This window comes from Oncorhynchus masou, chromosome 13 (genome assembly GCF_036934945.1).
Source record: "Oncorhynchus masou masou isolate Uvic2021 chromosome 13, UVic_Omas_1.1, whole genome shotgun sequence".
Classification (NCBI taxonomy): Eukaryota; Metazoa; Chordata; class Actinopteri; order Salmoniformes; family Salmonidae; genus Oncorhynchus; species Oncorhynchus masou.
Genome location: NC_088224.1, coordinates 25728480 through 25800568, shown reverse-complemented (window position 1 = coordinate 25800568; position 72089 = coordinate 25728480). Strand labels below are relative to the sequence as shown.

At 42.9% G+C, this 72089-nt stretch overlaps 4 protein-coding genes across 5 annotated transcripts in view; 1 reads left to right on the top strand and 3 right to left on the bottom strand.

The window, feature by feature from the left end:
- lpcat1 (lysophosphatidylcholine acyltransferase 1) overlaps positions 1-15116 on the bottom strand; it is a 78317-nt gene extending 63201 nt beyond the window's left edge. For both annotated transcript variants that reach the window (XM_064983339.1, XM_064983340.1), the window contains exon 1: positions 14844-15116. In XM_064983339.1, the coding sequence (XP_064839411.1) occupies positions 14844-14963 (120 nt within the window). In that variant the 5' untranslated portion in view covers positions 14964-15116. The remainder of the gene's footprint in view (positions 1-14843) is intronic.
- A 21492-nt stretch (positions 15117-36608) lies between these two features.
- On the bottom strand, positions 36609-37593 carry mrpl36 (mitochondrial ribosomal protein L36). Its single transcript, XM_064983338.1, has 2 exons — positions 37464-37593; positions 36609-37076 (listed from the first exon to the last, which is right to left on the bottom strand). Exon 2 carries the CDS (start codon positions 37056-37058, stop codon positions 36681-36683), a length of 378 nt encoding a protein of 125 aa, XP_064839410.1. The 5' UTR covers positions 37059-37076; positions 37464-37593; the 3' UTR covers positions 36609-36680.
- Positions 37594-37763: 170 nt separating this feature from the next.
- On the top strand, positions 37764-41264 carry LOC135552001 (NADH dehydrogenase [ubiquinone] iron-sulfur protein 6, mitochondrial-like). The gene is made up of 4 exons (XM_064983336.1): positions 37764-38009; positions 40209-40262; positions 40481-40603; positions 41131-41264. The coding sequence occupies exons 1-4, from the start codon at positions 37866-37868 to the stop codon at positions 41197-41199; spliced, it is 390 nt and encodes a 129-aa protein (XP_064839408.1). The 5' UTR covers positions 37764-37865; the 3' UTR covers positions 41200-41264.
- Positions 41265-56240: 14976 nt separating this feature from the next.
- On the bottom strand, positions 56241-59158 carry LOC135551387 (iroquois-class homeodomain protein irx-4-A-like). Its single transcript, XM_064982606.1, has 6 exons — positions 59102-59158; positions 58616-58864; positions 58264-58373; positions 57793-57955; positions 57321-57489; positions 56241-56836 (listed from the first exon to the last, which is right to left on the bottom strand). Exons 1-6 carry the CDS (start codon positions 59156-59158, stop codon positions 56241-56243), a joined length of 1344 nt encoding a protein of 447 aa, XP_064838678.1.
- Between the last annotated feature and the right edge of the window lie 12931 nt (positions 59159-72089).

Genomic DNA, 72089 nt, shown 5'->3' with positions numbered 1-72089 from the left:
ACCACCACCCCCTTCTGTAAATGGACTCATCCAAACAGCATAATAACACATATTAGAAGCCATTCTACTGAGGTTATAACTCCATTACCAGAATTATGACTACCTGTCCCTCCTGTAGAATCAGTGTTTCTCTTACAATCATTTGGCAGCTGAGTATCTTTCCCGCTACTAAAGAAAATGATACAAGTTGCATGAGTGTTACAATGTAACACTTTTTAAGATATCTTCCTCAGATTCTCATCACATCACCCGAGAAACCTCCAAGGCCACTAGCTCGCCATCTTGTGATCCTGGAAGTATAGCAAACCCTATAGATGTAATAACTGTTAGCTAAGATACACTAGCAAAATCCTTTTGGGGGTTAATATAGAATTGGCTGGTGAAGTCATTGAGATCAGGAGATAAAATTAAAACTGTCCTTGATTTTCAGATGAGTTTCAAAATGAAGGTAATTTCAACCTCTACCTTTCTGGACTCTTCATTTCCGCTAATTCCAAAGGATTAGGGCAAGGAGCGAGGGGTTGTGTTCTACAACTGGCACTCTTGTGAGCTGGTCTCCATGTTGGTTGTGAGGGAGGATTCAAGGAGCTAAAAAGGAAAGCGCTTTGTGGTGAAATATTCAGGAGGAGACTCAGAGACTCATGTGTGAGAGAGAGGAGGCATGCAAGAGAGAGACTAGATGCAAGCCTTTTGTTTCCTTAAAATGCACGGCACACACTTCCCTCCTCCAGGGTTGGCAAGGGCCATTAGGGAAAGGCTTCTCAACCCCTACACATGCGGACAAATACCCACCCCTAAGAATGCGTTTGTGCATCCCCCCCCTACACATACAAACACACGTAGGGGTGGAGTCCACCCAGCAGGCAAATATCTTGCTGCCCTCTAAAAAGGGCGTCGGCATGCTTCCCATCCCAAACAGTTTGTGCATATTATGACATGTGATGTCTTTGTTCGCTTGGTCTTCGACACATCTTTCGAGGCAAGCCGAAGTTCGGTAGCCGAAGTCTATGCCCCTTTGTTGGTGATTGGTCAACAATGGGGATTCTTCAACGAAGGGACCGCTTATGTTTGATGTCATTTAATGAGAGACTACTCGTTTTCAGGCACATTTTTTCACTTGAGAAACACCCCCAAAGCCAATTCCTCCTTTGGCTGCCTTTCCTTCCAGTTCTCTGGTGCCAATGACTGGAAGGAACTGCAAAAATCACTGAAACTGGAGACTCATATCTCCCTCACTAGCTTAGAGCACCAGCTGTCAGAGCAGCTCACAGATCACTGCACCTGCAAATAGCCCATCCAACTACCTCATCCCCATACTGTATTCATGTATTTATTTATCTTGCTCCTTTGCACCCCAGTATCTCTACTTGCACATTCATCTTCTGCACATCAATCACGCCAGTGTTTAATTTGTATATTGTAATTACTTCGCCACCATGGCCTATTTATTGCCTTATACCGCCCTTCTCACCTCATTTGCACTCACTGTATATAGATTTTTTTCAGCTATATTATTGACTGTATGTTTGTTTATTCCATGTGTAACTCTGTTGTTGTATGTGTCAAACTGCTTTGCTTTATTCTTGGCCAGGTCACAGTTGTAAATGAGAACTTGTTCTCAACTAGCCTACCTGGTTAAATAAATGTGAAATAAAAATAAAACATACCCTAATCAGAAATCATGCATTACAGGTCACAGTCGCACTGAGCTAAAGGGTAGAGCTGCGGCTTTTAAGGAGCGGGACTCTAACCTGGCAGCTTAGAAGAAATCCCGCTATACCCTCCAACAAACCATCAAAACAGGCAAAGCATCAATACAGGACAAAGATTGCCGGTGTAGTGCGATTCACCAACGCTCGTCGGATGTAGCAGGGCCTGCAAACTATTCCAGACTACAAAAAGGGAAGCACAGCCGAGAGCCACCCAGTGGCACGTGCCGACAAGTCGAGCTAAACAAGTTCTATGCTCGTGTCGAGGCAAGTAACACTGAAACTAGCGTCCCACCTCGACAACTTTCGGTGAAATTGCAGAGCGCCAAAATTAAATTACAAGAAATATTTAACTTTCATGAAATCACAAGTGCAATACATCAAAACAAAGCTTAACTTGTTGTTAATCCAGCTGCCATGTCAGATTTCAAAAAGGCTTTACGGCGAAAGCAAACCATGCGATTATTGGAGGACAGTGCTCAGCACACAAAACATTAGAAACAGTAACCAGCCAAGTAGACTAGTCACGAAAGTCAGAAATCGCAATCAAATGAATCACTTACTTTTGATGATCTTCGTATGGTTGCACTCACAAGACTCCCAGTTACACAATAAATGTTTGTTTTGTTCGATAAAGTCCCTCTTTATATCCAAAAACCTCCAGTTTTTGGCGCGTTTTGTTCAGTAACAATGGCTCAAATGCGGTCATAAGAGGCAGACGAAAATTCCAAAAAGTATCAGTAAAGTTCGTAGAAACGTCAAACGATGTTTATAATCAATCCTCAAGTGGTTTTTAGCCTAAATAATCGATAATATTTCAACCGGACAATAGCGTCGTCAATATAAAAGAAAAACAAGAAAGGCGCGCTCTCGGGATTGCACACCAAACAGGTTGGGGATTTCCCACTGGCCTCTCATTGAAACTACTCATTCTCCCTCATTTTCAGAATAAAGGCCTGAAACAATGTCTACAGACTGTTCACAGCTAGTGGAAGCCATAGGGAACAGAATCTGGGGCCTATCCCTTTAAAATGGTGGATAGGCTTTCAATGGAAAAACACCCATTTCAAAATAATATCACTTCCTTGATGGATTTTCCTCAGGTTTTCGCCTGCCATTTCAGTTCTGTTCTCCTCACAGACATTATTTTGACCGTTTTGGAAACTTTAGAGTGTTTTCTATCCAAATCTACCAATCATATGCATATGCTAGCTTCTGGGCCTGAGTAGCAGGCAGTTTACTTTGGGTACGCTTTTCATCCAAAATTCCAAATGCTGCCCCCTATCCCAAAAAAGTTACAGGTCAACATTCACAGACGGATTACCAGGACATGTACTCTGAGCATGTGCTGACCAACTGGCAAGTGCCTTCACTGACATTTTCAGCCTCTCCCTGTCTGAGTCTGTAATACCAACATGTTTCAAGCAGACCACCATAGTCTCTGTGCCCAAGAACACCAAGGTAACCTGCCTAAATGACTAACCACCCATAGCACTCAAGTCTGTAGCCATGAAGTGCTTTGAAATGTTGGTCATGGCTCACATCAACACCATTATCCCAGAAACCCTAGACCCAATCCAATTCGCATACCGCCCCAACAGAACCACAGATGATGCAATCGCTATTCTACTCCACACTGCCCTTTCCCACCTGGGCTAAAGAAACACCTACGTGAGAATGTTATTCATTGACTACAGCTCAGCATTCAACACCATAGTGCCCTCAAAGCTCATCACTAAGCTAAGGACCCTGGGACTAAACACCTCCCTCTGCAACTGGATCCTGGACTTCCTGACGGGCCGCCCCCAGGTTGTAAGGGTAGGTGACAACACATCCTCACACTGATCCTCAACACAGGGGCCCCTCAGGGATGCGTGCTCAGTCCACTCCTGTACTCCCTGTTCACTCATGACTGCACTGGCAGGCACGACTCCAACACCATCATTCAGTTTGCTGAGGACACAACAGTGGTAGGCCTGATCACCGACAACGATGAGACAGCCTATGTGGAGGAGGTCAGAGACCTGACTGTGTAGCGCAAGGACAAGAACCTCTCCCTCAACATGATCAAGACAAAGGAGATGATTGTGGACTACAGGAAAAGGAGGACTGAGCACACCCCTATTCTCATCGACGGAGCTGTAGTGGAGCATATAGGATAAGTAATCCTTCTCACCCCCCCCTTAATGACTTAGATGCACTATTGTAAAGTGGCTGTTCCACTGGATGTCAGAAGGTGAATTCACCAATTTGTAAGTCGCTCTGGATAAGAGCGTCTGCTAAATGACTTAAATGTAATGTAAATGAGCAGGTTGAGAGCTTCAAGTTCCTTGGTGTCCACAAACTAACATGGTCCAAGCACACCAAGACAGTCGTGAAGAGGGCACGACAAAACCCATTCCCCCTAAGGAGACTGAAAAGATTTGGCACGGGTCCTCAGACCATCAAAAGGCTGCACCATCGAGAGTATCCTGATGGGTTGCATCACTGCCTGGTATGGCAACTGCTCGGCCTCCGACCGCAAGGCACTACAGAGGGTAGTGCGTACGGCCCAGTACATCACAGGGGTCAAGTTTCCTGCCATCCAGGACCTCTATACCAGGCGGTGTCAGAGGGAGGCCCTAAAAATTGTCAAAGACTCCAGCCACCCTAGTCATAGACTTCTCTCTGCTACTGCACGGCAGCTACTGCACGCGAGCTACTGCACACAGTGGTACCGGAGCGCCAAGTCTAGGTCCAAGAGGCTCCTAAATAGCTTCTACCCCCAAGCCATAAGACTCCTGAACAGCTAATCAAATGGCTACGTAGACTATTTGCATTACACCCCCCCCCCCCCCCCAGAACGCTGCTGTTATTATCTATGCATAGTCACTTCAATAACTCTACCTACATGTACATATTACCTTAATTACCTCGACACTGGTTCCCCCGCACATTGACTCTGTACCGGTACCCACTGTATATAGCCTCCACATTGACTTTGTGTAAAGCCCCGCTATTGTTATTTACTGCTGCTCTTTAATCATTTGTTATTCTTATCGCCAACTTTTATTTATTTTGGGGGGGGGGGGGATTTTCTTAACTGCATTGTTGGTTAAGGACTTGTAAGTAAGCATTTCACTGTAATGTCTACACCTGTTGTATTCCGTGCATGTGACAAATAACATTTGATAAATGCTAGCTGATGTCACATTTTGGACTCTAGGGGATGCCTACACATTGTTATGGATAAAAGACTAAACAAAAAGAATGAGCTGGCGCACACTCAGAGAAAATGATTTAGCCTAGAGGTGCTGACTAACGGCGAATGAACTGGAAGCTATAAATACAAAAATGAAGTTGCACACACATATATTTCCCACTACCATTCAAAAGTTTGGGGTCACATTGAAATGTCCCTGTTTTTGAAAGAAAAGCACATTTTTTGTCCATTAAAATAACACCAAATTGGTCAGAAATACAGTGTAGACATTGTTAATGTCGTAAATGACTTTTGTTGCTGGAAACGGCAGATTTTTTTACGGAATATCTACATTGGTGTACAGAGGCCCAATATCAGCAACCATCACTCCTGTGTTCCAATGGCACGCTGTGTTCGCTAATCCAAGTTTATCATTTTAAAAGGCTAATTGATCACTAGAAAAGCCTTTTGCAATTACGTTAGCACAGCTGAAAAATGTTGTGCTAATTAAAGGCCTTCTCTAGACTAGTTGAGTATATGGAGCATCTGGTGTGTTCTTAAATTCAATGTTGAGTGCCAGAGTGCTCTCGTAAATTCAGAGCTTGTTGTCAGATCGTCCATTTGTAAACGCAGACTGATTCACTCTCGGAGCGCACACAGGAAGCACCGGCCAAGGAGTAGAGTTCATTTGAGTGTTCTGACCTGACAGCGGCAGTCAAGCACCCAAGCTAATGTTGGATAGCTTCTTCCAGACAAATGAGACCACTGACAATTTTACTTGCGCTTGCCGAGCTGGTTAGGCAGTTGTCATGTTATCCATAGTGTTGGTGACTAACTGTCCTGCTGGCAACAACTTAATTACGCTTTTTTGCCGACGTTTACGAACAGCAGCCATATTCAACGGACATGGAGCGCTCATAAATGCATGATTCTGCACTCTGCTGCACTCATACGAGAGTGATGTGAAATCGGAGTAGATAGCCAGAGTGAATTTATGAAAGCACCCGAATGTCCATTGAGAACGCACAATGACTATACCATTTAGCTAAGCTAAGAATGACGGGAATGATCTGGTCAATAAACGTTGGGTAGTTAGATAGCATATCGTTAATATACTGGCAAGTTTGATGTATAAGTAGCCAACTAACGTTAGGCAACTAGCTAACATACCGGTATATACTGCTGTAATGATATGCTAGGAGGTTCTTAACTTCTTGCATCGAGCAATCCCGGATCCGGGATCCTATTTATAGCCTCAAGCTCATTAGCATAACGCAACGTTAACTATTCATGAAAATCGCAAATGAAATGAAATAAATATATTTGCTCTCAAGCTTAGACTATTGTTAACAACACTCATCTCAGATTTTCAAAATATGCTTTTCAACCATAGCTAAACAAGCATTTGTGTAAGAGTATTGATAGCTAGCATAGCTATAAGCCTAGAATTCAGCCAGCAACATTTTCACAAAAATATCATTCAAATAAAATCATTTACCTTTGAAGAACTTCAGATGTTTTCAATGAGGAGACTCTCAGTTAGATAGCAAATGTTCAGGTTTTCAAAAAATATTATTTGTGTAGGACAAATCGCTCCGTTTTGTTCACGTTTGGCTATGAAAAAAACCTGTATCCAGTTATAGCCTCAAGCTCATTAGCATAACGTAACGTTAACGATTTATGAAAATCGCAAATAAAATGAAATAAATATGCTCTCTCTCAAGCTTAGCCTTTTCTTAACAACACTGTCATCTCAGATTTTAAAAATATGCTTTTCAACCATAGCAAAACAAGCATTTGTGTAAGAGTATTGATAGCTAGCGTAGCATTTAGCGGGCAACATTTGCACAAAAACCAGAAAAGGATTCAAATAAAATCATTTACCTTTGAAGAACTTCGGATGTTTTCATTGAGGAGTTTTTCCTGAAAGATTCTTTGTGTAGGAGAAATCGCTCCGTTTTGTACATCACGTTTGGGTACCAAAAAAAACGAAAATGCAGTCATCAAAACGGCGAACTTTTTTCCAAATTAACTCCACAATATCGACTGAAACACGGCAAACGCTGTTTAGAATCAATCCTCAAGGTGTTTTTCACATATCTCTTCATTGATATATCGTTCGTGGAAGCCTGCTTTCTTCTCTGAATCCCATGGAAAAATACTTGCAGCTGAGGTTTGCGCACCCATTTCGGCGCAGGACACCGGGCGGACACCTGGTAAATGTGGTCTCTTATGGTCAATCTTCCAATGATATGCCTACAAATACGTCACAATACTGCAGACACCTTGGGGAAATGATAGATCGGGCAGGCTCATTCCTTGCGCATTCACAGCCATATAAGGAGACAATGAAAAACAGCCTCAAATCTTGCTCATTTCCTGTTTGAAGTTTCATCTTGGTTTCGCCTGTAGCATCAGTTCTGGGGCACTCACAGATAATATCTTTGCAGTTTTGGAAACATCAGAGTGTTTTCTTTCCAAAGCTGTCAATTATATGCATAGTCGAGCATCTTTTTGTGACAAAATATTGAGCTTAAAATGGGCACGTTTTTTTATCCAATAATGAAATAGCGCCCATATAGATTCAAGAGGTTAAGGAACAAATTGTCAGCCCAACATAGCGTGTAAGGTAACTTATTTGAAAAGTCATTACTTTATTACATTGCTCAACATTTTCTTAACATGTCATAATTAGTTAAAGCTATGAATTTGTAGCAGCTAATGGGGATCCTACAAATACGAAACTAACCCTAATGTCCACACACACACACACCTCAAAGAATGCAAAGACTAGCATTAGGCAAAATGGCAGACAGAGACAAGTCACTACAATACAGACCCCTCAGCTGTTCAATAAGTGAGTGACATCTTTATTTGGTTCATTGTGACGTGAATTCATATGGAGTGTTTTTGTTGTTTTGTAACCTCTTCAAAACAGGACATCTGGGAGAGAGCGAGAGAGGCCCGAGGTAGGAATGTGGCTACACGTGTTGGTGTGACAGACACACACATCACCCAGTCATAAGGATCTGTTGTCAGCGGCGAAGGGAAGTAGAGTTTATATTCAAGCAGAGAGAGACGGTTCTTAAATGAACCCGGGTGTGTACATAGAACAGAAAACACCCTGACACCTTCACAGTAACAGCAGGTCGTACGCTAGTGAGAACAAGACTAGACACCTGCTACAGTTTACAGACTCAACATCTCTGATAGGCCCAAGTAGCCTCCAGCACCTTTCTGTCCAACTAGCCTAACTATGACCTTGATCTGAGTTTAACTATCATTTAGATGTAATCTTTGATAGAAACATGCAACTGGATACACTGTCTTCTAAAAAATAAAAATAAATTAAAGGTCAACGTGCTCATGATACAATTGAATAGAAATGCACATTTCCTGAAGCTTGGCCTAGATCCAGAGACTGAAATAATTAGCACCAGATTCAGAAGCTGAACGCTGTTCCAAAGTCTCAATCGTTTCTGCTCCTTTATCGAGTCATGTTCTACCCCTTGTCTCTGTGTGCAGTTTGTGTGTGTAAAGCATGCCTCCTGCTGCAGGTGTAAACTTGTTTGCCGTGTTTATCTTCCACTGCTGGCACAAAATGTTCCGTGCCAAAATGGAGGCCAGTTTCCTGACCTTGTAGAGCAGGGTTCTCCAACCCTGTTCCTGGAGATCAACTGTCCTGTAGGTTCACACTAGTGGTCGACCAATTAAAATCGGCACGGCCGATTAATTAGGGCTGATTTCAAGTTATTACAAAACGGTAATCGGCCTTTTTGGATGCCGATTACGGCCAACTACATTGCAATCCACGAGGAGACTGCGTGGCAGGCTGACCACCTTTTATGTGAGTGCAGCGTCAAAAGGACCTTGTGGCTGCAAGGAGCCAAGGTAAGTTGCTAGCTAGCATTAAAGTTCTCATAAAAAACAATCTTCACATAATCACTAGTTAACCTAGTAATATCATCAACCATGTGTAGTTAACTAGCTTGTCCCGCGTTGCATATAATCAATGAGGTGCCTGTTAATTTATCATCGAATCACAGCCTACTTCAACTTCGCCAAACGGGTAATTTCACAAAAGCACATGTGAAAAAAGCACAATCGTTTCACAAATGTACCTAACCATAAACATCAATGCCTTTCTTGAAATCAATACACAGAAGTATATATTTTTTAAACTTGCATATTTAGTTAAAAGAAATTCATGTTAGCAGGCAATATTAACTATGGAAATTGTGTCACGTCTCTTGTGTTCAGTGCAAGCAGAGTCAGGGTATATGCAACAGTTTGGGCCGCCTGGCTCCTTGCGAACTCTGTGAAGACCGTAATTAATTTGCCAGAATTGTACATAATTATGACATAACATTGAAGGTTGTGCAATGTAACAGCAATATTTAGACTTAGGGTTGCCACACATTCGATAAAATACGGAATGGTTCCATATTTCACTGAAAGAATAAACATTTTGTTTTCAAAGTGATACTTTCCGGACCAAATTAATGATCAAAGGCTCATATTTCTGCGTTTATTATATTAAGACTATGATTTGATATTTGATAGAGCATGTCTGACTGAGCGGTAGTAGGCAGCAACAGGCTCGCAAGAATTCATTCAAACAGCACTTGACTGCGTTTTGCCAGCAGCTTTTAGCAATGCTTGAAGCACAGCGCTGTTTATGACTTCAAGCCTATCAACTCACAAGATTTGCCTGGCAATACTAAAGTGCCTATAAGAACATTCAATAGTCAAAGCTATACGATATACAAATGGTATAGAGCGAAATAGTCGACGCGTCATAATTCCTATAATATCTACAACCTAAAACTTCTTAACTGGGAATATTGAACCACCAGCTTTTCATATATCTGAGCTAGGAACTTAAATGTTAGCTTTTTTTGACATGACACATATTGCACTTTAACTTTCTTCTCCAACACTTTGTTTTTGCATTTAAACCAAATTGAACATGTATCATTATTTATTTGAGACTAAATAGATTTTATGTATTATATTAAGTTCAAATAAAAATGATTATTCATTCAAGTATTGTTGTAATTGTGATTATTACAAATATTTATAAAAATTGTCCAATTAAATCAGTATCGGCTTTTTTTGGTCCTCCAAAAATCGGACTCGGCGTTGAAAAATCATAGTCGGTCAACCTCTAGTTCACACTCCAGTATTAATGCTAAATTGTCATTACTTCGCCACTACGGCCTATTTATTGCCTTAACTCCCTAATCTTAATTTGCACACACTGTATATAGACTTTTCTATTGTGTTATTGACTGTACGTTTGTTTAGTCCATGTGTAACTGTGTCGTTTGTGTCACACTGCTTTGCTTTATCTTGGCCAGGTCGCAGTTGTAAATGAGAACTTGTTCTCAACTGGCCTACCTGGTTAAATAAAGGTGAAATAAAAATAAAACAAACACTCCAACCTAGCACACCCGATTCCAATAATTAGCTGGTTGATAAGCTGAATCCGATTAGTTACAACTGGGGTTGGAGTGAAAACCTACAGGAGGGTAGCTCTCCAGGAACAGGATTGGAGAGCGTTGCTGTAGTGAACAGTATATGGATGAGTGACTGGGACACACCCTGGTCCTGGGGCTGTGAGAGAGCAGAGAGGCCATGGAGCCAGGAACGGGACAAACCACATTTCCTGCACTTCCAGAAAGAACTCTAGCCGAGTATTGGTACACTGTCAAACGTTACTGTAATGGTAGTAAGTTATGTCTGGTAACATCAACAGGAAAAACCACACATCACACTCATCAGAATACTAACTAGCTACTCACAGACTTGGTGCAAGCAAAATATATAATTTGCTGAATGATGCCGTATGCTACAGCCATTCTGTCCTATGCAGCATGGTCAGATACTGACAACTGCATGTCCAAGCCCCAAGGCTGTGTGTGAAAGGCTAAACAGAGAGTAAGGGGACAACTGTGCATGTGACCATATTGATCTGGTGATTGACTGACCATCACATATTGGCACAGAGTCAATTATTCTTACTAGATACACAGAGAGAGGAAGAGACAGGTAAATTGAGGGAGCATAGAGGGAGAGGTGTCACTGTAATAGTGAAGGAGTAAACTTGGCAGTAGAAAACCTAACCTGTATATTTGACCTCTCAGCTTCCCTATCAAATCTAAAATGTAAGCAGACAGCCTAAGAAAATTAACAACAATGACAAAAGCAAAAACCTAAGAAAGAAATTAAGAAACCGATCCAGTCAAAAACAGAGACCCAGAAAACCTGAGCCTATGCTTTCACTATGGTGAATCACTAAAACAATACAGAAATACATTACGGAAAAAGAAGGAACAGCACATCAGAAATCAGCTCAACGTAATTGAAAAATCCATAGAATCTAAACACATCCGGGAAAATAGGAAAACTCTAAACTAACAAAGAGTTAGCCAAAACTGAGATGTATGGATAAACCACTTCTCCAATCTTTTTGTCTCTATAACAAAGAACAAACAGCAAAAACATATACATGATCAAATACAAATCTTAGAATCAACAAGAACTCATTGGATTCTCCAATTACAGTGAATGAACTGCAGGACAAAATACAAACCCTCCAACCCAAAAAGGCCTGTGGGATTGATGGTATCCTAAATTAAATTACAAAATATACAGACCATAAATTCCAATTGGCTATACTTAAACTCTTTAACATCATCCTTAGCTCTGGCATCTTCCCCAATATTTGGAACCAAGGACTGATCAGCCCAATCCACAAAAGTGGAGACAAATTTGACCACAATAACTACTGGGGGCAATGCGTCAACAGCAACCTTGGAAAATCCTTTGCATTATCATTAACAGCAGACTCGTACATTTCCTCAGCCAAAACAACGTACTGAGCAAATGTCAAATTGGCTTTTTACTAAAAATTACAGTAAGACAGACCACGTATTCACCCTGCACACCTATACTGACAAAAAAACAAAGGCAAAGTTCTCTCATACTTTATTGATTTCAAAAAAGCTAGACTCAATTTGCCATGATGGTCTGCTATACAAATGCATGGGAAAGTGGTGTTGGGGGAAATGCATACAAAATTATCAAATCCATGTACACAAACAAGAAGTGTGTGGTTAAAATTGGCACACAAAAAAACACATTTCTTTCCAAAGGGCTGGCGGGGTGAGACAGGGATGCAGCTTAAGCCCCACCCTCTTCAACATGTACATCAAGGAATTGGCGAGGGCACTCGAACAGTGTGCAGCACCCGGCCTCACCCTACTAGAATCTGAAGTCAAACGTCTACTGATGATCTGGTGCTTCTGTCTCCAACCAAGGAGGGCCAAAAGCAGCACCTAGATCTTCTGCACAGATTCAGTCAGACCTGGGCCCTGACAGTAAATCTCAGTAAGACAAAAATAATGGTGTTCCACTCGCCAACCAAGAATTCACAAATAATGCATGCAGAACAGATTTATACAGATACCCACTAATTATCTACAAATTCTACAACCACCTAAAAAAGGAAGCAATTCCCAAACCTTACATAACTAAGCAATCACCTACAAAGAAATGAACCTGGAGAAGAGCCCCCTAAGCAAGCTGGTCCTGGGGCTCTGTTCACAAATACAACCAGATCCGACAGAGCCCCAGGACAGCAACACAATTAGACCCAACCAAATCATGAGAAAACAAAAAAGATAATTACTTGACACATTGGAAAGGATTTAAAGAAATAAGGGGGCAAACTAGAATGCTATTTGGCCCTAATCAGAGTACACAGTGGCAGAATACCTGACCACTGTGACATACCCAAACTTAAGGAAATTTTTGACTATGTACAGACTCAGTGAGAATAGCCTTGCTATTGAGAAAGGCTGCCGAATGAAGACATGGCTCTCAAGAGAAGACAGGCTACGTGCACACTGCCCACAAAATGAGGTGGAAACTGAGCTGTACTTCCTTACCTCCTGTCAAATGTATGATCAGAGAAACATATTTGCCTCAGATTAAAAACAGACCCGCAAAGAATTACAAAACAAATCCCATTTTGATAAACTCCCATATCCCGTAGAGATATCTACTACATCCCTCATCCTCCACATACAACACCCGTTCTGCCAGTCACATTCTTTTAAAGGTCCCCAAAGCACACACATCCCTGGGTCGCTTCTCTTTTCAGTTCGCTGCAGCTAGCGACTGGAACGAGCTACAACAAACACTCAAACTGGACAGTTTTATCTCAATCTCTTCATTCAAAGACTCAATCATTGGACACTCTTACTGACAGTTGTGGCTGCTTTGTGTGATTTATTGTTGTCTCTACCTTCTTCCCTTTGTGCTGTTGTCTGTGCCCTGTTTTATGCTGCTACCATGTTGTGTTGCTATCATGTTGTCCTGTTGTGTTGCTGCTATGCTCTTTATGTAGTCTCTTTATGTAGTGTTGTCGCTCTTGTCGTGATCAAATCAAAGTTTATTTGTCACACGCGCCGAATACAACAGGTGTAGACCTTAGTGAAATGCTTACTTACAAGCTCTAACAAATAGTGCAAAAAAGGTATTAGGTGAACAATAGGTAAGAAATAAAACAGTAGAAAGACAGTGAAAAACAGTAGCGAGGCTATATACAGTAGCGAGGCTATATACAGGCACCGGTTAGTCAGGCTGATTGAGGTAGTATGTAGATATGGTTAAAGTGACTGCATATATGATGAACAGAGAGTAGCAGTAGCGTAAATAGGGGTTGGCGGGTGGCGGGACACAATACAGAAGCAGCCCGGTTAGCCAATGTGCGGGAGCACTGGTTGGTCGGCCCAATTGAGGTAGTATGTACAGTTAAAGTGATTATGCATGTGTTTTGTCCTATATTTTTATTTGATGTATTTTATATTTAAATCCCAGACACCATCCCCGCAGGAGACCTTTTGGTAGGCAGTCATTGTAAATAAGAATTAGTTCTTAACTGACTTGTCTAGTTAAATCAAAGTTAAATAAATACAAAAACGTTTTTTAAATACCAGTGTGACATCACAGCAGCAAGATTTATGACCTGTTGCCACAAGAAAAGGGCAACCAGTGAAGAACAAACACCATTGTAAATACAACCTATATTTCTGTTCATTTATTTCCCATTGTGTACCATTTGCACATCATTACAACACTGTATATACACATATGACATTTGAAATGTCGTTATTCTTTTGGAACTCTTGTGAGTTAATGTTTACTGTACTTATTTTTTTTTCACTTTTGTTTATTATCTATTTCACTTGCTTTGGCAATGTAAACATATGTTTGCCATGCCAATAAAGCCCCTTGAACTGAATTGAGATGGAAGGAAGACAGAGGGAGATGACAGAGTGAGAGAGGTGGGCAAAAGACAACACATGGAACATTTAATGTAAACACAGGGACTCAATTATACATTCCTTGGCTCGAACACCTTTTTTGTGTGACCCAGATCTACTCAAAAGCCACAGTTGGCAAGCCTCCCTTGAACAGTGAAGGCTGCCCAGTCATTTAGGACAGTTTTACAGTTAACTGCAATTGGACATGGAAATCCACTGCAAACGTTTGAAATGCAAATTACGAGAATCAAGATCACCAATTCAATAGCTACAAAAAAGTTAGCTCTGATGTTATGTAAATTAAAACTCTTCTTGATATAATCAAATCTCCATAAAATACACCATATGTATAGATTTTAGTTTAGTCCCTACATGTAGCTTATGGTCAATATATACCAATTATTCTAGCAGCTTCGACCATAACATGCAGCGGCACGCTTGAAACGCACAGAAAACTTGGTGGGTGCAGAACATCAGGTACCTAACAAGCATGCTAGTTAGCTAATAGCTACTGTAGCACAGAGTGCCGTTAACTGACCAACTGGCTGGCAAAATATAACATTAGAACATATTTGAATGTTCATGAAATACGATTTCAACAAAAGTTAAACGGTTGCTTACCCTGATTTTCTCCAAGGGGGTGAATCGTAACTCGTGAACGAAAGGATTTCTGAAAGGGGTTGGCAAATCCGACCTATCTCTAATCTCCAAGGAAGGATGCTGCTCATCTGGCAACTTCATCACTGAAAACAAATAAACTAACACTTATCAGTTCGCAACGGTTTTTCTATTCCACAATAAACAGGCAATGCTTCTTTGAAACCGACTTTCTAGGCTAGCGACACATGTACTGATGGCGCTGATAGGTATGCTCGAGAAACATCAACTCGTTGAATGGGGCGGGGAAGGGAGGATGGCTAATTTCAATGTACTGGGACTGCGCATGCGTAGTAGCGAGCCATACACTGACCACTTTGGAAGGTGTTGGATCTTTTTTATAGTGGTGCCAGAATTTCAGCACACATGCCACACACTTACACAAACGAGTCACGACACAGGCAGACACACACAGGGACAACTGATATGAGTTTTGTGGGACATGACCTCTTTTCCTGGAATGTGACTTTGAAATGTGCCAGATACCTTTGAGTGCATATGAGTGTGAAGATGTAGTGCTTGCACTCTCACTTGACCCAACTGTCAATTTGTTACTCAGTTTGACGTCTTTGGGTCTCTCTTGTTTACCTTAATTATGTAAAAACTTTATGTGACTGTAGGTGACAATAATCCAGCAAATAGCTCAACATTATTGTTCATTCAGTCATAATAATAATAATAATTTAGAATTATTTTCTTTGAAAGTTGTAGCTCTATATGACAGGAGAGGCCCTGTCAGAGAAATGGCAGCAGGGTCATCAGTTAAAGAAGAATTCTTCTTCTTCATGTGGCTTTCCAGCAGACTAGATTGCCAAGCCTGGCCTGCTGAGGAGTGACGGACTCCATCCTAGCTGGAGGGGTGCTCTCATCTTATCTACCAACATAGACAGGGCTCTAACTCCTCTAGCTCCACAATGAAATAGGGTGCAGGCCAGGCAGCAGGCTGTTAGCCAGCCTGCCAGCTTAGTGGAGTCTGCCACTAGCACAGTCAGTGTAGTCAGCTCAGCTATCCCCATTGAGACCGTGTCTGTGCCTCGACCTGGGTTGGGCAAAACTAAACATGGCTGTGTTCGTCTTAGCAATCTCACGAGGATAAAGACCACCTCCATTCCTGCCATTATTGAAAGAGATCATGATACCTCACATCTCAGAATAGGGCTACTTAATGTTAGATCCCTTACTTCAAAGGCAATTATAGTCAATTAACTAATCACTGATCATTATCTTGATGTGATTGGCCTGACTGAATTTACTGTGTTAAATGAGGCCTCACCTCCTGGTTACACTAGTGACCATATCCCCCGTGCATCCCGCAAAGGTGGAGGTGTTGCTAACATTTACGATAGCAAATTTCAATTTACATGTAGGGACTGAGAAATGTTTTTAGTTTTTAGGGGTGCAACTGCATCTAGGGTATTGCGGATAAATTGAGTTCCCTGAATTCCTGGAATAGATGTTGTTGATCTTAATGTTTTTCCTCATAATCCTGGACTATCGGACCACCATTTTATTACGTTTGCAATTGCAACAAATAATCTGCTCAGACCCAACCAAGGAGCATCAAAAGTTGTGATATAAATTCACAGACTGCACAGGGATTCCTTGATGCCCTTCCAGACTCCCTCTGCCTACCCAAGGACGTCAGAGGGCAAAAATCAGTTAACCACCTAACTGAGGAACTCAATTTAACCTTGCGCAATACCCTAGATGCAGTTGCACCCCTAAAAACTAAAAACATTTCTCATAAGAAATTAGCTCCCTGGTATACAGAAAATACCCGAGCTCTGAAGCAAGCTTCCAGAAAATTGGAACGGAAATGGCGCCACACCAAACTGGAAGTCTTCCGACTAGCTTGGAAAGACAGTACCGTGCAGTATCGAAGAGCCCTTACTGCTGCTCGATCATCCTATTTTTCCAACTTAATTGAGGAAAATAAGAACAATCTGAAAATTATTTTTGATACTGTCGCAAAGCTAACTAAAAAGCAGCATTCCCCAAGTGAGGATGGCTTTTACTTCAGCAGTAATAAATCCATTAACTTCTTTGAGGAAAAGATCACGATTATTAGAAAGCAAATTACGGACTCCTCTTTAAATCTGTGTATTCCTTCAAATCTCAGTTGTCCTGAGTCTGCACAACTCTGCCAGGACCTAGGATCAAGAGAGACACAAGTGTTTTAGTACTATATCTCTTGACACAATGATGAAAATAATCATGGCCTCTAAACCTTTAAGCTGCATACTGGACCCTATTCCAACTAAACTACTGAAAGAGCTGCTCCCTGTGCTTGGCCCTCCTATGTTGAACATAATAAACAGCTCTCTATCCACCGGATGTGTACCAAACTCACTAAAAGTGGCAGTAATAAAGCCTCTCTTGAAAAAGCCAAACCTTGACCCAGAAAATATTTTAAAAACTATCGGCCTATATCGAATCTTCCATTCCTCTCAATTTTTTTTAGAAAAGGCTATTGCGCAGCAACTCACTGCCTTCCTGAAGACAAACAATGTATATGAAATGCTTCAGTCTGGTTTTAGACCCCATCATAGCACTGAGACTGCACTTGTGAAGGTGGTAAATTACCTTTAAATGGCATCAGACCGAGGCTCTGCATCTGTCCTCGTGCTCCTAGACCTTAGTGCAGCTTTTGATACCATCGATCACCACATTCTTTTGGAGAGATTGGAAACCAAAATTGGTCTACACGGACAAGTTGAAGATATCCCTCTAGTGGTGTGAGGGCTGTGCTTTGGCAAAGTGGGTGTGGTTACATCCTTCCTGTTTGGCCCTGTCCGGGGGTATCATCGGATGGGGCCATAGTGTCTCCTGACCCCTCCTGTCTCAGCCAAAATTATTTATGCTGCAGTAGTTTATGTGTCGGGGGGCTAGGGTCAGTTTATTATATCTGGAGTACTTCTCCTGTCTTATCCGGTGTCCTGTGTGAATTTAAGTATGCTCTCTCTAATTCTCTCTTTCTCTCTTTCTTTCTCTCTCTCGGAGGACCTGAGCCCTAGGATCATGCCTCAGGACAACCTGGCATGATGACTCCTTGCTGTCCCCAGTCCACCTGGCCGTGCTGCTGCTCCAGTTTCAACTGTTCTGCCTGCGGCTATGGAATTGTGACCTGTTCACCGGACGTGCTACCTGTCCCAGACCTATTATTTGACCATGTTGGTCATTTATGAACATTTGAACATCTTGGCCATGTTCTGTTATAATCTCCACCCGGCACAGCCAGAAGAGGACTGGCCACCCCTCATAGCCTGGTTCCTCTCTAGGTTTCGTCCTAGGTGGTTTTGGCCTTTCAACACCTGCATTGCTTGCTGTTTGGGGTTTTAGGCTGGGTTTCTGTACAGCACTTTGAGATATCAGCTGACGTACGAAGGGCTATATAAATACATTTGATTTGATTTTATTTAGATGGTGTGTTGCGTATATTTGCCTTTCGCAGGTCGGAGTGCGGATTGCACATTTTGGTCACCCCCCAAAAAAGGGAAAAGGGGAATGGGAAAAACTTAAATTGCACCACCATCTAACCCTGCATTTATACACTATCCCCCCCAAAAAACACCCCATCCCACTACTTGGGCCCTAAATGATCCTACATCAGGCCGTTGGCCTGGGAGGATGGAACCCCTTCTCTCAAAACTTCCTGCAGATCTTCTGCACTTAAATCTCTCACACCCAAATAGTTATCTGCTGCTGCAACTACCACATCTATCTTCTGTGATTTCCGCTCCATCAGTCAGTGTAGGTGATCACCATGGCAATAAACTCAAGAAATCCAACCTTAATAAAACTCATCCTCTCTGGCTCTCTCTCTTCAGGCCTACTCACTGGGGGCCTCCCAGTCGACTCATTCACCCTCAGGCTATCCCAGTGGTGTAAAGTACTTAAGTAAAAATACTTTAAAGTACTACTTAAGTAGTTTTTTGTGGGTATATGTACTTTATTTTACTATTTCTATTTTTGATAACTTTTACTTGTACTTCACTACATTCCTTAAGAAAATAATGTACTTTTTACTATTTTCCCTGATAACCAAAAGTACTCGTTACATTTTGAATGCCTAACAGGAAAGAACATTTTCAAAATCGCACACTTGTCAAGATAACATCCCTGGTCGTCCCTATTGCCTCTGATCTGGCGGACTCACTCAAAACAAATGCTTTGTTTGTAAAGTATGTCTTCGTGTTGGAGTGTGACCCTGGCTATCCATAAATAAATAAAAAACAAGAAAATTGTGCCTTCTGGTTTGCTAAATATAAGGACATTTACATTATTATTTACTTTTACTTTTGATACTTAAGTATATTTTAGCAATTACATTTACTTTTGATACTTAATTATGCTAAGTATAATTAAAACCAAATACTTTTATACTTACTCAAGAAGTATTTTACTGAGTGACTTTCACTTTTACTTGAGTCATTTTCTATCAAGGTATCTTTACTTTTACTCAAGTATGAAAATTGAGTACTTTTTCCACAACTGGGATATCCTCTACTCTCTTCACTGCCTCAGTACAGGAAACTTTCTGCCCCATTTCTCACGTCGTGGGATCTCCCTTCTACACACTGCAACGTGTCCAAATCCTTGGCACTGAATGCACCGAAGTGGGTTAGAAACATAGGCCCTCACAGAACAGCAAATGTAACCTAACCTGACATTATCAGGTAGAAACTCTGTGTCAAAGCTCAACAAGACAGACAGAGTTTCCTCTGTCTCGCCTTTGCCACCGGGTCTATGTCTCACCAAACGGTGGGCATCACAAACACTTGGTATATTCCTTTTTATTTGATCCAGCTCTACATTCAACGCTACCCCACTGATCACCCATTATAGTGGCGCCCTGCTCCGGAGAACAAAGCACGTCACAGGTTGAGCCCCGAGCCACATGACTCGAAGCACCTGCTTACCCTGGAAGGCAGATAAAAACATTTTTTTTTTAAATCCCTTCTCGAATGTTTCACAGGTATAATCATTCCCAGTTTGTCCGACACAATGTTTGGGTAGGCCAAAAAGCAGTAATTTCACCCCTACCAGTCCAAAATCATCTCTGGTAGGATTCTCAGGGCAAATATTGGAAGTCTCCACTACACCAGTTGTCGCACTTCATCAAGGACTGGCTCAACCAGTGTTCACCACCGCAGTCTGACTCCATTTTGAGATCATCAAGGTTCTCAAGAGAGCATGAAGACCTATAAGTAAGATTACTTGGTTTGTAATCAGGAGACATACTGTAGGTATGTAGACCTCGAACAAAGATTTATACTCAGGAGATGAATCTCTAATCTTAAGAGCGCCATTCTTACGCTTTCGTGTCATCACTTCCTATCTGACTTCTCGTTAGCTAGCAATCCTAGCCAAATAATAATTATTCTTCTACTTCTTTTGTATCATGGAGGTCTCAACTTTTATATGTGCATGCCGCCACCTACTGTGCGGTAGTGGGGGGGGAGGGGGGCAGCTCCAACTAACCCTACACCTATTTACCACTATTTCATAAAAACATGCTAAATAATCTACTTTGACCCTAACTGGAGGACGGGACCCTTTTGTTAAACACATCTTGTAACTCTTCAGTAGTAGAACATTGTACACTCAAGTCTTATCTGCAGCTGCCACCACAACATATATTCTCTGTAATTTTACGTTCCATTTCTGCGGTACAGTTGATGACCATGGCAATGGATGCTAAGAAGCCAACCTTACTGAGGCACAAATTCTTATCACTATGTATCAGCGTAGGCCTACTGCTCACCCTTGACCCATCATCCTCTACTCTCTTCACTTCCTTAGCATACTACACCTTCTGTTCACTCTAACCCAGGCAACCTCAACCTATCTCTCTCGGACCGGACAGTTTTGATCACCAGCAACATGGGCACCCCTACAATTGACCCACAGTTTTTTCCACCGATACTACACATTCTTTTGTCCCATGCCGTCCTGCACACTTCTCACATCTCGGAATCTCCCTCTGCTGCAACATGACAATAAGCTTGGCATCTGAAACACCATGGTGGTTGGGCACAAAAGCTCTCATGGGATAACTGACATATCCTAACATGACTTTATCAGGTAGAGACGCTGCTTCAAAATTCAGAAGGACAGACAGTGTCTTAGTTCACCACTCTTGCCACCAGGTCTGCGTTCCACCAAACGGCAGGCGTCACAGATGCAGGGAATCTCCAATTTAAGCTGCTCCACCTCAACACTTAACGCCACCCCAGGAATCACTCCTTTCAAAGGCGCCCTGCTCCGGGGGAGCAATGTAAGTCACAGGTCTTGTTCCTAGTCACGTGACGCGAAGCTCACGCTCCCTCTGGACAGAAGAAACACAGAAAATCATCACAAGTCCACTTTGAGCTACCTTCACCGATTGAACAATTCCCAACTTATTTTCTACCCAGCCTGATACTACACATGGAGCAGCCAAAAGGCAGGGATCCATTTTCTCATTTGCATGACTGTGCGAGGCTCGGACTCTGAGGTCTTCACCACACCTGCAACCACAAGTAATTCATCCTCACTCTCGTCAGATTCAATTTCTGAGCCATCAGAGACAGCAGAATAGGGTTTGTACTTGGCGTCATTCTTCCTCTAAGCACATCTTCCCACTGGACTTGGCTCTTCTCCTTCTTCTTTGCTTTCCATAACCACGTCTATCCGTTCACCATGTTCACGCTGTGCCTTCATCCATTGTGCTGCTTGCAGAACACAGCACTGATGGCCTTTCTCCAATACCCACCTGTTCTTTTGCCCAATGTACTAATCTGGCTTTCTCTGGCCTCTCCATGCTCCCAAAACGTGCTACAGTCGTCAGCCATGTCTCCTCCTCATCATCCATCTTATCCACCCTCTGGAAGAACAATTCCCAGTGACGGAACCAGCATAAACCACACACTGACAGGGTGGTTCCTAGTGTGACTGTGACCATAAGCTTGATTTACTTTCATGCAAGTCCATAAAGCCAACCGTCCATGCGGATATTAATATCCATACTACTACTGCCTTACAGGCTTGGAAATGAATGCACACACACACACACACACACACACACACACACACACACACACACACACACACACACACACACACACACACACACACACACACACACACACACACACCAGAGTAGTCAACTTTGAATCACACAGTACTGAAAGAGATGGATGGGTGGTTATTGCAGTTGTCAGGGTTATTGTTTACTGATGAAACATCTCAAAGTGGGCATACCAGTTCACAAAGTTCAGATGTTTGCACATAGTGGGATGTCAATATTGCACTGTGCTTATTTAATAATGTTACTATGTGTCTTTGTCCAAGAGAGAAAGTTTTTGACAAGAAGGTAATCCTGGATTCATAATTGATAAAGATAGAAAATATTGGAAAAATATTTGGCAAATTAAGATCCATTCCCTCCCCCTTGAAACTGTAAGTAAATGGAAATAGAACTGGTGGTTGTACTGATAAGCCGTATCGATAACCTCAGCACATATTTTTTTTATTCATCCCTATTTTTCTTCAAGAGTGCTTGAACATTTGATTTATTCTTCAATAAATGTGCCTTGGTTGGACTGCAAAGTAGCAGACGTGTAACTTTCCCTTTGCGTGTCATACGTAACTGCAGTACATCCTGCACCTCCAACACCAAACATCCGTCTCTAGCACTTACTGTAACAAGGTCATGACTATCTGGTTATAAGTCAATGGGCTTTGGTTTGCATAGACAAATACAGAATGTGGCTAAACGTCTCACTAATGCAATTAGTGTAGACTAACAAGCTGGTACAAATCTGTCGTTCTGCCCCTGAACAAGGCAGTTAACCCACTGTTCCTAGGTCGTCATTGAAAATAAGAATTTGTTCTTAACTGACTTGCCTAGTTAAATAAAGGTAAAATAAATAAAAATATATATACACTGCCTTATTCTAAAATGGATTGAATAGTTTTTTCCCCTCATCAATTTAAACACAATACCCCATAATGACAAAGCAAAAATATATTTTTTCATAATTTTTTTCTAATTTATTACAAATGATTAACTGAAATATCACGTTAACATAAGTATTCAGACCATTTACTCAGTACTTTGTTGAAGATCCTTTGACAGCGATTACAGCCTTGAGTCTTCTTGGGTATGATGTTACAAGCTTGGCACACCTGTATTTGGAGAGTTTCTCCCATTCTCTACAGATCCTCTCAAGCTCTGTCAGATTGGAAGGGGAGCGTCACTGCACAGCTATTTTCAGTTCTCTCCTAGATGTTAGATTGGGTTCAAGTCCAGGCTCTGGCTGGCCACTCAAGGACATTCAGAGACTTGTCTCAAAGCCACTCATGCGTTGTCTTGTCTGTGTGCTTAGGGCTGTTGTCCTGTTGGAAGGTGAGCCTTCTCCACTGAGCACTCTGGAGCAGGATTTCATCAAGAGTCGCTCTGTACTTTGCTCCGTTCATCTTTCCCTAGATCCTGACTAGTCTCCCAGTCCCTGCCCTTGAAAAACATCCCCACAACAAGATACAGCCACCAGCATGCTTCACTATAGGGATGATATTGGCCAGGTGATGAGCAGTGACTGGTTTCCTCCAGAAGTGACTCTTGGCATTCAGGCCAAGGGTTCAATGTTGGTTTCATCAGACCAGATTTTTTTTCTTCTCATAGTCTGAGAGTCCTTTAGGTGCCTTTTGACAAACTCCAAGCAGGCTGTCATATGCCTTTTACTGAGGAGTGGCTTCCGTCTGGCCACTCTACCATAAAGGCCTGATTGGTGGAGTGCTGCAGAGATGATTGTCCTTCCGGAGGTTTCTCACATCTCCACAGAGGAACTCTGGAGCTCTGTCAGAGTGACCATCGGGATCTTGGTCTCCTCCCTGACCAAGGCCCTTCTCCCTGATAGTTCAGTTTGGCTGGGCGGCCAACTCTAGGAAGAGTTTTGGAGATTCCAAACTTCTTCCATTTAAGAATTATGGAGGCCACTGTGTCCTTTGGGACCGTCAATGCTGCAGAAATGTTTTGGTACCCTTACCCAGATCTGTGCCTTGACATAATCCTGTCTCGGAGCTCTATGGACAATTCCTTCGACCTCATGGCTTGGTTTTATATAGACAGGTGTGTGCCTTTCCAAATCATGTCCAATCAATTAAATTTACCACAGGTGTAAACCAATCAAGTTGTAAAAACATCTCAAGGATGATCAATGGAAACAGGATGCACCTTAGTCTCATAATAAAGGGTCTGAATACTTATGAAAATAAGGTATTTCTTTTTTCAGTTTTAAAAACATTAGCAAAAATGTAAAAAAAAAAATGTTTTTCGCTTTGTCATTATGGGGTATTGTGTGTAGATTGATGAGGGAAAACATTTATTAAATCCATTTTAGAATAAGGCTGTAACATAACAAAAAGTCCAAGGGTTCTGAATACTTTCCGAATGCACTGTATATACACAGTGGGAAGAACAAGTATTTGAGACACTGCCGATTTTGCAGGTTTTCCTACTTACAAAGCATCTAGAGGTCTGTAATTTTTTATCATAGGTACACTTCAACTGTGAAAGATGGAATCGAAAACAAAAATCCAGAAAATCACTATGTATGGTTTTTAAGTAATTAATTTGCATTTTATTGCATGACATAAGTATTTGATACATCAGAAAAGCAGAACTTAATATTTGGTACAGACACCTTTGTTTGCAATTACAGATCATACGTTTCCTGTAGTTCTTGACCAGGTTTGCACACACTGCAGCAGGGATTTTGGCCCACTTCTCCATACAGACCTTCTCCAGATCCTTCAGGTTTCGGGGCTGTCGCTGGGCAATATGGACTTTCAGCTCCCTCCAAAGATTTTCTACTGGGTTCAGGTCTGGAGACTGGCTAGGCCACTCCAAGACCTTGAGATGCTTCTTACGGAGCCACTCCTTAGTTACCCTGGCTGTGTGTTTCGGGTCATTGTCAAATCAAATCAAATTTATTTATATCGCCCTTCGTACATCAGCTGATATCTCAAAGTGCTGTACAGAAACCCAGCCTAAAACCCCAAACAGCAAGCAATGCAGATGTAGAAGCACGGTGGCTAGGAAAAACTCCCTAGAAAGGCCAAAACCTAGGAAGAAACCTAGAGAGGAACCAGGCTATGTGGGGTGGCCAGTCCTCTTCTGGCTGTGCCGGGTGGAGATTATAACAGAACATGGCCAAGATGTTCAAATGTTCATAAATGACCAGCATGGTCGAATAATAATAAGGCAGAACAGTTGAAACTGGAGCAGCAGCACGGCCAGGTGGACTGGGGACAGCAAGGAGTCATCATATCAGGTAGTCCTGGGGCATGGTCCTAGGGCTCAGGTCCTCCGAGAGAGAGAAAGAAAGAGAGAAGGAGAGAATTAGAGAATGCACACTTAGATTCACACAGGACACCGAATAGGACAGGAGAAGTACTCCAGATATAACAAACTGACCCTCGCCCCCCGACACATAAACTACTGCAGCATAAATACTGGAGGCTGAGACAGGAGGGGTCAGGAGACACTGTGGCCCCATCCGAGGACACCCCCGGACAGGGCCAAACAGGAAGGATATAACCCTACCCACTTTGCCAAAGCACAGCCCCCACACCACTAGAGGGATATCTTCAACCACCAACTTACCATCCTGAGACAAGCCTGAGTATAGCCCACAAAGATCTCCGCCATGGCACAACCCAAAAGGGGGCGCCAACCCAGACAGGATGACCACATTGTCATGCTGGAAGACCCAGCCACGACCCATCTTCAATGCTCTTACTGAGGGAAGGAGGTTGTAGGCCAAGATTTCGTGATACACGGCCCCATCCACCCCCCACCCCCCCAATATGGTGCAGTCGTCCTGTCCCCTTTGCAGAAAAGCATCCCCAAAGAATGATGTTTCCACCTCCTTGCTTCACGGTTTGGATGTGTTTTTGGGGTGGTACTCCAAACACGGCGAGTGGAGTTTAGACCAAAAAGCTCTATTTTTGTCTCATCAGACCACATGACCTTCTCCCATTCCTCCTCTGCATCATCCAGATGGTCATGGGCAAAATTCAGATGGGCCTGGACATGTGCTGGCTTTAGCAGGGGGACCTTGTGTGCGCTGCAGGATTTTAATCCATGATGGCGTAGTGTGTTACTAATGGTTTTCTTTGAGACTGTGGTCCCAGCTCTCTTCAGGATATTGACCAGGTCCTGCCGTGTAGTTCTGGGCTGAACCCTCACCTTCCTCATGATCATTGATGCCCCACGAGGTGAGATCTTGCATGAAGCCCCAGACCGAGGGTGATTGACCGTCATCTTGAACTTCTTCCATTTTCTAATAATTGCACCAACAGTTGTTCCCTTCTCACCAAGTTGCTTTTTTAAAATGTATTTTATTTCACCTTTATTTAACCAGGTAGGCTAGTTGAGAACAAGTTCTCATTTGCAACTGCGACCTGGCCAAGATAAAGCATAGCAGTGTGAACAGACAACACAGAGTTACACATGGAGTAAACAATTAACAAGTCAATAACACAGTAGAAAAAAAGAGAGTCTATATATAATGTGTGCAAAAGGCATGAGGAGGTAGGCGAATAATTACAATTTTGCAGATTAACACTGGAGTGATAAATGATCAGATGGTCATGTACAGGTAGAGATATTGGTGTGCAAAAGAGCAGAAAAGTAAATAAATAAAAACAGTATGGGGATGAGGTAGGTAAAATTGGGTGGGCTATTTTTCCGATAGACTGTGTACAGCTGCAGCGATCGGTTAGCTGCTCAGATAGCAGATGTTTGAAGTTGGTGAGGGAGATAAAACTCTCCAACTTCAGCGATTTTTGCAATTCGTTCCAGTCACAGGCAGCAGAGAACTGGAACGAAAGGCGGCCAAATGAGGTGTTGGCTTTAGGGATGATCAGTGAGATACACCTGCTGGAGCGCGTGTTACGGGTGGGTGTTGCCTTCGTGACCAGTGAACTGAGATAAGGCGGTGCTTTACCTAGCATGGACTTGTAGATTACCTGGAGCCAGTGGGTCTGGCGACGAATATGTAGCGAGGGCCAGCCGACTAGAGCATACAGGTCGCAGTGGTGGGTGGTATAAGGTGCTTTAGTGACAAAACGGATGGCACTGTGATAAACTGCATCCAGTTTGCTGAGTAGAGTGTTGGAAGCTATTTTGTAGATGACATCGCCGAAGTCGAGGATCGGTAGGATAGTCAGTTTTACTAGGGTAAGTTTGGCGGCGTGAGTGAAGGAGGCTTTGTTGCGGAATAGAAAGCCGACTCTAGATTTGATTTTCGATTGGAGATGTTTGATATGAGTCTGGAAGGAGAGTTTACAGTCTAGCCAGACACCTAGGTACTTATAGATGTCCACATATTCAAGGTCGGAACCATCCAGGGTGGTGATGCTAGTCGGGCGTGCGGGTGCAGGCAGCGAACGGTTGAAAAGCATGCATTTGGTTTTACTAGCGTTTAAGAGCAGTTGGAGGCCACGGAAGGAGTGTTGAATGGCATTGAAGCTCGTTTGGAGGTTAGATAGCACAGTGTCCAAGGACGGGCCGGAACTATACAGAATGGTGTCGTCTGGGTAGAGGTGGATCAGGGAATCGCCCGTAGCAAGAGCAACATCATTGATATATACAGAGAAAAGAGTCGGCCCGAGAATTGAACCCTGTGGCACCCCCATAGAGACTGCCAGAGGACCGGACAGCATCCCCTCCGATTTGACACACTGAACTCTGGTGAACCAGGCAAGGCAGTCATCAGAAAAACCGAGGCTACTGAGTCTGCAGATAAGAATATGGTGATTGACAGAGTCGAAAGCCATTGCAAGGTCGATGAAGACGGCTGCACAGTACTGTCTTTTATCGATGGCGGTTATGATATCGTTTAGTACCTTGAGCGTGGCTGAGGTGCACCCGTGACCGGCTCGGAAACCAGATTGCATAGCGGAGAAGGTACGGTGGGATTCGAGATGGTCAGTGACCTGTTTGTTGACTTGGCTTTCGAAGACCTTAGATAGGCAGGGCAGGATGGATATAGGTCTGTAACAGTTTGGGTCCAGGGTGTCTTCCCCTTTGAAGAGGGGGATGACTGCGGCAGCTTTCCAATCCTTGGGGATCTCAGACGATATGAAAGAAAGGTTAAACATGCTGGTAATAGGGGTTGCGACAATGGCGGCGGATAGTTTCAGAAATAGAGGGTCCAGATGGTCAAGCCCAGCTGATTTGTACGGGTCCAGGTTTTGCAGCTCTTTCAGAACATCTGCTATCTGGATTTGGGTAAAGGAGAACCTGGAGAGGCTTGGGCGAGTAGCTGCGGGGGGGCGGAGCTGTTGGCCGAGGTTGGAGTAGCCAGGCGGAAGGCATGGCCAGCCATTGAGAAATGCTTGTTGAAGTTTTCGATAATCATGGATTTATCGGTGGTGACCGTGTTACCGAGCCTCAGTGCAGTGGGCAGCTGGGAGGAGGTGCTCTTGTTCTCCATGGACTTCACAGTGTCCCAGAACTTTTTGGAGTTGGAGCTACAGGATGCAAATTTCTGCCTGAAGAAGCTGGCCTTAGCTTTCCTGACTGACTGTGTGTATTGGTTCCTGACTTTCCTGAACAGTTGCATATCGCGGGGACTATTCGATGCTATTGCAGTCCGCCACAGGATGTTTTTGTGCTGGTCGAGGGCAGTCCTGTAAAAAAACAATTAACAGCCCATGCCAGCCTTGTGCAGGTCTACCATTTTATCCCTGATGTCCTTACACAGCTTTCTGGTCTTGGCCATTGTGGAGAGTTTGGAGTCTGTTTCATTGAGTGTGTGGACAGGTGTCTTTTATACAGGTAATGAGTTCAAACAGGTGCAGTTAATACAGGTAATGAGTGGAGAACAGGAGGGATTCTTAAAGAAAAACTAACAGGTCTGTGAGAGCCGAAATTCTTACTGGTTGGTAGGTGATCAAATACATATGTCATGCAATAAAATGCAAATTAATTACTTAAAAATCATGCAATGTGATTTTCTGGATTTTTGTTTTAGATTCCGCCTCTCACAGTTGAAGTGTACCTATGATAAAAATTACAGACCTCTACATGCTTTGTAAGTAGGAAAACCTGCAAAATCGGCAGTGTATCAAAAAGTTGTTCTCCCCACTGTACACTACATGACTAAAAGTATGTGGACACCTGTTTGTCGAACATCTCATTCCAAAATCATGGGCATTAATATAGAGTTGATCAATCCTTTGTTGCTATAATAGCCACTACTCCTCTGGGAAGGTTTCCACTAGATGTTGGAACATTGCTGCAGGGACTTTCTTCCATTCAGCCACAAGAGCATTAGTGAGGTCGGGCACTGATTTTGGGCAATTAGGCCTGGCTCACAATCGTCGTTCCAATTCATCCCAAAGGTGTTCCATGGGGTTCAGGTCAGGGCTCTGTGCAGGCCAGTCAAGTTCTTGGACACCGATCTTGACAAACCATTTCTGCAAGGACCTCGCTTTGTGCACGGGGGCATTGTGCGTTACTTGAGTGGGTTGAGTCACTGACGTGATCTTCCTGTCCGGTTTGGTGCCCACCTCGGGTTCATGCCTTGGGGGAGATCTTCATGGGCTATACTCTGCCTTGTCTCAGGGTAATAAGTTGGTGGTTTGAAGATATCCCTCTTGTGGTGTGGGGGCTGTGCTTTGGCAAAGTGGGTGGGGTTATTGTGACGAGAATTTTCAATCCCAATGATGATAACAATCACTATAGCTTTGACAAATTCCACCTAGGTTGTAAAGCTAGGGTTAATAAGAATTAGGCAAAGACTCAGATTCTGCAAAAGGTTTGTTGTAGTTTATTCATGAGAGCTCTAAAAATCATATAATGCGCATAGCCTTTTATATAACTCCTACAAGAATCTACAAGTCTACAAGCACATCTGTTCCTCCCTGGACGGAGGAACTTTATCTCCTGTCCTTGGTCTCACAGGACCAAAACATGTCTGTTGTCAGTTCCTCTTTATCACACACAAACACAATGTTCCAACTGTCTCACATTATTCTAGTATTATGTCTAAACACATTGTCTAAGCTTCTGTAACTATTAGGGTGAAATACTTTAGTCATTACTCTTAATGTCATTCAGATTCTCTTATTATTACTTTAAACATATAAATTCCCTTATCAGTTATATCCTGCCTGGTTGGCCCTGTCAGGGGGTATGGTCGGACGGGGCCAGAGTGTCTCCCGAACTCTCCTGTCTCAGCCTCCATGTCACATCTGCTCCCACTACGCCCTCTGGTGTCCATCCGGTGTTGTCCTAACTTACAGTTCTCCCCCTGTATGCTCTCTCTCTCTCTCTCTCTCTCTCTCTCTCTCTCTCTCTCTCTCTCTTTCTTGGTGTGATTGTGTTGTTGGAGACACGTGTGCTGTAGTCAGAGCAGATCCCTACCAGTTGCAAATCGTCCCATAAATCAAGACCTCTACATATACTCTCTCTATCCTGCCACCTCCACACTGCCAGATCGTAATCTCTGCTCAGTCAGTATCAGTCTAGCCTTTTGTCTATTCTCAAGATCCTGTTGCTCTGCTCTGCTCATTTTCCTGCCTTACACCATTTTTGTCCTCTCCTTGCAGTTACCGCTCTGTTTCTGGCTCCTGTCTCCTGTTCCAAATCTCACCACCAACCACCTTGCTCTGGATATCACTCACCACCATTACCTTGGATTCCCTTCAGGACCTGTTCCCCAGTTCTACGCAGCCAACTCCAACCTCACTCTACACTCCTGGTTTTTGCAACTCATCTGAGCTATCCCGGTTCTTCACTCCCCATTTCTCTGTGATCAATAAACCTTTTTGTGCATTCATCCCGGCTTCCTCTTCTGAGTCCGCTCTTGGTTTTCCCCCCTTAAGGGGCTCATCGTAACACTCCAGTATTTATGCTGCAATAGTTTGTGTCGGGGGCTAGGGTCAGTCTATTATATCTGGAGTATTTCTCTTGTCTTATCCAGTGTCCTTTTTGAACTTAAGTATGCTCTCTTTCTCTCTGCTCTCGGAGGACCTAAGCCCTAGGACCATGCCTCAGGACTACCTGGCCTGATGACTCCTTGCTGTCCACAGTCCACCTGGTTGTGCTGCTGCTCTAGTTTCAACTGTTCTGCCTGCGGCTATGGAACCCTGATCTGTTCATCGGACGTGCTACTCACCAGACCTGCTGTTTTCGACTCTCTCTCTCTGCCGCACCTGCTGTCTCTAACTCTGAATGATCGGCTATGAAAAGCCAAATGACATTTACTCCTGAGGTGCTGACCTGTTGCACCCTCTACAACCACTGTGATTATTATTATTTGACCCTGCTGGTCATCTATGAATGCTTCAACATCTTGGCCATGTACTGTTATAATCTCCACCTGGCACAACCAGAAAAGGACCGGCCACAACTCAGAGCCTGGTTCCTCTCTAGGTTTCTTCCTAGGTTCTGGCCTTTCTAGGGAGTTTTTCCTAGCCAGCATGCTTCTAAATCTGCATTGCTTGCAATTTGGGGTTTTAGGCTGGGTTTCTGTATAGCACTTTGTTACATCGACTGATATAAAAAGGGCTTTATAAATACATTTGATTGATTGACTGTTATGCTAAAACCGGATAGGGCCTTCCCCAAACTGTCACCACAAAGTTGGAAGCCATTGTATGCAGTCGCATTAATATTTTCCTTCACTGGAACTAAGGGGCCTAGACTGAACCATGAAAAACAGCCCCAGACCATTATTCCTGCGCCACCAAACTTTACAGTTGGCACTATGCATTCGGGCAGGTAGCATTCTCCTGGCATCTGCCAAACCCAGATTTGTCCATCAAACTGCCAGGAGGTGAAGCGTGATTCATCAATCCAGAGAATGTGTTTCCACTGCTCCAGAGTCCAGTGGTGAGCTTCACACCACTCCAGCTGATGCTTGTCATTGTGCATCGTGATCTTAGGCTTCTATGCAGCTGCTTGGCCATGAAAATTGTGCTGACATTGCTTCCAGAGGCAGTTTGTAACTCGGTAGGGAGTGTTGCAACCGAGGACAGACAATTTTACGCACTTCTGCACTCTGCCGATCCCGTTCTGTGAGCTTGTGTGGCCTATGACTTCAAGGCTGAGTCATTGTTCCTCATAGAAATTTCCACTTCACAATAACAGCACTTACAGTTGACCGGGGCAGCTCTAGCAGGATAGAAATTTGATGAAATGTGGCATCCTATGGCAGTTCCATGTTGAAAGTCACTGAACTCTTCAGTAAGGCCACTCTACTGTTAATGTTTGTCTATGGAGATTGCATGGCTGTGTGCTCAACATTACACCTGTCAGCAACGGGTGTGGCCGAAATAGTCAAATCCCCTAATTTGATGGAGTGTCCACATACTTTTGTATATATAGTGTATATACAGTGCCTTGCGAAAGTATTTGGCCCCCTTGAACTTTGCGACCTTTTGCCACATTTCAGGCTTCAAACATAAAGATATAAAACTGTATTTTTTTGTGAAGAATCAACAACAAGTGGGACACAATCATGAAGTGGAATGACATTTATTGGATATTTCAAACTTTTTTAACAAATCAAAAACTGAATAATTGGGCGTGCAAAATGATTCAGCCCCTTTACTTTCAGTGCAGCAAACTCTCTCCAGAAGTTCAATGAGGATCTCTGAATGATCCAATGTTGACCTAAATGACTAATGATGATAAATACAATCCACCTGTGTGTAATCAAGTCTCCGTATAAATGCACCTGCACTGTGATAGTCTCAGAGGTCCGTTAAAAGAGCAGAGAGCATCATGAAGAACAAGGAACACACCAGGCAGGTCCAAGATACTGTTGTGAAGAAGTTTAAAGCCGGATTTGGATACAAAAAGATTTCCCAAGCTTTAAACATCCCAAGGAGCACTGTGCAAGCGATAATATTGAAATGGAAGGAGTATCAGACCACTGCAAATCTACCAAGACCTGGCCGTCCCTCTAAACTTTCAGCTCATACAAGGAGAAGACTGATCAGAGATGCAGCCAAGAGGCCCATGATCACTCTGGATGAACTGCAGAGATCTACAGCTGAGGTGGGAGACTCTGTCCATAGGACAACAATCAGTCGTATATTGCACAAATCTGGCCTTTATGGAAGAGTGGCAAGAAGAAAGCCATTTCTTAAAGATATCCATAAAAAGTGTCATTTAAAGTTTGCCACAAGCCACCTGGGAGACACACCAAACATGAGGAAGAAGGTGCTCTGGTCAGATGAAACCAAAATTGAACTTTTTGGCAACAATGCAAAACGTTATGTTTGGCGTAAAAGCAACACAGCTCATCACCCTGAACATACCATCCCCACTGTCAAACATGGTGGTGGCAGCATCATGGTTTGGGCCTGCTTTTCTTCAGCAGGGACAGGGAAGATGGTTAAAATTGATGGGAAGATGGATGGAGCCAAATACAGGACCATTCTGGAAGAAAACCTGATGGAGTCTGCAAAAGACCTGAGACTGGGACGGAGATTTGTCTTCCAACAAGACAATGATCCAAAACATAAAGCAAAATCTACAATGGAATGGTTCAAAACTAAACATATCCAGGTGTTAGAATGGCCAAGTCAAAGTCCAGACCTGAATCCAATCGAGAATCTGTGGAAAGAACTGAAAACTGCTGTTCACAAATGCTCTCCATCCAACCTCACTGAGCTCGAGCTGTTTTGCAAGGAGGAATGGGAAAAAATTTCAGTCTCTCGATGTGCAAAACTGATAGAGACATACCCCAAGCGACTTACAGCTGTAATCGCAGCAAAAGGTGGCGCTACAAAGTATTAACTTAAGGGGGCTGACTAATTTTGCACGCCCAATTTTTCAGTTTTTGATTTGTTAAAAAAGTTTGAAATATCCAATAAATGTCGTTCCACTTCATGATTGTGTCCCACTTGTTGTTGATTCTTCACAAAAAAATACAGTTTTATATCTTTATGTTTGAAGCCTGAAATGTGGCAAAAGGTCGCAAAGTTCAAGGGTGCCGAATACTTTCGCAAGGCACTGTGCATATACGCAACCATTCAAAGGTTTGGGGTCACTTAGAAATGTCCTTGTTTTTGACAGAAAAGCACATGTTTTTATCCATTAAAATAACATCAAATTGATCCGAAATACAGTGTAGACATTGTTAATGTTGTAATTGACTATTGTAGCTGAAAACGGCAGATTTTTTATGGAATATCTACATAGACGTACAGGGGCCCATTATCAGCAACCATTGCTCCTGTGTTCCAATGGCACATTGTATCAGCTAATCCAAGTTTATAATTTTAAAAGGCTAATTGATCATTAGAAAACCCTTTGTGATTATGTTAGCACAGCTGAAAACTGTTGTTCTGATTTAAGAAGCAATAAAACTAGCCTTCTTTAGACTACTTGAGTATCTGGAGCATCTGCATTTGTGGGTTTGATTACATGCTCAAAATGGCCAGAAACAAAGAACTTTCTTCTGAAACTCGGCAGTCTATTCTTGTTCTGAGAATTGAAGGCTATTCCACGCGAGAAATTGCCAAGAATCTGAAGATCGCATACAGGGCTGTGTACTACTCCCTTCACAGAACAGGGCAAACTGTCTCTAACCAGAATTGAAAGAGGAGTATGAGGCCCCGGTGCACAACTGAGCAATAAGACAAGTACATTAGAGTGTCTAGTTTGAGAAACATACGCCTCACAAGTCCTTAACTGGCAGCTTCATTAAATAAAACCCACAAAACACCAGTCTCAACGTCAACAGTGAAGAGGCGACTCTGGGATGCTGGCCTTCTAGGCAGAGTTGCAAAGAAATAGCCATATCTCAGACTGGCCAATAAAAAGAAAAGATTAAGATGGGCGAAAGACCACAAACACTGGACAGAGGAAGATTTGAAAAAACGTGTTATGGACAGACAAATCTAAGTTTGAGGTGTTCGGATCACAAAGAAGAACATTTGTGAGATGCAGAAAAAATGAAAAGATGCTGGAGGAGTGCTTGATGCCATCTGTCAAGCATGGTGGGGGCAATGTAATGGTCTGGGTGTGCTTTGGTGGTGGTAAAGTGGGAGATTTGTACAGGGTTAAAGGGATCTTGAAGAAGGAAGGCTAACACTCCATTTTGCAATACCATGTCATATCCTGTGGACGGCGCTTAATTGGAGCCAATTTCCTCCTACAACAGGACAATGACCCAAAGCACAGCTCCAAACTATTCAAGAACTATTTAGGGAAGAAGCAGTCAGCCGGTATTCTGTCTATAATGGAGTGGCCAGCACAGTCACCGGATCTCAACCCTATTGAGCTGTTGTGGGAGCAGCTTGACCGTATGGTACGTAAGAAGTGCCCATCAAGCCAATCCAATTTGTGGGACGTGCTTCAGGAAGCATGGGGTGAAATCTCTTCAGATTACCTCAACAAATTGGCAATGCTGTAATTGCTGCAAATGGAGGATTCTTTGACGAAGGCAAAGTTTGAAGGACACAATTATTATTTGAATTAAAATCATTATTTATAACCTTGTCAGCGTCTTGACTATATTTCCTATTCATTTTGCAACTCATTGCAGTGAGTAGTTATATAATTAAATTGAATCCAGAAATAGAAATGATTGGAGGAAAGCAATATGCCTATTTGATATTCCAAATGACCTCCATGGCAACCAAAAACTTGATAGCAATAAATGTTTTCCCAATTATTAAGATCTATAGAACCTTTTCATCCTTATTGAAACGGCATACACTTGAAGAGTGCAGAGGATATTGTGCACGTCTGTGTCCTTGCTGCATATTGTATGAGGATATTTATGGCGTTAGTGTTCGTGCTTTGTATGGTTCTGTAAGCTACAGTATAATGAGGTTTTGGCACCACCATGTGTCATTGGACGTGACTTCTACAGTTCATAAGGTGGGAAAAGACTATACTAGTCTCAACATAGCTTTCACTTATCACCTTCTTTCTGATAACTAACCATGAATGGTATCCCAGCAGCATACCACTGCTGGCTTGCTTCTGAAGCTAAGCAGGGTTGGTCCTGGTTGGGAGACCTGGTCTCCTAGATGGGAGACCAGATGCTGCTGGAAGTGGTGTTGGAGAGCTAGTAGGAGGAACTCTTTCCTCAGGTCTAAAAAAATATCCCAATACCTCATTGGGAAGTTAGATGGGTGTCCTGACTCTCTGTGGTCACTAAAGATCCCATGGCACTTATTGTAAGAGTAGGGATGTTAACCCTTGTGTCCTGGCTAAATTCCCAAGCTGTCCCTCATACTATAACACTCACCTAATCATCCCCAGTTTACAATTGTCTCAATTATCTCCTGTAACTATTCCCCAGGTTGTTGGTGTAATTGAGAATGTGTTCTCAGTCAACTTACCTGATTAAATGAAGAATGGCAGACAAAGATAGGAAGCTATGGATGATTGGAACATGACCAAATATTCCTGTCATATCACACCAGTGAGGTTTAGGAGACCAAATGTGTCTTCATTGGATCAGCATCAAAGTTATTTATAACCACTAAATGATGAATAGGTGCATTAGCTGTCATAGTAGCAACCTTTTCTCCATTGAGGCAACAGTGCATTTAGGCTGCCATATTTAACTTAGCCAGCTACTACTACATGTATCAGAATAGCTTCTTCTCCACTGTGTAGTTTAAAAAAGTAGAAGGGACTTGTTGAGAAAGAGAGAAGACAGGGAGGTGGTGGTGATAGGTGACAGACAGCAGGATTGGAAAAGGTCAATCAGTCAAAAACTTTAATGTGGCAATTCAAGTAACAAACAATTTAGAGGAGCATACACCCCCTGCTCCTCTTCACCCCTGTCGCTGCTTGTGTCTGGGGTGAGCCTTACAGAACACAAATAGACGACCCCGCCGTACCACAAAGAAGCAATCTTTACAGCGCCGTTTCAGAGCGCTCTTGGTTTTCATCCCTGAAGCGGGCTGGAGGCAGGCCAGGTGCTGACACTGGCCTAGGAGGGAGCCACCATCCTGGGGAGAAGATCGAGGAGAAGAGGCCAGGGGCTGGATGGGTCTACCCGGGGTCAGGAGCACTCTGGCTGGGTAGGATGTAAGGGAGGAGAGGCAGCGGGAGATGGTGGTGGCAGTGCTAGGGTAGATCCGGCTGAGGGTGATCTGGGTTAGATGGCAGGTTAGGGAGCTGACGATGCGGTATAACAGGAGTGGTGCCATGGTGTCACCAACACCTGTCTGGAGAGAGAGAGAACATATATTTTGGTTCACTTGCTTGGAGTTGTGATACCTCCTTCCCATTCCTCCATTATCACTGAACATGACAGGTGAACGCAATAGATGAAAAGCTATCCAGCCCTTTCAGCTACGAGTGGTGCTGGAGAGGAGGCAAAAATAATGCAGATAAAAATATAATGTGCCGTGTTTATTACGCTTTAATTATCCTGGAGAGTATACATTTTTGTATGCTCTAGAAGCAGATTCCAGCTAGCTTTACAGCGCATGATTCATGCTCGATTCTCAAGGCCAGCCGCGGATCGTCCTTCTAACTGCCCGATTAGGCAAATGCAAAGTACCATTACTTGATCAGAATAACTTTCTTAATGTAACTTAATATGCACCAACCTTTCATCTACAAGAACGGGTTAGATAGGGGAATAAACCCCTGAAATGCACCGTTTAATCAAAACAACACTGCCGAAGGACTTCTCTAGCAGAGCTATCGCTTCTTCCTGGCTGTGACGTAAGTGACTTTGAAAACGGTCACACGACCGTTAGCAATTTCTGTGTTGGTTCTTCACACACTTTCTCGCTTTCATTTCAACAGTAACGCGTTGCTGAATTGATCAACTATCACATCTTTACAATAATCCAATCCTTAATATGATAATGATGTTACTGTTGGTTACAAACGATTAGTGAATAATATAAAGGGATCCCGGCACTTGGACCAGGCGGACGTATTTGGAGGGCGGAGAATCGCCATATTCTTTGCAAAGCCTCCTGGGTACAGAGTCCATTGTAAACATGGCGGCCGCGCTGCGTCGGATTCTGTCCTTCAGTAGAAATGCTAAAGTGTTTGTATCACCTTTGAAGACATCGGCGCTTTCTGTACAGCGCTACAGTCTAGAAGTGTCGACCACTGGAGAGCAAGTTACCCACACTGGACAGGTAAGTTAAGGCTCTAACGTTAGGCTTGTGTGTGTTTGCTTCCCCGAAAATGTAATTTTGCTACTAACTAACGGCACACACTTGCACCGCGACCAAACCTTTGGCATAAGTGTTAGATGTTGGTGTTATCAATTAGGATTTGCACCCTTGGTCCAACTTTGAGTTAGCTGCTCACCCACTATAGTAATGGAGTTTTCACAGTCGGTAGGCATTGCCACTTCAGTCAAGACAAAGCTAGTCAGAGCAAAGGCAGATGACACTTTAGCTAACTAGCTGGAGTGTCATTGTACATAGCTACCTGTATGCTATTTTATTGATGGTTGTGATGAAACTAAACTGGGATCATGTAATGTATGTACATGTGATCAGTTATCTCGTATCTACAGTGCCGTTTCAAAGTATTCATACCCCTTGGATTTCTTCACATTTAAATGGGACAAAGTGAGATTAAAATGTTTTCTTTTTTTGTCAACAAGCTACTCAAAATACTGTCATGTCAAAGTGGAAGAAAAAATCTAACAAAAAATTAATTAATAAATGAATGAAGCAATAAGGCACGGGGGTGTGATATAGCAATGGTATATTGGCCCTAATGGCTGTTCTTATGAGCGACTCAACACGGTGTGCCAGGATTCAGCCTTTAGCCGTGGTATATTGGCCATATACCACAACCCCCTGAGGTGCCTGATTGCTATTATAAACTGGTTATCAACGTAATTAGAGCAGTACAAATAATTGTTTTTGTCATACATGTGGTATACAGTCTGATATAGAATGGCTGTCAACCAATCAGCATTCAGGGCTTGAACCACCCATTTTATAATACAAATTAGATCACTAAAATATAGTTGTTTCTTATGTATTCAGCCAATTTGCTTATGCAAGCCTACATTAGTTCAGGAGTACAATGTGGCTTAACAAATCACATAATGGACTCACTGTGTGAAGAAATAATAATAATAATAGGGGTTGACATGATTTTTCTCATCTTTTTTTCTAACCCTTCCTCTGTCCCCCATACTTACAGCTGTCAGGTCCCTCAGTCAAGTATTGAATTTCATTCACAGATTCAACTACAAAGACCAGGGAGTTTTTTGAAAGCGTCATAAAGAAGGGCAGTGATTGGTAGATGGGTAACAATAACAAATCAGACATTGAATATCTATTTAAGCATGGTCAAGTTAATAATTATCCTGTGGATGATGTATTAAACCACCCAGACACATCAAAGATGGTCGTCCTTCTGAACTGAGCTTCAGGACAGGAATGAAACTGCTCAGAGATGTTACCATGAGGCCATTGGTGATTTTAAAACAGCTACAGAGTTCAGTGGCTGTGAAGAAAATTGAGGATGGATCAACAACATTGTAGTGACTCTACAATAATGACTTAAAAGACCAGAGTGAAAAGTAGAATGAAAATATTCCAAAACATGAATCTTGTATGCAACAAGGCAATCAAGTAATGCTGTGACAAAACTCCCAAGGAATACACTTTTAGCCTAAATGCAAAGCCTTTATGCTTGACATTGGCAAATATTGGGGTGTTTTTAGCATAGAAATAAATACATGGGATGGAGCTAAACACAGGCAAAATCCTTGAGGAAAACCTGGTTCAGTCTGCTTTCAGCACGACAATAACCGACAACACAAGGCCAAATCTACACTGGAGTTGCTTACCAAGAAGACAGTACATGTTCCTGAGTGGCCAAGTTGCAGTTTTGACTTAAATCTGCCTGAAAATCTATGTCAAAGAAATTGCTGTCTAGCCATGATCCCCAATGTCTTAACAGAGCTTTCAAGACGTTTGAAAAAATGTATGGGCTAATATTGCACAATCTAGGTATGTAAAGCTCTTAGAGACTTACCCAAGAAGATGCACAGCTGTAATCACTGCCAAATGTGTTTGTAACATGTATTGACTCTGGAAGCTGGATACATTTGCAAAGACTATATTTTAGTTATATAATTTATATAAATATTTTTAAAATGTTAACATTTTTCTTCCACTTTGACAGAGTATATTGTTGGGGGAAAAATTACAATTAAATCCATTTGAATCCTACTTTGTAACACAATAAAATATGAAGAAATCCAAGGGGTATGAATACTTTTGCAAGGCACTGTAGATCATAATCCCAGCTATATCTGGTTGTACTAGCGATGTTCCTAATCAGTGTCTGTCTGCATGGTGTTTCAGGTGTATGATGAAAATGATCCCAGGCGGGCCAGGTTCGTGGGACGACAGAAAGAGGTAAAACTACATCCAGTCTGGATGGGCATCACTGGCAACCATGGGACTTCAGTGTAGAAGAATCATATGGTTAAGGGGGCTGGTGATTCATACAACAACCTGTTGAAATACGGCCTAAAGCCGGGCATTAATAGATTTACAATGCATATCTTGAGCATTCTACTGAGAGTGAATGTTTACTACAATACAGAGTGGACTACAATGCTGTGTGTTTCCAGGTGAACAAGAACTTTGCCATCAAGCTGGTGGCTGAGGAGCCGGTCAGTGGCGTTGAGGCCAGAGTGGTGTCATGTGACGGGGGTGGAGGAGCACTAGGCCACCCCAAAGTCTATATCAACCTGGTAATCATTTCTTTAGTATACACTAGTTAGTCTACATGACTGTGAAGTGTACACTGGCTATTCTATATGTCCCCAAGGTGCACACTAGCTAGAGTAGTGTCGTGATGAGGGTGGAGGAGCCCTGGGCCACCCAAGAGTCTACATCAACCTGGTAATGCTCATAAGCTCTGACCACATTACAAGCACAAGAGTGGGCGTAGCGATATTGTTTAAAAAATGTCCATCTTAAATCGAATTCACATGACTCATGCAAGAATGGCATTGCACCAAGCAAGCCATTGTTTTTCAATGGAGGTGTGCTTTGGAGTCGGTGCCACTTCAGGGTTCAAGTAAATTGAACTTTAACCTCACCCTGTGCCTGACCTCATGGCACGCTTGGTGGCTTGCACGAATCAAGTGACTAGGCCTTTACATCAGGTAGAGTTCCTGTTCTTCAGCTTCATGCTACACAGTGAATTGGTCTATTTGATGTGATGTTCCACTGTGTTAATGTCTGTTTGCTGTCTTCTGTCTGTGTGTTTCTCCAGGATAAAGAAACTAAAGTGGGCACATGTGGCTACTGTGGACTGCAGTTCAAACAGACCCATCATCATTGAGACTTGTTCTCAGTCAATCTTGCTCTGTTTAGTGTTATTCTGGTTAATAAATTATATCTGCTATTCTCCTGTCTCTGTATGAGTTCCTATGAGTGGGGGGTATATGCATATGGAAGCTTTGACAGTTGGTAAATGCCTAGTCTTACATTTACATTTAAGTCATTTGGCAGACGCTCTTATCCAGAGCGACTTACACACAGACCCAAATCAAGGTTCCCAGGAGAGACTAGTAAATGTCACAATGGTAATTGCAATGAGTTGTATTTCTGGACCCTGCAGAAAAACATCTGGGATTTTTACACTTTTACAGTTCCCCATCCCACTGCCAGAGGGCAGCATTGGCTGACTTGTCAAAAGTGTTCATGCAATAAATAATTCAGTGAAACAACAAGGTGAAAGACAGACAGGGTGTTGTGGTTACTGTAGAAGCTGTGATGTGGTTCGTTTTGACAAGGGACTAAAGAGTTATTCTGTGTGTGTGGCAACAACACAAGGGTGTATTAAAGAGTTATTCTGTGTGTTTAGCAAAAACACAATGGCTTATTAAATAGTTATTCTGTTCAAGTTGCACTTCCAGTGCTGGTATCTTAATTTTTCATTAGACATATCCACCAACGTAGCAAAACAAACTGCAGCTGGACCAGAACATAGCAGCACATCTTGCTCTTCATTGTAATCAGAGGGCTAATATTAGTACTATACATACCAGTCTCTCTTGGCTGAGTTGAGGAAATACCCACCGCTTGTTTTTCTAATGTGTTGGAAATTCCAAATAGTTTGCGTAGTCAACTTACACACAAACCTACCCCACCAGATATACCACCAGGGGTCTTTTCATAGTCCCCAGGTCCAGAACAAATTCTAGTAAACACAGTATTATACAGGACCATGAGTGCATGGAACTCCCATCTTATATACCGCAAGTGAACAGCAAACTTGGTTTCAAAAAACAAATTAAGCAATGCCACTCCCCCATGTGGCCTACTTGTGTGTCTGTACTGACATGTATGTGTAATTGACAGATACACACTACTTTTAAAATATGTCAATTGTAAAGTATTTTGTAATGTATTTTTCATTTTGTGTCAGACCCCAGTAAGACGAGCTGTCTCCATTGGCTAATGGGGATCCTAATAAATTAAATGAAAACCATATCAGCACATAATCACTTTTATTCCAGCATTGTTCATACATGCACAACAAGGCATGATACTCGATAGTCACATTGGATGGTGTAAATAAAATCTAAAATATGTTTTAATTTTAGTAAACTATCAATGCGGTTAATTAATCAAACAAATATTGCAATGGTAATCTTTGGATGCCTAAGCAATAGTTAAAATGGGGGTAGACCCCATATGAAGGCCCTCTTCACAGGGACCAGGGATATCCTCAAAGGACTCCTGCATTCACCCAGCCCTCCACTCCCCCTTACTCCCAGGGGCGGACTGGGGCTAAAAGTCAGCCCTGGCAATTCAGCCACAGCAGCCCACATCACTTCTAGACTTATTGTTACAGCCTGAATTCAACATTGATTAAATATATTTTTTCTCTCTCACTCATCTACACAAAATGACAAAGTGAAACCATGTTTTTTGAATTGTTAGCAATTTATTGAAAATACAGAAATATCTAATTTACGTAAGTATTCACAACACTGAGTCAATACATTTACTCCTGAGGTGCTGACTTGCTGCACCCTCGACAACTACTGAGATTATTATTATTCGACCATGCTGGTCATCTATGAACATTTGAACATCTTGGTCATGTTCTGTTATAATCTCCACCCGGCACAGCCAGAAGAGGACTGGCCACCCCTCATAGCCTGGTTCCTCTCTAGGTTTCTTCCTAGGTTTTGGCCTTTCTAGGGAGTTTTTCCTAGCCACCGTGCTTCTACACCTGTACTGCTTGCTGTTTGGGGTGTTAGGCTGGGTTTCTGTACAGCACTTTGAGATATCAGCTGATGTAAGAAGGCTATATAAATTCATTTGATTTGATTTGAATACATGTTAGAACCACCTTTTCCAGAAATTACAGTCTTTCTGGGTAAGTCTCTTAAGAGCTTTGTACACCTGAATTGTTCAATATTTGCACGTTATTCTTAAAAAAATTCATCAAGCTTGGTTGTTGATCATTGCTAGACTGCCATTTTCAAGTCTTGCCATATATTTTCAAGCTGATTTAAATCAAACTGTAACTAGGCCACTCAGGACATTCAATGTCGTCCCGGTTAGTAACTCTAATGTGGCTCCCGAGTGGCGCAGCGGTCTAAGGCACTGCATCTCAGTGCTAGAGGCGTCACTACAGACCCAAGTTTGATTCCAGGCTGTATCACAACCGGCCATGATTGGGAGTCCCATAGGGCGGCGCCCAGCGTGGTAGGGGTTAGGGTTTGCCCGGGGTAGGCCAAACTAGACTGCCAAGTTAAATAAATATAAATAACACTAACTTTAGATTAGCCACTGCAGAAATACTTTACTAATGATTAGTAAATGGTTTATTAATGTGGGAGTAATAATTAATCAATGGTGAACACACAATTTATAAATGGTTTATTACAAACCCTTAAAATAAAGTGTTACCAATATATAAAGCCAACATATTAAGGAACTGGCAGTACATCTGTGTCTCTCTGGTTGAAAGCCTAACTAGTTATATTGAAAATAGAAGTGCCTGACTGTCGTATATCTTCCCGCTATCCTAAGGGTTAATTACTATTACGTATACACTGAGTGTACAAATCATTAGGAACACCTTCCTAATATTGAGTGTAACCTCTTTAGCCCTCTAAACAACGTCAATTTGTTGGGACATGGACTCTACAAGGTGTCGAATGCATTCCACAGGGATGTTGGCCCATAATGACTACAATGCTTCCCACAGCTGTGTCAAGTTGGCTGGATATCCTTTGGGTGGGGGAGCATTCTTGATTACACACGGGAAACTGTTGAGCGTGAAAAACCCAGCAGCTTTGCAGTTCTTGACACACTCAAACCGGTGCGCCTGGCACCTACTACCCGTTCAAAGGCACTTAAATATTTTGTCTTGCCCATTCACCTTCTGAATGGCACACATACACAATCCATGTCTCAATTGTCTCAAGGCTTAAAAATCCTTCTTTAACCTGTCTCCTCTCCTTCATCTATACTGATATGAGTGGATTTAACAAGTGACATCAATAAGGGATCATAGCTTTCAACTGGATTCAACGGGTCAGTCTATGTAATGGAAAGAGCAGGTGTTCCTAATGTTTTGTACACTCAAAACATCAATAAACTGACAGCAAGTCTCTCTCTCTCTCTCTCGCTCTCTCTCTCTCCCTCCCTAAGTCCACTACACTTGACTGCTGCAGCTGAGATGTCTGTCCTGCTAAGCCAAGCATCACCCAGCAACCTCCAATGGGAACATTTTATTTTAAGTATCCATAATAAACTATTTACAATGCGTTCAAGAACTATTCAGACCCCTTGACTCTTCTACATTTTGTTACGTTACAGACTTATTCTGAAATTGATTGAATATTTTTCTCCCTCATCAATCTACACACAATACCCCATTAAAAATATATATATTCATTTTTTAACCTTTGTTTAACTAGGCAAGTCAGTTAAGAACAAATTGTTATTTTCAATGACAGCCTAGGAATAGAGGGTTAACTGCCTGTTCAGGGGCAGAATGACAGATTTGTACCTTGTCAGCTCTGGGATTTGAACTTGCAACCCTCCATTTGCTAGTCCAACACTCTACCCACTAGGCTACCCCATAATGACAAAAGCAAAAACAGGTTTTAATAAATGTTTGCAAAAACAAAAGTAACTTATTTACATAAGTATTCAGACCCTTTGCTATGAGATTCGGAAGCTCAGGTGCATCCTGTTTCCATTGATCATCCTTGAGATGTTTCTACAACTTTAGTCCACCTGTGGTAAATTGCATTAATTGGACATGATTTGGAAAGGCACACACCTGTCAATATAAGGTCCGGCAGTTGACAGTGCGTATCAGAGCAAAAACCAATGCACTGTATAAGGTAGTTGTGAATGAACAAACACATATATCAAACCAATAAGAAAATCACAGAATAGATGCATGAAAGATGGTCATTGGCTTATTTAATTCCTACATACTTCAAATGGTAGGTATTCCCCCTGCCCACTATAGCTAAGTGTTTATTAGGCTACATATAATTCAATTTCAGAAAACAGAGAGAGACTGCCAGTTCCTTGATGGTTTGGCTGTAGCCAATGGCTACATGAAGGAATCGTCAGTCTCTCTCTCTCCCTCTGTTTCCTTTCATTGAATTCAATATGCAACCTTCTGCGTTTGTCAAAGAACGATGCCGGGACTAGTTTATGTGGATGCGGATTTCCAGCATTGTGCTTCGTTTGACAGTGCCTGTATGCGTATCTTTCTACCAAGAAGTGACAGGCCTTTCAGCGAATGAAATAAGTGGGAGATAGGCCTTCAGTGCTGTGGCTATGTAATGTAGTCTTAACACCAGAGTCACTTGTTACTACAGCTCATAAACTCACTTGTTACTACAGCTCATAAACTCACTTGTTACTACAGCTCATAAACTCACTTGTTACTACAGCTCATAAACTCACTTGTTACTACAGCTCATAAACTCACTTGTTACTACAGCTCATAAACTCACTTGTTACTACAGCTCATAAACTCACTTGTTACTACAGCTCATAAACTCACTTGCTGGGCTGAAGTGACTGAGATTCAGAAGCGGATAAATATTGATTAAACAAAATACACAGACAGTTCCCGAATTGACCTTTATTGTAATACATGATGACTTGTGTTTAGTAAAAAGCACTGTATAAATGTCTAGTAGATGGCTATTGCCTTACCTATGTGTTGTAAAAGCCAATCTAATGGCTTGTTAGGCTATAATGCAAGTACCCTAGCGTCTAAATGTTCTCCCGAATCCCCCTTACCTAATTAGCCTACTATTGTAGGTATGAAATATATTTCATACAATTTACAGCCAAAACATTAGTTCTAACTGGCAGTAGTACACTACATGATCTATGTCAGTGTGCATGTGTGTCTTTCTCTGTTTTCTTCCTACCTCGACTACACCACAGCATCTTATCTGTCTTTTCTCACAGACACACCACTCGGACTAGCAGAACCAGAACTTTTAGCAAATAAGTAGGTTAATTTCACACATTTAGCAGTGTCGGCCTCAAGCCCTTTTTTGGTCTCTAACCTTTTTGGCGTTACCCTTCCGTTTAGGGCATCCGAGCCCCACAGCTCACTTTTCTCATCAGCTGTATGCAGAAATGTTCTATGTGTTGTCTTAGGAATTCAACAATCTCTGTGTTGGTCTTGCCAACCCCCATTGTCACACCTCTGAGGAGCAAAGGTTACATCCTGTAGATCTAATATATGATTGGAGGTTAACTTTGCAGTAATACTATTGGTCAACACCTCAGGTTTTTAATCCAAACAACTCAGATGCTTATAAAAGGTACATTTTTCTTTCTCTTGTTTGTTCCTGACCCGCTGTGATGAGGTACTCTTTCTTTCTCTTTCCACCCCATGGGCTTTTGGGGGCATGTCCTTTCAGTTCTATGGTTTCTCTCTCTCTCTCTCTCTGACCATGCTCTGAAAAATGCCTTGTAACGCTTGTTAATGCCTTGTAACTTAAGATTGAGGCCTCGTATGTGAATCCATTTGTTTTACAATGTAATTAAAAACACTTGTATTTAGAATCCATTCTCAGACATTTCTTCATTACCTATTAGTGTAACTCAACCATAGTCTCTTGCATATTGCTAATCATCTTTATGGATTCAGATACAATTGTTAATAGGCTAATGGCTTAGTCTTATTAGTAGTTGCATATGAGGTATTTACGATATCACTACACCCGTTTTCTGTTTTGACTGAGTGACTGACAGAGTCAGAGCGAGTCTTACTCGCCTTGATGATCCGCATTTGACTTTGAATGCGAATTTGCGCCACCTCAGGTCAGCCAGCCTATCTTGGTAGGGGAGCCGACTGTTGACCACTGGTCAGCCAAATGCTCAATATAGATGATTATGGCAACAGAGAAATAGCACAAAAGTATTTTTTTTAAATGTTCATGGGCCGCCGGGCCGTGTCCAGTATTTTGGTAGATTATAAACTCAGCAAAAAAAGAAACGTAACTTTTCAGGACCCTGTCTTTCAAAGTTAATTCGTAAAAATCCAATTAACTTCCCAGATCTTCATTGTAAAGTGTTTAAACACTGTTTCTCATGCTTGTTCGATGAACCATAAACAATTAATGAACATGCACCTGTGGAACGGTTGTTAAGACAATAACATCTTACAGACGGTAGGCAATTAAGGTCACAGTTATGAAAACTTATGACACTACAGAGGACTTTCTACTGACTGAAAAACACAATAATAAAGATGCACAGGGTCCCTACTCATCTGCATTAACATGCCTTAGGCATGCTGCAAGGAGGCATGAGGACTGCAGATGTGGCCAGGGCAATAAATTGCAATGTCTGTACTGTGAGATGCCTAAGACAGGTCTACAGGGAAACAGGACGGACAGCTGATTGTCCTCGTAGTGGCAGATCACGTGTAACAACACCTGCACAGGATCGGTACATCCGAAAAACGCCTGCGGGACAGGTACAGGATGGCAACATCAACTGCCTGAGTTACACCAGGAACGCACAATCCCTCCATCAGTGCTCAGACTGTCCGAAATAGGCTGAGAGAGGCTGGACGAAAAATCCTAATAGTATCCGTAAAGTTTGTAGAAACATGTCAAACGATGTTTATAATCAATCCTCAGGTTGTTTTTAGTCATAATAATCAATAATATGTCAACCGGACAATAATGCCATCCTATATATAAAAGGTAAACAAGAAACCGCACTCTTGGTCGTGCGCATTAAAAAGCTCTGGGCCACTGCAGTGTCCACTCATTCAGAGAGGTCTTACTCATTCAGAGAGGTCTTACTCCCTCATTTTTCAGAATACAAGCCTGAAACCATTTCTAAAGACTGTTGACATCTAGTGGAAGCCATAGGAATTGCCATTTGAGTCTTAGATCAAAGGATACTGTAATGGCATTCAATAGAAAACTACAAACGTTTAAAAAATCCCACTTCCTGGATTAATGTTTCTCAGGTTTTCGCCTGACAAATCAGTTCAGTTATACTCACATACATTATTTTAACTGTTTTGGAAACTTTAGAGTGTTTTCTATCCAAGTGTTTTCTATCCATATTCTATCCATATGCATATCCTATCTTCTGGGCCTGAGTAGCAGGCAGTTTACTTTGGGCACACTTTTCATCTGGAATTGAAAATAGGGCCAGACAGGAATGTCAGTGTTCTGCCATGGCCAGCGAAGAGCCCGGATCTCAATCCCATTCAGCACACCTGGGACCTGTTGGATCAGAGGCTGAGGGTTAGGGACATTCCCCCCCAGAAATGTCCGGGAGCTGGAAGAGTGGGGTAACATCTCACAGCAAGAACTGGCAAATCTGGTGCAGTCCATGAGGAGGAGATGCACTGCAGTACTTAATGCAGCTGGTGACAACACCCTTTGTTGAGGGACAAATTATTCCATTTTTGTTAGTCACATGTCTGTTGAACTTGTTCAGTTTATGTCTCAGTTGTTGAACCTTGTTATGTTCATACAAATATTTACACGTTAAGTTTGCTGAAAATAAAACGCCGTTGACAGTGAGAGGACGTTTTTTTCTTTGCTGAGTTTAGATTTTTTTTGTCAGTTTCGACCAGCCCAGAGTAATAAATGATGGTGTGGCCTTTCTGGCATTTGCCAGAATTGACAGACAGCCAATCCGCCCATTCTCACTCCCACATGTCCGAGCCTGTAAGTCAGCTGCCCTCTACCACCTTTTGAAGATGTCAGGGGAGCTCCAGTCTGATAGAGAACAGTCGTGTGGAACAATACATGTTTGAAGAAGATCATATATATATTTCAGCAGCCTTATTCTCCATAGACCGGTGCATGCCAAATTGGCCCAGGCAGGGTGTAGTAGGGCTGGGCTACAGATACAGACAGACAGTGCTAGAGCTATCCTGTCCCGGTCTGGCGATGCAGGCAGCCATTGGAACTGCGTTTTCCACACCATGGCACTCAGATTGGGAGGAGAGCATCCAAGCTGATATAATTGGTCTTGGTGACACAGGAAGAGAGGGTTTGATGCTATGGTAAGAGGGTAAGACTCATTCATAGTCAGACCAGGGATGGGTGATTGAAAGAGAGAAGAGGAGGCCATTGTTAGAAAGGATGTTCGGTCAGGGTTAGGGAGTTGAGAGGTTGAAAGGCGTGGAGGTTTTAGTGAGACACACACTGGAAGGTTAAGAGGTGTGTGTGTATAGGTTGCAGGTGCTTGGCTGGTTGGGGCATTGCTCTGAGCGAAATCTTCAGATGAAACTGAGCATATGAATTGTGTTGAATAAAACAGCACCTTTTTCAATTATTCATCCCTCTAAAATACTCTGACCAGCTAATAGATATAGAGTTGCAATACTGAGAGGAATCTGTAGGTAGAATTTAAGACTGTTATCAAATTCTTCAGTCAAACGTATTTTAGTCTGATGTGCAATTAAGCTAATTTTCATTGTCTAGGATGAGTGCAAGCTGTCAAATCACTTTTTTTTAATAGAAAGAGAAAACGCATAGAAATGTTATTGACAGGAAATGTTGTTATTGAAAGAGTATGATTTACACAGCAATCCTTCCATCCGGCCTTTATTTAATAATGAGACCTTTTTGAGAATATCTTCAAAGTTCTGTTGTTTCATATGCAGACAAAGGAAAGTGAATGTATGTTTTTTGTGTGGAGAACAGGTTAGTAAAAATCTCCAATAGATTCCTCTATGCAGAAGATAATGAGGATAAATGCCATTGAATTTCCTCTCTACACACACGCAAACATACATACATACACACACACACACACACACACACACACACACACACACACACACACACACACACACACACACACACACACACACACACACACACACACACACACTCTCTCTCTCTCTCTCGCTCTTTCCCTCTATAATCACTGCATTCTCAACATAGAATACAATTTCTCACCGTTTAATTGCCCCATTAAAAGATTGTACCTCTAAGATCTGTCACATTATTGAGCCTCCACCCTTACTAAGGAGCGACCCCTGCTCTCACTTTAGTCAATTATCTAACCTTCACTTTCATAAAGTCACACTGGGTCTAATCTGCCCATAGACACAGGTCTAGGATCAGTTCACCATCCTTCAATCCTAACCTTTACCATTAAGCATATAAAACTCATAACTGACCATAGATCATTGTCTTGGAGGGACTTCCTCCTACTCAGCTGAAGTAACAGACTACAGACGTGACCTTTATCATGTAGACAATGTGACATGTTCTACTGCCAGGGACAGAGAGGGTAGCTGGGGGAAGCAGACACCTCCGCTAAGGGGGGTGACGTGACAGAGTCTGGAGAGAGAGTTAGCTCTCAGCACTCTGATAGCCTCATACAATTTGAGTGTGTGTGTGTGTGACAGGACACAGGAAAAAATGGTGTGGCCGTGGTGTGTCTGGAAGGGGGGGGAGAGAGTGTGCATTCTTATAAGTGTGTGTGTGTGTGTGTGTGTGTGTGTGTGTGTGTGTGTGTGTGTGTGTGTGTGTGTGTGTGTGTGTGTGTGTGTGTGTGTGTGTGTGCGTGTGCGCGTGTGCGTGTGTGCGTGTGTGTGTGTGTGTACGTAGGTGCGTGTGTGTGTGAATGAGGCTGTTGAGTGGGCTATGTGTTAGACTGAAGGTGTAGACAGCATAGGAGAAGTCAATAGAATGCTCTTAAAGGAATGAACTTCTTCCTCCCCTGGAGTCTGCAGTAACACCCTTCCACATACCTTCCAAGTTAGATATTCTGAAAAGACTGATGGTGAACTATAAACAGGGCTACCACCTTATTGTGGGAGATGGAATGAAATTCTATTATAATGATCACAATATATACATGAATGTTGTACATAGTTCCACCCATATACAGTGCCCTCTGGAATTCTTCAGACCCCTTGACCCCTTTTTCCACATTTTGTTACAGTACAGCCTTTTTCTAAAATTGATAAAATAAAACAAATCCCTCAGCAATCTACACACATTTTTGCTAATGTAAAAAAAAAATCAAAAACAGAAATACCTTATTTATATGGAGTCCACCTGTGGTAAATTCAATTGATTGGACATGATTTGGAAAGGCACATACCTGTCTATATGAGGTCCGAACAGTTGACAGTGCATAACAGAGCAAAAACCAAGCCATGATGTCGAATGAATTGTTCATAGAGCTCCGAGACCGCATTGTGTCGAGGCACAGATCTGGGGAAGGGTACCAACAAATATCTGCAGCATTGAAGGTCCCCAAGAACACAGTGTCCTCCATCCTTCTTAAATGGAAGAACTTTGGAACCACCGAGACTCTTCCTAGAGCTGGCCGCCCGGCCAGACCTGAGCAATCGGGGAGAAGGGCCTTAGTCAGTTGAGGTGACCAAGAACCCGATGGTCACTCTGACAAAGTTCTAGAGTTCCTCTGTGGAGATGGAAGAACCTTCCAGAAGAACAACCATTTCTGCAGCACTCCACCAATCAGGCCTTTATGGTAGAGTGGCCAGACAGAAGCCACTCCTCAGTAAAAGGTACATGACAGCCCGCTCGGAGTTTGCCAAAAGGCACCTAAAAACTCTCAGACCATAAGAACCAAGATTCTCTGGTCAGATGAAATCAAGATGGAACTATTTGGCCTGAATGCCAAGCATCACGTCTGGAAGAAACCTGGCATCATCCCTACGGTGAAGCATGGTGGTGGCAGCATCATGCTGTGGGGATGTTTTTCAGGGGCAGGAACTGGGAGATGAATCAAGATGGAGGGAAAGATGAATGGAGAAAAGTACAGAGAGATCCTGCTCCAGAGTGCTCAGGTCCTCAGTCGGGGGTGAAGGTTCACCTTCCAACAGAACAACGACCCTAAGCAGACAGGCAAGACAAGGCAGGAGTGGCTTTGTGACAAGTCTCCGAATGTCCTTGAGTGGCCCAGCCAGAGCCCGGACTTGAACCTGATCGGACATCTCTGGAGAACCCTGAAAATAGCTGCGCAGCAACACTCCCCATCCAACCTGGCAGAGCTTGAGAGGATCTGCAGAGAAGAATGGAAGAAACTCCCCAAATACAGGTGTGCCAAGTTTGTAATGTCATACCCAAGTAGAATCGATGCTGTATCGCTGCCAAAGGTGCTTCAACAAATTACTGAGTAAAGGGTATGAATACTTATGTAAATGTATATTAAACAAACAAAAGAATATTAGCAAAAAATTCTACAAACTGTTTTTCCTTTGTATTCGGTTTGTGTTGTTTGGTGAGGGGGGAAATGATTCAATCCGTTTTAGAATAAGGCTGTAGCGTAACAAAATGTGGGAAAAGTCAAGGGGTTTGAATACTTTCTGAAGGCGCTATATAACTGTGAAATTGCTGTCATCTGAAGGGCTTTGCCCGTTCACGTAATTATATTTCTACGGTTCCACCACTTACAAAATCTAAATGTAAAGGCAGACTTTATGTTGAAAGAAAGACATGCACTGCTCAGGCATTTGACAGATGCTTGCCTGTAAATGTTTGCATGATCCATCCCCACAGGGTGTGCAATGGGTGGGCTGTTTTATTTACTGGTGTGAAACAGACAAGCTAACATCAGGTCCGACCTGTCTCTGCTGCTCTACTAGACTGGGGCATTAAACACACTATGGCTTAATTGCATTATCTGGCCCACAGAGCATGGTGTTGTGTGGGAGAAGTGGGAGAAGTGAGAGAAGTGAGAGAGAGAGAGAGAGAGAGAGAGAGAGAGCCGAGAGGCAGGGTGGGATATATTGTTTGTGTGTCTAGACTATGTCTATGGTTGAAGTTGATGAGGGGGGAAGTGAAGGGGGAGAGGAGGGGGAGAAGAGAGGGTGAGAGGAGAGGAGGGGATGACAGAGAGGAAGGAGAGAGGCGCAAAAGGATGAGAGAATTTAGCAAGAGTAGAGGTACTGTAAGAGAGGAGGAGGAGAGGAAAAAGGAATGGAAGGAAAGACCGAGGATGTCAGAGGAGGGTAAAGAGGGAGAAAGGACAAAGAGAGGATGGAGAACAGATTCACATCTCAACTGGACAGACAGAGACATGGAACACATGCAGTATTGAACTTAACCCATAGTGAGAAAACCTTCAAGTTGCCACTCAGCAGTGCAGTGCTCTGCAAGATAGGCTAGTGCTCTCCAGTACTTGGGGCCCCTGTCCCCACAGCTGATGAGAGTGCAAACAGGTACTCCAGTCCCATTAAGCGCACTCTCCCTCTCTCCTCCCATCGCTTCATATCTTTGCCCTCACATCTCCTCTCACCTCAGAGCTAAACGGCATAGATGATAGAAGCACACTGAACTTTGGGGGTTAATTTTTAACCTTTTGATATATGCGTATTATTGTGTGCTTTGGCTCATTGTAGAGTTCTCGTTCGGGGTTGGGAGTTTATCATCTCGCAAATTGCAATTGAATAAAATGGAATGATTTCAGAGATTGTCTATCGTATAGGCTAATCACCACACCACTTTTATAATCCTTAGTTAGCTCTCTGTGAATAAGACTAGAGGATTGTTTGTTATAGTATGGCTCCATTCATCGTGCTCAAGAAAGTAAACTTTACAGGAAGAGCCAGATGTCATTATTTATCATCTTACATCTAATTTATTTATGAAACAGAAAAAGAATGGAATTCTCGGTTGAATTCTTCTTGAATTATTTACACTGAAATGGTTAATTCCATACAAGGCCTCAGAAGATCTCGGCTCTGTTCTGTTTAATACTTTATTATCTTTCCTAAACCGAAAACGCAGGAGAAAGGAAGAGAGAGGGAAAAGTAGTTTATCCATCCTGGACCCTATAATTGTTCTTCAACTCTTATTTAGGAAGTGTTTATGGAACATTTTAGGATGCCTAAAATTTGTGAAGTTATGTTGAATAATTTATTGTTTTTGACAACTTAAGGTTTTTGGGATATTGTAGGATTTTAGGGTGGGAAAGATATTGCTGTAGGTCTATAATGTTATATCTTACTAAATTGGCTTGATGCAACGATATTAATGAAGCATCTTATAAAGTGATAATTATATGATGGGTGGGATAATTCAAAGAATCAAAATAAGTCCATGATGTAGGCCTTTACTATATATATTTACAAGATGTTAACCTGATCGAATTTTAACTGATTTGTATCAATATTATTCATCCATTCGATTCCTCTCATGCCATGTATTATTCAAACTGTTGAAAAGTCTCACTCAACCCTCGGGTTGAATGGCATCATGTCATGGATCTCTTAAAATATTATAGGACTAGGCTACTCCTATCCCTTCAGCGGGAAAATACGAAGATATTGCATGAAGTCAGTGGAGATAAAGCTATTAGATTAAGAAGTGTGTTAGGGAGCTCAACTCTTCGCTAATGGAGTATATTCTATAATGGAGTATATTTTATCATGACCCGTTTAGAGAGCGGTGGATGCGCAGCTCATGGTCCCAGGTTGGTGCAGTCAAAAGCCGCCTAATGAAAAGAGACGCATCGCTGATTGCTGCTATATCTGGGCCCGCTGTGGAAGTGGCATCGATTTAACAATTTAGCAGCCCTGTCCTCTGTGTTGGAATTAGTCACGGCTCAACGATGCCCAGCTTGCCGCCTTTTACACACACACACACACACACACACACACACACACACACACACACACACACACACACACACACACACACACACACACACACACACACACATAAATGAGGGAGAAATATCCTACACTCTCTCTCGCACTCCAAGGTGCATTAATTGAGGAACTATATGTGCAAAATATTTAGTCTTGGAGGAAATTGAAAGTTCAATACAAAATGTAAAATAAACCTAGAAATATAATAGGTAAAAATATGGTTATTATTATATACATATATATATATATATATATATATATATATATATATATATATATATATATATATATATATATATATATATATATATATATATATATATTGAATGTCATTACCAGGCTATGATATATGTGCATGTGATTTAGTAGATGTTGGTTTACACAACACCATTTCAGCACCATGGAGAGCGAACACAAGGCACCCATAAAGGTTAATCCTTTCAATTTTGCCTTAATAACAAATTTAAGATAGTTGCATTTGCAAAACGTAGGCTACAGGCTGGTCAACAACGTACCCTGTTTCAGGACCATGGAGAGCGAACGCAAGGCGAAATCACACTCAACAGAGAACATCATTCTGCAAAAAAAACAATTGTTTATTTCCGTGACTCATCAACTGCAATCGGACTTTAGTGCAAGAAGTGTGAAATACGTCTATCAGATGTGATCATAAGCAAAACATACCGTATATTATGCACTACTTGGTTTAAGAGGAAACATTGTGCTGTCATGCTTCAGGTTATTATAAGAGGTCTGGGAAAGGTGTACACAACTAGGATACTCTGTGTCCCCACTTCCCAGATCATAAAACAACATATTATCAGAGTGTTTTAGTGATTCAACAATCCAGAACTTTTTAATCTGTGGAATGTGGGGGATCATTTTACTGGGAGAATGGGTATGCTACTACTTTGCTTTTCTTAGTGTCCAAAGGGATTGAATCCCTTTTTTCCACTCATTTAAAAATGCATTTAAAGTGAAAGTAGTCTGAATTTGATATTTATGCAAAACGTCATTGTTCTGATGTTTGTCATTATAACGTCATTATACTGCCGTTTATGTGCATTCATGTATTGACATTTTTCTAAAACAAAAAAAGGCATGGAAGCATGTAGTATCATAAGGAGTTCAGATAGCCTTCTGCTCAGGTTGAGTTCATTCAAAGGGTGAGAGGATAGCAGTCTCTGTATGTCTCTCTAAGGAAGTCGATACATACTGCAAAGACGAGGTAACATGTTCAACAGAGTTCTGCCTCCCATCGCCTATCCATTTAACCCAATCCACACCCTGTCCATGGCTGACTTGGACAGCACAGGTTTAAAGGAACTCTGTCTGAATAGGGGGTCGTGGAAGACCCCGTCCACCCAATCTCTCAGAGTAGCCACTGGCGAGTCCTGCTGCTCAGCCGCCCTCACCTTCAGGTGGGGTACTTCGGTCAGATACCCCCCTGGGGAGAGGGCCTCGCTGGGGGTGGCTGTGTGCATGCATGGAGGGAACTCAGGTTGGATAGCAGCAGTTTGTGCAATGGACCAGATGTTAGGTTTGCTGCTCTCTGTACTTCGCAGGTCCCGTTGAGTGTAGAATGAGTTGGTTGTTCGGTCGTGGTCTGGTGTGTTTTTGAGGCAATCTGCTGACTGTGGCAATCGTTCATTCCCGTGTCGGAGTGTGTCTGGGGTATGTGTGAGTGGGCTGTTGGAAGGTTCTTTGGGGTGGTGGCGCTGGTCCGGTGGTGTGTGTACTGGGGTGTCTTTGGTGTGAAACGGGTGTTTAGGGTCGCAGTCAGAACCATCTGACTCCAGCAGATCAAAGTCCTCCAGGTCACTCTGTTTTAGGTCCACACTCCTCCCCGTTACAGAGTCTACAACCAAGAAATACAAAGATGTTTTAACAATCACAAAATTGACAGGACGGATAGAATGCAACTTCCATATAAATTAATGGGAAGCCATTTTAACAGCCAGGTCACTCGTGATACCAGTCAGTATTCGACGTCTATCCATGTCTGAGGATGTCAGGAGATGACGTGGAAACCAGACACTTGGGGAAACAGTAAGCATCTGCCTCTGATTCCAAAGGTTGAACGTTTGAATCCTGCGATAGCCTATCCCAAACCTTAACCCTATACCTTAACCATTCAGAGTTAATGTCTCACCTTAAGAAGTTGGAGTTAATGCCTGAACTTAACCATAAACACTTCGAAATTTGATGTTTGGAACAACTTCCAAATTTCAAGTTTGAGAAACACGGATGAACATCTAATTCTGAGTTGACTGTGAGAGCGGGTAGCATGTTAATGGGTTCGTCTAGTTAATTATATAAATCTATGGTACACATGCACTCACCATCAACATCTATCTCGTGTTTGATTGGCTCCTCCTCTTGCGATCCCTCCACACCATCACTGTCATCTTCACAGCCCCTCTCATCAGAGCTTTTATTGGCTCGTGGTGACCATGTGACTTTGTTCTCCTTCTTCAACCTCCGCCGTGCATTGGCAAACCACGTGGATACCTGAATGAACAAACACATTAATAAATCATTACATATTTGATCAATTCCCAAGCCTATTGTTGTGGCCCTGAGCACAGCACTTAACCCCTAAACCTGCTCCAGGGGCATCGTATGTATGTGTATTTGGGTCTTTAGGAGGCTTTAGGATAAAGCAGAAGACACATTTCTGTGGGATGTAATCTTCTTCTGTGATTAACCAGTGCCTAGTACTCCTCGATCGAGCATGTACTGTATGTAGCACATGATAAGTTCAGAAGAGCTCCAACTAACATATTCATCCCCAAACACTGAGCCAGTTGTTACCTGTGTAAGTGTCATCTTAGTGATGATGGCCAGCATGATCTTCTCTCCCTTGGTGGGGTACGGGTTCTTCTGGTGCTCCTGCAGCCAGGCCTTCAGAGTGCTGGTGGTCTCTCTGGTGGCGTTCTTCCTCCGTGCTGCGGCACTGTCCACAGATGACCCATACCTGGGAGAAGGGAGGTGAGGGGAGTGGTGTCAGAATAGGAGTGAATTTGACAGAGAAACTCTTCCAAATATTGCATTTTTCACATTATGTTGAATGGATCTAATATGTGCTGGAGCTTCGTTTTCAAATATTGTATTTTTTCCTCCGTGTACTTGGTGTTTGACATATATGTTCAAGAGATATGCATGTGTAAATGGAACTATGTTATGCATCAATGACTTATTCCTATTTCTCATATTTTGATCATATTTTGATGTTTACAAGAATTACAAGTTATTTAGAAACAGATAACATAGTAGTAGACATACCCATATCGGTCATATGGATACTGCCCAAATGCGTAATCATATGGATAGTAAGCAGGGGTTTGAGAGGCGCCCACATGTGCAGACGCTCCATCTTTGGACTCCAAGGTTCCCTGCAGATATGAAATCAAAAGACTTTCATTGACATAACTTGACAAAACCTTTCAAAAACGGAGTCAATTATGTTTTGTTTAGTCTACTTTGCTCACCACAGATATGGATCAGTCCAGTGCGCACGAATTGGACAAAGGTTTGTCCTTTTCATTTTTTTTCGCTGACATGACCAATTAAATGAAAAAAGAAGAAAAAAAGAAAAAAAAGAAGGAAAGTCAATATAGAAAAAAAGCCTACCTACCCTGGCATACAGAGCTGTTGCGTCGCCTCCGCAGGTGCCATAGTACCCTTGGCTCTTTCCATAGCCAGCTCCATACACACCCAGACCTATAGCCGGGGTTGGTATCTCCTGGCCCGGGGAGCCGAGCAGCCTGCTCTCGTACGCTGGGCACCGAAGAGGCTGGGGAGAGGGATGCGTCACACCTGAGTCCAGGAGAGACCTTCCGCCAGGCTCGAAGCAGCTGGCCAAAGAGCTCGTGCTCATGAGGAACTGGCGCGAAAACAAGAAAACATTATTTAGTACAAATATAGACAATACGCAATACATGAGCACAAAACGAAAAAGGCTACCAATAAATCACAGTTATTTTGTAAAAAAAAAAAAAAAACGTAGGCTATATGATGTTTCTGCAAAACCGGAGACACTAGCTTATAAAGTACAGAAACAAACAATGTTTTCCTTCACCACACTTTCAAGTTTCTTCTAATTTAGTGAAAAACGCATTACCTGGTGTGTGGGTGAATAGGGGTATCCTAGCTGCGGGTAAGCCATGATATCAAACATCAGTGAATGTCGGCAAACTTTAAAGGATCAAGCACCAGCACAATGTCCAACTGTCACTCATCAATGCATCAGGATCAAGTAGCCCGTAGACGCTGATCTAAGGTCAGTTCCGAAGAAGGAATCTGGGTAAGTTACACGTGTGCTAGATCTGTGCGTAAAGGTAACTTTGACTAAATCAAATCAAATCAACACCAAGACACTCTGCTTTCCACTGCGGGTAACGTGCCGGCACCCAATATTTGGTTTGTAATGAACAGTCTGCTTCAGCTGTTCTTCGGCTCTTCTATTGAGGTATTAGAGAAATATCAGCTATAGAGCAATTCTCCCTTGGGATGTTTTTTTGGAGATGGCTCAGGTGTCCAAGTCGGTTGACGGTTGGTGACGCGCTGAATTAATGAATATGTTTACCGTCCAGTCAGTCTGGTGAAACACATTATTTGCAGTCCAAAGAGGCAGGGATGTTGTGATCTATGATCCACAAACCAACCATGCCACTCCTGATGCGCTCTCTGCTTTTAACTCGCCTGTCGCTCTGACGTCACATGGACTCCGGCGTGCACAACTACTGGTCATCTCCTTCAGCATATTTAGTTCAGGACCTTCGATTTAGCCCCGTTTCGTGGAGAAATACAAATGTGTAAAATAATACACTATATATTAAATCAATTAAAAGTGGTCGAAATGCATCATCGAGATAGAAAAGCCTACTTTCATTGAGAAAACAAAAACGAAGGTACAGGCCTAAATTCCTCAGAATTATTTTGAAGAATAAACGTATCAAAGTCTGCTTTCATTGAACTACAAGACAGGAAAGAAAATACAACTATATAACTCTGGACAGATTCTCCAAACTGTCTAAAACCATAGAATCCTTCCCGTTATTGCCGGTGTCTGTGAACGACAGACCTGCTCGCTTAAAGATTTTTGTTTCCACACGAGCGCACACACCGCCCCGGGGTCCCGGTAAATATAATGAGGATGTGTTCAAATCGCTCCCATCCTCCCTCCCTCTCTCCCTCCCTCTCTCCCTCCGACACACACACACACACACACACACACACACACACACACACACACACACACACACACACACACACACACACACACACACACACACACACACACACACACACACACACACACACACACACACACACACACACACACTACATCAGAGGTGGAACAAGGAATGATGTGAAAGCTCTATCGCAGATGATTGATGACTATGAGATGATATTAGCATAATAGCTTTTTATTCCTGTAGTTTAGATAACATGTCACCTCAATGAAATTACCTCCTGACTCCTGATCAAGCTGTTATAGTGGTGAGGAGATTATAATAGCCAGGTCTGAACGAATTAATCAAACAATAAGCACGTCTCTTATCTTGAGAGGGTATCATTTCCAACTCAGTGGCTGTGATGATGATAAATTCAAAGTTGCCCTGGAAGAGGAAATGCTATTCATATTGTGATTTAGCTGTATTATACATTATTGTTTACCTGTTTTTTAATTACTAAAGGTCAAATTGTAATTATATCCTAATAAGCTGTGTGTGCGTGTGTGTATGTGTGTGTGTGTGTGTGTGTGTGTGTGTGTGTGTGTGTGTGTGTGTGTGTGTGTGTGTGTGTGTGTGTGTGTGTGTGTGAGTGTGTGTGTGTGTGTGTGTGTGTGTGTGTGTGTGTGTGTAAGAATCACCCTATCAGAGTAATTCTTAACAGATCAATGTCATCTCTCCCCAGAGACTATCCAAACACGCCATCCTTAATAAAAACACTTGACATGAGATTTTACTGATATAACAATACTGTAACTGTATCTGTCATTACTAATCTAAAGCATTAAAGATGATGAGTATCTCATCTCTCTCTCCCCGTCTCTTGCTCACTCAACTCTCTTGGCCTTCCTTTCTCCCCACTCTCTCATCTCTCTCCTGCTCTCTCCCCCCTCTTTCATCTCTCTCCTGCTCTCTCCCCCCTCTCTCATCTCTCTCCTGCTCTCTCCCCCCTCTCTCATCTCTCTCCTGCTCTCTCCCCCCTCTCTCATCTCTCTCCTGCTCTCTCCCCCTCTCTCATCTCTCTCCTGCTCTCTCCCCCTCTCTCATCTCTCTCCTGCTCTCTCCCTCCTCTCTCATTCTCCCCCTAACCCTCCTCCCTCCTCTCTCATCTCTCTCCCCCTCTCTCATCCCTCTCCCCCTCCTCTCTCATCTCTCTCCTGCTCTCTCCCTCCTCTCTCATTCTCCCCCTAACCCTCCTCCCTCCTCTCTCATCTCTCTCCTGCTTTCTCCCTCCTCTCTCATTCTCCCCCTAACCCTCCTCCCTCCTCCCTCCTCTCTCATCTCTCTCATGCTCTCTCCCTCCTCTCTCATTCTCCCCCTCTCTCATCTCTCTCCTGCTCTCTCACTCCTCTCTCATTCTCCCCCTAACCCTCCTCCCTCCTCTCTCATCTCTCTCCCTGCTCTCTCCCTCCTCTCTCATTCTCCCCCTAACCCTCCTCCCTCCTCTCTCATCTCTCTCCTGCTCTCTCCCTCCTCTCTCATTCTCCCCCTAACCCTCCTCCCTCCTCTCTCATCTCTCTCCTGCTCTCTCCCTCCTCTCTCATTCTCCCCCTGACCCTCCTCCCTCCTCTCTCATCTCTCTCCCCCCTCTCTCATCTCTCTCTCCCTCCTCTCTTTCATCTCTCTCCCCCTCTCCATCGTCTCTCATTCTCTCCCCAACTCCCTCCTCTCTCATTCTCTCCCCCTCTTCCTCCTCTCATTCTCTCCCCCTCTCCCCCTCCTCTCCCCTGCTCTCTCATCTCTCTCCTGCTCTCTCCCTCCTCTCTCATTCTCCCCCTCTCCCTCCTCTCTCATCTCTCTTCCCCTCCTCTCTCATCTCTCTCCCCCTCCTCTCTCATCTCTCTCTCCCTCCTCTCTCATCTCTCTCATCTCTCTCCCCCTCTCCATCCTCTCTCATTCTCTCCCCATCTCCCTCCTCTCTCATTCTCTCCCCCTCTTCCTCCTCTCATTCTCTCCTCCTCTCTCCCTCCTCTCCCCTGCTCTCTCATCTCACTCCTGCTCTCTCCCTCCTCTCTCATCTCTCTCCTGCTCGCTCCCTCCTCTCTCATTCTCCCCCTCTCCCTCCTCTCTCATCTTTCTTCCCCTCCTCTCTCATCTCTCTCCCCCTCCTCTCTCATCTCTCTCTCCTTCCTCTCTCATCTCTCTCATCTCTCTCCCCCTCTCCATCCTCTCTCATTCTCTCCCCGTCTCCCTCCTCTCTCATTCTCTCCCCCTCTTCCTCCTCTCATTCTCTCCTCCTCTCTCCCTCGTCTCCCCTGCTCTCTCATCTCTCTCCTGCTCTCTCCCTCCTCTCTCATCTCTCTCCTGCTCTCTCCCTCCTCTCTCATTCTCCCCCTCTCCCTCCTCTCTCATCTTTCTTCCCCTCCTCTCTCATCTCTCTCCCCCTCCTCTCTCATCTCTCTCTCCTTCCTCTCTCATCTCTCTCATCTCTCTCCCACTCTCCATCCTCTCTCATTCACTCCCCCTCTCTCCCTCCTCTCTCCCTCCTCTCTCCCTCCTCATCTCTCCCTTGCTCTCTCCCTCCTCTCTCATTCTCTCCCCTCTCTCCCTCCTCTCTCCCTCCTCTCTCATTCTCTCCCCTCTCTCCCTCCTCTCTCCCTCCTCTCTCATCTCTCTCCTGCTCTCTCCCTCCTCTCTCATCTCACCCTTGCTCTTTCCCTCCTCTCTCATTCTCTCCCCTCTCTCCCTCCTCTCTCATCTCTCTCCTGCTCTCTCCCTCCTCTCTCATCTCACCCTTGCTCTTTCCCTCCTCTCTCATTCTCTCCCCCTCTCTCCCTCCTCTCTCCCTCCTCTCTCATCTCTCTCCTGCTCTCTCCCTCCTCTCTCATCTCACCCTTGCTCTTTCCCTCCTCTCTCATTCTCTCCCCTCTCTCCCTCCTCTCTCCCTCCTCTCTCATCTCTCTCCTGCTCTCTCCCTCCTCTCTCATCTCACCCTTGCTCTTTCCCTCCTCCCTCATTCTCTCCCCTCTCTCCCTCCTCTCTCCCTCCTCTCTCATCTCTCTCCTGCTCTCTCCCTCCTCTCTCATCTCACCCTTGCTCTTTCCCTCCTCTCTCATTCACTCCCCCTCTCTCCCTCCTCTCTCCCTCCTCTCTCCCTCCTCATCTCTCCCTTGCTCTCTCCCTCCTCTCTCATTCTCTCCCCTCTCTCCCTCCTCTCTCCCTCCTCTCTCATCTCTCTCCTGCTCTCTCCCTCCTCTCTCATCTCACCCTTGCTCTCTCCCTCCTCCCTCATTCTCTCCCCCTCTCCCTCCTCTCTTCCTCCTCTCTCATCTCTCTCCTGCTCTCTCCCTCCTCTCTCATCTCACCCTTGCTCTCTCCCTCCTCCCTCATTCTCTCCCCCTCTCCCGTAGCAGCTAAAAGGGTAATCATGTTTCTGTTCTCTTATTCTGCATCATTGATGAGAAGGGTCAGTGGATTTATACCGTAGGCTTAGTTCACTGACTCCTTCCCCTCTTTAGGGCTTCTCTTGAGGGCCCTTATTAGGGGTATGAGAACACCTTCTGATAGCCTGGCTAATGTGGAAGTATAGTATGGAAGTATTCTGTTTAGGACATTATAGTGTGTGTTACAGTATGGTAGATTGTGGGTTAGGTTCATTCAAGTTTACAACGGTATAGGTTTGTTATAATCCTCTTCCTCAGAGAGAAAAAGAGAAAGGGAGAGAGAGAGAGAGAGCAAGAGAGAGAGAGAGAGCAAGAGAGCAAGAGAGAGAGAGAGAGCAAGAGAGAGCGAGATAGAGAGAGAGAGAACCTTGTGCTGTGGTAATGAAGGACAGTGGGTCGGCTCTTTCTTTTTCTCCTCCTCTCCCTTCCTTCTCTTCTCACCCCCACCCCCTAGAATGAAGCGAGTTAGGGGGTAGAAATTAAGTAGAGAATTTAGATAATCCGTTTAGTAGATTCCCAATATTCAATTCTATTCTATTTTGTTCTATTGTATAGTATTGCATTGCATTCTGTTCTGTTCTACTGTAATATATAATGTTGTTCCATCATACAAGAGGAGGATGAGAGCAGATCAAATGCTCTTAGAGGTGAACTAAACTTTCCTCCATCGCTCTACTTAACTAAAACACCTTCATAAAGAATTTCTATGCACTCTCTTTCTCGCTCTCTCTCTGTCTCATTGTTCTTTAAGTGATTCTTCATCAGAGACATTTAAAGCATGTTTTTCTCCTCTCTGCCAGACATTACCAGCTGTACCTCTTCCCCCAATATTTTATGCTGAAAAAGCCAAACCTGAGAGACACAAAAAGCATCTACATGTTAAATAGTGATTAAAATTGTATAGTATTCGTACTTTCAGGTAGGAAATATTCAAATGTGCCTTTCCGTACTGTACAGTGATTGAAGGAAGTTGTGATTGGAGTTTTCCCCCTTTCTGCATTTATCTACCGTGATGCTTTCTTCTCTCATATTACTGTGTGTGTGTGTGTGTGTGTGTGTGTGTGTGTGTGTGTGTGTGTGTGTGTGTGTGTGTGTGTGTGGGCACCTACTGTGATGCCTTTCCCTCGCTCACATTAACTCCACGCCCCTCCCACGGTATTATAGTATGTATGCAGACGGGAGAAAGTAGAGTGTGTGTGTGTTTACTGTTGAGTAGGTGCATTATGAATGAATGATTGATGTGGAGGGAACATTATGATAAACATGGTCTGACAGATGCAGTGTATTCTCAGATACCTATAAAAGTATGCAATATAGATGTAGAAGTATACCATATATTAATATAAAAATATGGATTAGAATATTCAAGAGAGGGGAATAATTACATTTATTACGGGCGCATCTTTTGAAAAGTCACAAAACCATGAGGAAATGGAACAAATCCTTTATTGAGAGTATTTCAACTTGTTGTATTGTTTGTTGGTTTGGCAATGCCACTGTCAGCCAGAGAAACATGCTGAGAAGGATTATTACCATAGCAAGCAAGGTACTTGGAGTCAAACAGACAGGCCTGGATGAGATCTTTAAGGTCAGGGCCCTCCGTAAGGCTCACAAAATCATTTTAGACCCAAGTCACCCCCTGTACCTGGACTGTGAATTACTCCCCTCTGGGCGCAGATATAGGGCACCCCTGAGCATGAAAAACAGAATGAGACAATCATTTGTGCCAGGTGAAATATCCCTCCTAAATAGCTCGGGGAATGTTCCCATTGACTCTGTAAGGCCAGCAGGCCAGTCTTTTCTTCTTCTTTATTTCATGTTTTATTTCTTACTATTATTATTTTTATTGGTGCGTAACTGATATGAAAGTTGTATTGTCAATTCTGTTTTGTATTTAAACGCCACTTTAAATGTGTGCATAACACTGCAACAAAATTTCCCCATGGGGACAATACATTCAGTAAGTAAGTAAGTAAGTCAAGAGCATGATAGAAGTATTAGTTGTTGTTCCATACAGAATAACATTGCTTTTGTCATTTCATTAGAAAAAAGACACTTTGTGATGCACAGAAAGAAACAACACAATCCTGTTCCGTGTCAGAAGTTAAACACTGTCATCCGATTGGAGTGACGTGTGTTTGTGTGAATAGCATCTAAAGCCAGAGCAGGAATATAGAAATATGGACACATTTCTATTTGTAGAGGTTGTGACAGTCACCTTTCATGGGACAAATGGAATGTCAATCAAGCACTGGAGCACAGAAGGGTTCTCCCCCAGGACATAGTGGTTACTGAATGATGATGGGGCTTGTTGTTGGAACATCATCACTTTAGGTGCAGTGGGACTGATGATGGGGAAACCTGAGTCCTTTTTTTTTTATCTCTCTCCTGTTCTTCTCTCTCCTCTTTCTCTCTCTTCTCTCTCCCCACTACCGCTCACCTTTACTTCCTCCCCTGTGCTCCCTACTTCATATAGCTCTTTCCTTTATCCATTGCCCTGTTCACTCTTCTCCCACACTTGTTTCTGCTTTCTCTTTCCTCTTTGCTCTCCTCTTCCTCTATCTCTCCTTTACCCTCTACCCCCTCCCCCTTTTCCTCTCCTCTCTCCCATCTCTCTCTCCTCTTCCCTCCATCTCCTGGTCTTGTAGTTTGTCTGGAGTGGGTCAGAAGGGACTGAGTTGAGTGGTCTCTCTCAGAGGTCAACCAGGCAGTAAACTTGTGCATGTGTGTGTGTATGTGTATGTGTGTGTGTGTGGGGCAGAAAGAGCGGGTCGATAAAGAGATTGGCGAAAGAGGCCTTATATCACATTCCATCCAAGGGAAAGTGTTGAGAGATGACAACAGAAAAAAATCAAGAGGGATGGAAAAAGAGACAGAAAGCAGGAGGGAGAGTGGAGCAGAGGGAAGAGAGAGAGAGACAGGACAGAGAGACAGAGATTGAGGAGAGATAGGAAAATTAGTAAGATGGAGAAAGAAAGGTAGCTGGAGAGGTAGACAGATGCAGAAAAGGGAAGAGAGGTAGATGAATAAAGAAAGGTATAGAGAGAGCTGTTTAAAGTGGGTATGCTTTCTGATCCCTGAGAGACTCTCTGTATTCCTCTGCATTACTTCTGCTTCATTACCTTCTCCTCCTCTCCATCTCCTCCTCTCCCTTTCCTCCTCTCCTCTCCTCCTTTCTCCATGCTATACATTATTCACCCCTTCACCCCTATGTCCCCAGGGACCAATACAGACCATCATACTGCTGCTAACACTTAAACCTGGGAAGAGATTTTCAATGTAACGATTCCATGGCAAATAGTGTATGAACTGATACACAAAACAAAACTTGATTCAATACTTTGAGTTTTTCAATTAAAAGTATTATACAACATTCTTGCCACCAACAGAATGTTTTATATATATATAGGGCATACAACAATCTCACCTCTGTAGATTTTGCTGCGAAGAGACAGAATCATTACATAATTTATTCTGATATTGCCCCCAATTTATTCTGGTATTGAACCTGGTCACAGGTTCAGGAATGGTTGAAAAATCACAACATACACATTTAAAATTTACCGTACAATTAGCAGTGTTGGGCGATGTGGAAAGCCATAGTCAATCAATCAACAATATACAAATATTCTTGTAAAAAATATTAATATTTTACTTACAATCTGTGTATACTATGCGATTATAAAGGTTCAAAATGAATGTAAGACATCACAGCACAGTTGAAAAATATATAGCGCATGGAAATCCAAAGGGGGTGGTCTACGGAGATAGGTGGGATGGGCTGAGGGAAGCAGAGGGCTGGGTTTAAAATGGGATGGGCTGAGGGAAGCAGAGGAGTGGGTTTAAAATGGGATGGGCTGAGGGAAGCAGAGGAGTGGGTTTAAAATGGGATGGGCTGAGGGAAGCAGAGGAGTGGGTTTAAAATGGGATGGGCTGAGGGAAGCAGAGGGCTGGGTTTAAAATGGGATGGGCTGAGAGAAGCAGAGGAGTGGGTTTAAAATGGGATGGGCTGAGGGAAGCAGAGGAGTGGGTTTAAAATGGGATGGGCTGAGAGAAGCAGAGGAGTGGGTTTAAAATGGGATGGGCTGAGGGAAGCAGAGGGCTGGGTTTAAAATGGGATGGGCTGAGGGAAGCAGAGGGGTGGGATTAAAATGGGATGGGCTGAGGGAAGCAGAGGGTGGGATTAAAATGGATGGGCTGAGGGAAGCAGAGGGCTGGGTTTAAAATGGGATGGGCTGAGGGAAGCAGAGGAGTGGGTTTAAAATGGGATGGGCTGAGGGAAGCAGAGGGCTGGGTTTAAAATGGGATGGGCTGAGGGAAGCAGAGGGGTGGGATTAAAATGGGATGGGCTGAGGGAAGCAGAGGAGTGGGTTTAAAATGGGATGGGCTGAGGGAAGCAGAGGGCTGGGTTTAAAATGGGATGGGCTGAGGGAAGCAGAGGGCTGGGTTTAAAATGGGATGGGCTGAGGGAAGCAGAGGAGTGGGTTTAAAATGGGATGGGCTGAGGGAAGCAGAGGGCTGGGTTTAAAATGGGTTGGGCTGAGGGAAGCAGAGATCTGCGTTTAAAATGGGATGGGCTGAGGGAAGCAGAGGAGTGGGTTTAAAATGGGATGGGCTGAGGGAAGCAGAGGAGTGGGATTAAAATGGGATGGGCTGAGGGAAGCAGAGGGGTGGGATTAAAATGGGATGGGCTGAGAGAAGCAGAGGGGTGGGATTAAAATGGGATGGAGAGAGAATTAAGGAGTGGGATTAAAATGGGATGGAGAGAGAATTAAGGAGTGGGATTAAAATGGGATGGGCAGAGAGAATTAAGGAGTGGGATTAAAATGGGATGGGCAGAGAGAATTAAGGAGTGGGATTAAAATGGGATGGGCAGAGAGAATTAAGGAGTGGGATTAAAATGGGATGGGCAGAGAGAATTAAGGAGTGGGATTAAAAGCACATGATCGCTAATAGTTATTACTGAAAACACTATATATAATGATCACCAATAGTTATTACTGAAAACACTATATATAATGATCACTAATAGTTATTACAGAAAACACAATATATAATGATCACTAATAGTTATTACTGAAAACACTATATGTAATGATCACTAATAGTTATTACAGAAAACACTATATATAATGATCACTAATAGTTATTACTGAAAACACTATATATAATGATCACTAATAGTTATTACTGAAAACACTATATATAATGATCACTAATAGTTATTACTGAAAACACTATATATAATGATCACTAATAGTTATTACTGAAAACACTATATAAAATGATCACTAATAGGTATTACTGAAAACACTATATATAATGATCGCTAATACTTAGTACTGAAAACACTATATATAATGATCGGTAATAGATATTACTGGAAACACAATATATAATGATCACTAATAGTTATTACTGAAAACACTATATATAATGATCACTAATAGTTATTACAGAAAACACTATATATAATGATCACTAATAGTTATTACAGAAAACACTATATATAATGTATACTGGAGATGTCTGATCACTATCTATACAAAATGTACTGTGTATCTAAAAAAACACATCTTTGTTACGTGACGACTGTGCATAAAAGTCATGTGTGTGAAATGTATATGTAACAAATAAACTGTAAAAACCTAAATGGAAAGCAAAGTTACTTTTTTCCCCTAAGAGGGGTGGATGGGCCAATACAAATAAATGAATAATAAACACACTTTAATCTGCTGCTCCTCCACCATTTACACTGGGTAAACCCTGTGTGTGTGTGTGTGTGTGTGTGTGTGTGTGTGTGTGTGTGTGTGTGTGTGTGTGTGTGTGTGTGTGTGTGTGTGTGTGTGTGTGTGTGTGTGTGTGTGTGTGTGTGTGTGTGTGTGTGTGTGTGTGTGTGTGTGTGGAGGGAGGGAGGGAGAGAGGGAGGGAGGAAGGGAGCGATTTGTGTGTGTGTGTGTGTGTGTGTGTGTGTGTTTGTGTGTGCATGTGTGTTTCTGTTGCTCTCTTTCTTTTTCTTACTAATTTCTAATCCTATGTCTATCTTTCTCTCTATCCTTTACTAGTTGTAGGTTCCACTCTTAACCGTTAAGTAACACCAGACCAGTGAGCAGTTTGAAGTGAATAGGAGTATTTTCTTTTCTACTAATTCGCTCTGCTACACTCTCCGGAGTCAGGCGCCATCCTCTGGACATGTAAGGAACTACAACATTGACTAAGTGAAAAGGATGACAGCCTGCTAGCTCCATGGTAATCTAGTGCCTAACACGACCATCTTCCAGTCAGTGTGGGGTTGGTCTCTGGGGTTGGGAGGGACAGCAGCCCATTAAGTGCATATTTAAAGAGCTCTCCATGTAGAGTAAGAAGAGCTGTAATGCTGGGAGATGGTGGTGTTCTATTTCCAGTCCTATCTGATCACGGATGGACAAAAATATAAGCATCTGTGACAGTGGGAAACCAGATATCTGCCAACTGTGTGTGTGTGTGTGTGTGTGTGTGTGTGTGTGTGTGTGTGTGTGTGTGTGTGTGTGTGTGTGTGTGTGTGTGTGTGTGTGTGTGTGTGTGTGTGTGTGTGTGTGTGTATTTATGACAGTGGGGAACCCTGCCAACTGTTTATGAGATCTAAGAGTGAGGGAGGGTGGCACAGAGACACAAGTTGGACAGAGTTTCTGTCCATTAGGCTCTATTAACTTAGATGATTTAGGGTTCACATTACAGTCTCTCCCTCTCTCTCTCTCTCTCTCCCTGTGTGTGTGTGCATGTGTGCGTGTGCGCGTGTGTGTGTGTGTGTGTGTGTGTGTCTATAACTGTAATCTAATGATAGATGAGGAATGAGGACTGATGAGATTCATTGCTACCCACAGAGGTCCATTTGAAGATTGTGCTGTTGCTTTAGCAAACAAAGACCCAGTGTATATCTCCACTTTCAGTCTTGACACATTTGTAAGCTATGCATATAGCGTTAGAATGTGTAGAATGGACACAGCTCTAAAAACCACAGGGTTTGTATTCCATTGTAAAACATGTTGAACATTGAGAGAGGCACGGAACTGAGAGATGTGAATTTTGAATGGGGAACTTGAATGGGTGTTCTATTCTTTCTAATTCAGTAGTTAAGCAGCTCTGCTATGACCCACTATAGGAGGATAAACACTGTAGTAAAATGTCTGAATAGACCCAGCGATGCGAACACTCAACCATGAACTCAACGACGTAATCTCTTTTTCATACATTTTTCCTCAGATTACCACACTGAATAGACGAGAGAAAAAGAGAGGCGATTTATTACTTCAGTCCTATTCACCGTTTTGTTATGTCTATTTTCGCTCTATGTTAAATTCTACAACTTCAGGGTCCTGAAGATGTTTGGAGATCGGAACCTCAACTGTCTTCCACAGCTGCAACGTGACAATAAAACACCAAACAAGAAGAGAGAATAGAATAGAGTTCAGCTATAAGCAGCACTTAGTAAACTGTTATTACATAGCATGGCTGTTGAATTACATTCATTTTAACATGAGTTTCATTGGGAGACTCTGGTCAGCTCTTTTGTACACCTAGTTCTAATGTTAATAGCTTTAATACAGATAATCTCTATGATATCTCACCATGGACAAACATTTACTTACAGGCCTACATTTGCTACATGAATATATTATTTTGATAGCATCACAACAGTGGATTTAACCCAGTCCTGTTTATTCTCCGGTAGTTTAAATGTCCTACATATCCTCTACTGATAATTTAGTTCTTTATTTGCTTTCATTTGGGAGAAAATGATCAATTAATGAAAAAAGTGTAAGCGTGTATGGTGATATCATACTTCCTTGGCCTACAAGGAATTGAAGCATTGGTACATTTACTTTCTTCATAGCTTCAGCTTCTAACTGATCAACACTGATATTTTGCATATCAGAAGGGGGACATTGTAGTTAATTTGCACTGTGCATAATCTTTAACTTCAATGTAAGCTATACTATATCCTTTCTCCCCTCAAAGTTAGACAATGTGCCAGGTCTCTTTCCCAGGGACCTTGGGGTCAAACTCTCCTAAGCCTGTTTGGTTATCAAATACGGCCATTCCCTCAACCTCTCTTTATCTCTATTAATCTAGCATTGTCCCTGTCTTTCTCTTTCCTTTCACCTGCTCCTCTCTCTCCCTCCCTCCATTTTCCTCCTGCCTTTCTCTTTCTCAATCTTTATTTTTCCCTGGCCCTCCTTCTCTGTCTCATTGCCCTTCTCCGTCCTTCTCTTTCTTGTTATCCTCCCCTGCCCCCCTCCCTCCCTCTCCATCTCTCTCCCCCGCCCCCTCCCTCTCTCTCCATCTTTCTCTCCTGCCCTTCTCCCACTCTCTTCATCTCTCTCCCCTGCCCCTCTCCCTCTCTATCCATCTCTCTCCCCTGCCCCTCTCCCTCTCTCTCCATATCTCTCCCATGCCCCTCTCCCTCTCTCTCCATCTCTCTCCCCTGCCCCTCTCCCACTCTCGCCATCTC

Excerpts from the sequence above, each read along its gene's own strand:
- LOC135552001 (XM_064983336.1), top strand. The coding sequence starts at position 37,866 with ATGGCGGCCGCGCTGCGTCGGATTCTGTCCTTCAGTAGAAATGCTAAA. Across the intron at positions 38,010-40,208 it reads AAGTTACCCACACTGGACAG|GTGTATGATGAAAATGATCC; the intron begins GTAAGTTAAGGC and ends ATGGTGTTTCAG. Across the intron at positions 40,263-40,480 it reads TCGTGGGACGACAGAAAGAG|GTGAACAAGAACTTTGCCAT; the intron begins GTAAAACTACAT and ends GTGTGTTTCCAG.
- mrpl36 (XM_064983338.1), bottom strand. The coding sequence starts at position 37,058 with ATGGCACCACTCCTGTTATACCGCATCGTCAGCTCCCTAACCTGCCAT.
- LOC135551387 (XM_064982606.1), bottom strand. The coding sequence starts at position 59,158 with ATGTTTGATATCATGGCTTACCCGCAGCTAGGATACCCCTATTCACCC. Across the intron at positions 58,374-58,615 it reads CAACAGCTCTGTATGCCAGG|GGAACCTTGGAGTCCAAAGA; the intron begins GTAGGTAGGCTT and ends TCATATCTGCAG. Across the intron at positions 57,956-58,263 it reads TATCCATATGACCGATATGG|GTATGGGTCATCTGTGGACA; the intron begins GTATGTCTACTA and ends CCCTTCTCCCAG.